Source organism: Chiloscyllium punctatum, chromosome 34 (genome assembly GCF_047496795.1).
Source record: "Chiloscyllium punctatum isolate Juve2018m chromosome 34, sChiPun1.3, whole genome shotgun sequence".
In the NCBI taxonomy this organism is placed as follows: Eukaryota; Metazoa; Chordata; class Chondrichthyes; order Orectolobiformes; family Hemiscylliidae; genus Chiloscyllium; species Chiloscyllium punctatum.
Genome location: NC_092772.1, coordinates 22787323 through 22859411, shown reverse-complemented (window position 1 = coordinate 22859411; position 72089 = coordinate 22787323). Strand labels below are relative to the sequence as shown.

At 44.7% G+C, this 72089-nt stretch overlaps 2 long non-coding RNA genes and 1 pseudogene across 4 annotated transcripts; 2 read left to right on the top strand and 1 right to left on the bottom strand.

Annotated features, from left to right (window-relative positions):
* Nucleotides 1-18766: 18766 nt before the first annotated feature.
* Nucleotides 18767-22357, bottom strand: LOC140458995 (uncharacterized). The gene is made up of 3 exons (XR_011953804.1): nucleotides 22232-22357; nucleotides 21509-21642; nucleotides 18767-18890 (listed from the first exon to the last, which is right to left on the bottom strand). It is a non-coding gene; the product is annotated as an uncharacterized lncRNA (long non-coding RNA).
* Nucleotides 22358-25517: 3160 nt separating this feature from the next.
* LOC140458701 (cyclic AMP-responsive element-binding protein 1 pseudogene) lies at nucleotides 25518-28675 on the top strand (annotated as a pseudogene).
* An 8762-nt stretch (nucleotides 28676-37437) lies between these two features.
* Nucleotides 37438-68155, top strand: LOC140458776 (uncharacterized). Of its 3 annotated transcripts, XR_011953689.1 has the most exons (6): nucleotides 37438-37507; nucleotides 38141-38247; nucleotides 42205-42287; nucleotides 44041-44140; nucleotides 64487-64616; nucleotides 65152-68155. It is a non-coding gene; the product is annotated as an uncharacterized lncRNA (long non-coding RNA). The 3 variants fall into 3 exon arrangements; XR_011953688.1 differs by lacking the exon at nucleotides 38141-38247 and having other exon boundaries at nucleotides 37445-37507; nucleotides 65152-68154; XR_011953690.1 differs by lacking the exons at nucleotides 37438-37507; nucleotides 38141-38247 and adding an exon at nucleotides 37785-37869 and having other exon boundaries at nucleotides 65152-68154.
* Nucleotides 68156-72089: the final 3934 nt, after the last annotated feature.

Genomic DNA, 72089 nt, shown 5'->3' with positions numbered 1-72089 from the left:
TAAGGCCAGAAAGAAATTTGTGGCTGGTACAGATGTTCAAGAGAGCAATATAAATAGACATGGCAAGCAAGAACATAGCAGACAATGAGGGAAAACTGGTGGATTAAACTGCATTTATTTCAATGCAAACGGCCGCACAGGTAAGGCAGATGAACCCAGAGCATGGATGGGAACATGGGACTGGGATGTTGTAGGTATTACAGAAACACAGCTGACGGAGCGACAGGACCAGCAGCTCAATATTCCAGGGGACAGATGCTACAGGTAGGATAGAACAGGAGGCAAAACAGGAGGAGAGCTGGTGGGTTTGATTGGGGGAAAAATCCCAGCAGTACCTAGAGGGAGTATTCATGCAGGATCGCCCAGTTAAGCGATGTTGGTGGAACTGAGAAATAGAAATTGCTCATCAGTTTGCTACGGTCGTACTACAGCAATAGGCAATGGGAGATGAACGAGCAAATGTGTCATGAAATCTCAGATACCTGTTAGAATAATAGGGTTGTAGGGGTAGGGGATCTTAACCATTCCAAACCTGGACTGGGATTGCTACTGAGTTAAGCATTTGGATGGAAGGAATTTGTTAAGTGTGTTCCAAAAACTCCCGTCATTATGTAAATGGAGAATGGGGCTAAACCTGACCTCCCCTTGGGAAACAAGGTCGGGAATGGGACTGAGGTGTTAGTGGGGGAGCTCTTTGGAAAGTCACTGCAATTGTATTAGTTTGAAAATAGCGATGGAAAAGGACAGGCCTGGTCCACAAGTTCAAGTTATACAATGGAGCAGGATAGTATTAGACAGGAACTTTTAAAGTAGATCTGGGGAGGATATTTGCAGGTAAAGGGAAGTCTGGCAAGTAGATATATCTTAAAACCGAGACAAAAGGAGCGTTCGGCGCCAGCGTGTTCCTGTTAGTGTGCAGCTCAATGCTGACTGAATTAGGAAACACTGGCTGAGTTTCGAGGCTGTGGTCAAGAAAAAAAGGGGTCACATGTCAGATATAACTGGCTGACTCAAGGGAATCCCTTCAGGAGCATCGGGGCTGTAGATATACACTTAGGGTGGAAATCAGGAATGTACAAAGGGGACACGAGATCGCTTTGGCAGAGAAAGTTAAGGAGAATCCAAAGAGACTCTACAAGTGTATTAAGAGTAAATGAAGAGCTCGGGACAAACCCGGTCTCCTTAATGATCAATGAAGGCAACGATGTGTGAAACCACAAGATCCAAAACAAATATTTCACTTTGGAACATACTGTGGATAAAGACTGGGGCGCTCAGGGAACTAAACAGTGTTTGGCCTGACCACTATTGGAATACTGTGTGCAATTCTGTTCTCAATGCCACAGGAAGGATGTCGTGAAACATGAAAGGATTCAGAAAAAATGAACAAGGATGTTGCCAGGGTTGGAGGGTTTGCGCTACAGGGAAATGCTGAATAAGCTGGGGCTGTTTTCACTTGAACATGGGAGGCTGAGAAGTTAACGGATAAAAGTGTTTAAAATCATGATGATCATCGATAGGGTCAATAGACAAGGTCTTTTCCCCAGGCTGGGGTTTCCCAACCGACACGACATATCTTTAACGTGCGAGACTTTAAAGGAACCTAAAGGAGAATTGATTCCTGCAGAGTGTTTGGAATAAGCTGCTAGAGGAAATCGTGGAAGGTGATCGAAATATATTTAAAAGGCATGTGGATGGATGTATGAATAGGAAGGGTTTAGAGGGAGATTGGCAAAATTCTGCAAATGTGACGAGATACGTCATGCAGGAGTTGGCCCGAAGGGCCTGTTTCTGTGCTGTACATCTCTATGACTCAACCTCTTGAAATGATTCCACATTAGAGAATAGGAGGTGTTGGAGGTTTTAAAACACAAAGGTAGATAAATCCCAAGGACCTGATCAAATGTATCTCAGGACACTGTGGGAAGCTGGTGAAGAAATTGTAGGCCCCCTAGCAGAGATATTTGTACCATAGAGAGCTGCATGCAATAGGCTGATAGACTGGAGGGTGGCATTGTGGACAGTGAAGAAGGTTTTCTGAGATTACAAAGGGATCCTGATGAAATATGTGAATGGCTGAAAAACTGTTGATGGAGTTCAATCCGAATAAATGTGAGGTAATGCATTTGGTACAACAAACACGGGCAGGGCTTATACAATTAATGATAGGACCTTCGGTAGTGTGTTGTAGAACTCAGGGTTCAGGTACATAATTCTTTGAAGTTGCAACACGAAGAGACAGGATGGTCGAAAAAAACTTGCTTGCCACACTTGCTTTCATTGCTCAATTCTTTGGATATAGGAGTTGGGAAGTTGCATTGAGATTATACAGGGCATTGGTGAGTCCACTTCTGGAATACTATGTCCAGTTCGGGTCACCCAGTTCTAGGAAGGATATTATTAAGCTGGAGAGGATTCAGATGAGATTTACTGGGATGTGGCTGGTTATGGAAGTTTTCAGTTATAAAGAAAGTCTGAATGTTGAAACCTGAATGTTGACAGATGACCTCAAAGAAGTTTATAAAATAATGAGTGGGATTGATAGAGTTAATGGGAGTTGTCTTTTCCCATGGACAGGGGAGTTTCAAGACAAGGCACTACATTTTTAAGTTTAGAGGAGAAACATTTTATTTAAAAGTACATGAGGACACATTGTCACAGAGAGGGTGGGATGCGTGTGGAATGAACTTCCCAAGGAAGGTTTGAATGTGGGGACAATTACAAAGTTTAAAGACATTAGGATTAGTACAGGAATAGGAAAGGTTTGAAGGGATATGATCCAGGAACAGGAAGGTAGGATGAGATCAGTTTTCGAGTATGGTTAGCATTAATTGAACAGTGCGATATAACTCTTTGACTCTGATTATAATGTTGTGTCATTAATTCAGAAAGGCTGCAAGAGAAAGCCAGGGAACTACAGACTGATGAGCCAGCCATCAGGGTGGGTCAGTTGTTGGAGGTCATTCTGAGAGGTAGGACTTACACGTGTTTGGAAAGATAAGGCCTGATTACCGACAGCCAGCATGGCTTTGTGCGTGGGAAAACATGTCCCACAACCTTGACTGGAGTTTGCTCAAGATGTGACCAAGAAGGTAGATCAAGGCAGAGCAACAGATGTTGTTTCTGGCTTCAGCAAACCCGTGGTCAGTGTGTAGTATGATACATTGTTTAGTAAGGGTAGATCACAAGGGATCAGGGAGAGCTAGCCAGCAATGGGATATACAATGGGATGACAGTGGGAGACAGAGGGTGGTGGGAGAGGGTTGTTGTCCAGACTGGAGGCCTCTGACCAGCAGTGTTCTGTAAGGATTGGTGCTGGGACCACTGTTGTGCACCATTTACATAAACAATTTGAGTGAAAAGATAGCAGTCCCTGTTAGTATGTTTATGGATACCAAGATTTGTGGAAGAGTGGGCAGGGAATATAGTTATCAAAGGGGATGGTAATCTACTGGGCTAGTGGGCCAAGGAATGAAAGATGGAGTTTAATTCAGGTGTTGGATTTAGATCAGACAAGCCAGGGAGGACTAACATGGGTAATGGTTGGGCCCTGGACAGTGTTGTCGAACAGAAAGAGACCAAGGGGGTGCAGTTACATTGTTTCTTGAAATGGAATCACAGGTGGATAGAGTGGTGGGGAAAGCAGCATGTGGCACACTTGTCTTCATTGGTCAGACCATTGAGTACATGAGTTAGAGATATTTGTAACATTGTCGTCTATATTTCCCCTGGGCAGAGAAGGCCACAGGGTGTCCTTATAAAGGTTTATGAAACCATATGGGGCCAAAGTAAGGTGAATAGCCAAAGGAAGGTGAGTCCATAGCAGGAGGCACAAACACGAGGTGACAGAGCAAGGATTTAAAGAGGGAGCTGAGGGGCAATATTTTCCACAGAGTATGTTGCATAGATGGAATGGACTGCCAGAGGAAATGGTGAAAACAAGTACAATTACAACATGGAAAAGACACTCGGGCAGGTACATGGAGAGGAGAAGATTTGAAGGGAGATGAGCCAAACACAGGCAAACCCGACTCATTCCATTTCAGAAACCTCGGCCGAAGAGTCATGCAGCACAGAAACAGACCCTATGTCTCCAGTTGTTGAAGGAGGAGACTATCGGGACAAGGCATGTTGCAGAGACTGAAGCAAGTTACAGCGATATGGATGGTCATCTGGGCTGGAGGTTTCAAATATGTGAAGTAATTGGTGAGGGGGAGGAGACGACTGAGATAGGAACTGTTATAGGAGTTAGAATGATTGAAGACACTGGTCCACAAGACATGCCATAGATACAGTGTTGGAGAGGGGAGAGGGAATAGGGAACAGAAAAATCCCAGGAAGCATTACCACCCTCTCGTGGGAGGCCTGCTTTTCCCTCTGTTATCCTGATGCTCACCAAGACAGCGCACGCTTGGATTGAAAACTGGGAACTCCCGGTGCTGTCTCAGTACAACAATACTTAAAATCAAGGTGGTGACGGAGCCTGGGGTGTGTCCGTATTGTGCTCGCCCTCCAGCACTATATTTATGTCATGTCTTGTTAGCTGATGTTTGGAGCCCTCCCATTGCTCTCTGCTCTGTGCACTGTGCACTGTTACCTGGCGTCAGGATTTATTGAAGGCTCCCGACCTCCCTGACCTTTGTCTCTCTGGCTGATCAACTATCTTCCCAACCAGCAGTTGGCAAGTCTATTGAGTCAGGATCTCCATGAGTACCTATAGAAGACACAGAAATAAGCAGAATGGGGAATTAGACTGATGCAGTGAGGGTTACACATGTAGAATGGCACTGAGCCCCACAGAGATCTAGAAAATTCCAGTTTCCATTCCTGGCCTGTGCTGCCTCATCTTTCTGGAGTGGAGAATTCCGTTGGCTGAGGATCTGGAGTAGCTGCAAGAGTGAGAGACGCTGACAGAGGCAGCGATTGGACCCACACAGTGAGGGATACCACATGGAGAGATACTGAGTGATATCACCAGAGTTCAGGATCAAACAATTGTGCAGGAAGAAAGAGTTTTGATTCACGTTGCACTGCGATATACAAACTGTAAGCAGGCAAAGTGATGGCCCTCGTGGCATTATTGTGAGACAATTTATCCAGAAACTCAGCAAGTGCTCTCTCGACACACGTTCAAAACCCACCATTGCGAATGATTGAATGTGAATTAAATGCTTCAAAAAAATGTAATTAAAAACCTATAAGTGAGTATTAAACAATTGCTGATGTTAAGAAACATCCATCGGGTGCATTCCTGTCTTTAGTGAAGTAATCTGAGATGGGACTGGGATATCACAGCTATTACAGAACAACAGGTGAGGGAGGGACAGGACAGGCAGCTCAATGTTCCAGGGGACAGATGCTGCAGGAAGGACAGAAGGGGAGCTGAGAGAGGAGGAGAGCTGCTGGTTCTGATGGGGTGAAACATCCCAGCAGGACTGAGAGAGGATATTCCTGCAGGATCGCCCAGTGAAGCTGTGTTCGTGGGATTAATCAATAACAATGGGTCTTCCCTTTCCTCTGATTGTTCTACAGACCCCGAGAGCCCCGCCCTCCTGCACCTTGACCTTCTCAAGATGGCGGGCCTCAGGCCCGCGCTCCCTCTTCCCTCAAACAAATGGCGGCCGTGACCCTGGGCCCCTTCCCTGATCAGAGACTGCCACCTCCTTACCCGGGCCTGGAGGGTCTTTTTCGAGTTTTTTTTTAAACCTGTAACCAGGACTTGTGAATTCTCTCCGCTCCTTTCTCCCAGCGAGGCTCCCTCACACCGGATCTGAGCGCTGCTCTCTGAAGCTGATCGCAGCCGAAGAAAGCAGATCCATGTGTCTCTCTGTCCTTAGCAATGCGACACTGCGCATGCGTCTGAGGTTATCAGTGAGTTGATAGTGAATATTCATATCTGCACGGAATCATGGGTGAAATATTAGACATTAACTGGACAGAAAAATTGTTAAAGTCATTGAGATATCTAGCATTCAAACAGATTGTTCGGTCCAACTCAACCATACCGGCCAGATATGTAAATTACCAATCGTTCTGAAAGTTTGAAATTAAGTTTCATACTCGAGTTGTGCAAATCGATTGGAAATATGTACGTGATCAGATTTCCATCTCAACTATTGATTTATGGGAAAGGTTTAATGCTCCACTATGTTAGTGAGAATGATCAATCCTGCAAAACAGTTTGCTTTCTGACCAATCTTGAAGCGTTCACTCCCGAGAATGCTTTGGCCCCGCTCCACGCTCATTCTGGTTGGAGAACCGGCCGCTGCTCGATCCTCCAGTTACGCCCCTTCTTCCCAATTACAGAGTTGATTCGGGCGTGACTCAGCAGGCTCAGGGAAGTAAATATTCTGGGAGTATGGTTCAAATCCTGCCATAGCAGATGGTGGATACCTAAGGGAAGTAAGAGTCGATGCGGTGAAAATATCCGGAATCTTGGACCAACAGCCTTAGGTTCAGTTCATAGCTTGTGCAGGTGTGTATAATAACAACTTTGAACAGGTTCATGAGGAAAAAACAAGGGAAAGGCAGGAACAGAGTTAAAAACAATATAAAATGCTTGCATGGTGGTGGGGCTCTCAATGCTCAGATGATTTTAGTCTTTACCAAGTGATTGTGGGTCCCAGTACAGACTGTTGCACTCCTCCTTGTGCACAGCCGGACACCACAATTGTGGGGCAAAGTGTTGTGGTGGGATATAGAGGTGCTTTTCTGGAAGGTGTTCAGTTTTGAAGGTGAAAATAGGTGAGAAGGAGTAGGGTTTTGTATGAAGCTACCTGTTCGCCTCCTGTTGCAGCATATTATTGCCCTGACTATACCTTGTCCATGTGTGGTAGAGATCAGTGACATTTCATAAGCCTACAATACAAGATCTATCACTCTGTTTAAGGCAGTAAAGGCACTGTAGTTATAGAAAAATACAGCACAGAACAGGTCCTTCAGTCCTTGATGTGCGCTGACCTGTGAACTATTCTCAGCTCGTCCCCCGATACTATCCCAAAATCACCCATGTGCTTATCTAAGGATTGTTTAAATCTCCTGAATGTGGCTGTGTTAACTACATTAGTAGGTAGTGCATTTCACACCCTAACCAATCTCTGAGTCAAGAACCTGCCTCTGACATCTGTATTAAAGCAATCATGCCTCAATTTGTTGTTATGCCCCCTCGTACACACTGATGTCACCATCCTAGGAAAAAGCCTTTCACTCTCTACCCTATCTAAGCCTCTGATCATCTTGTATGTCTCTATCAAATACCCTCTTAGCTGTCTTCTTGCCAATGAGAACAGGTTCAAGTCTCTCAATGCTTCCCCATAAGACCTTCACTCTAGGCCAGGAAACATCCTGGTAAATCTCCTCTGCATCTTTTCCAATGCTCCCACATCCTTCCTGAAATATGGGCACCAGAACTGCGCACAATATTCCAAGTATAACCGCATCAGTGTTTTGTATATTTGCAGCATGATATTGCAGCTCCCCAACTCAATCCCTCTATGAATGAAAACTAACACACCGTATGCCGCCTTAACAGCACCATCCACCTGGGTGGTACTTTCAGGCATTTATGTAAATAGACTCCAACATCCCTCTGCACATCTACACTACCAAGAATCTTTCCATTGGCTCAGTACTCTGCCTTCCTGTTTTTCTTCTCAAAGTGCTTCACCTCACATTTAGTTCCATTGAACTCCATTTGCCACCTCTCAGCCCAATTCTACAGTTTATCCAAGTCCCCCTGCAACCAGTTAACGTTCTTCCACACTGTCCACTACTCCACTGACTTTAGTGTCGTCTGCAAATTTACTATTCCATCCACCTATGCCTGCGTCTAAGTCATTTATAAAAATGACAAACAGCAGTGGTCCCCAGACAGATCCTTGTAGCACACCGCTAGTAACCAAACTCCACCAGGCTGAATATTTTCCATCAACCACCACTTGCTGCCTTCTTCCAGAAAGCTGGTTTCTAATCCAAACTGCTAAATCACCCTCAATTCCACATCTCTGCATTTTCTCCAACAGCCTACCATGTGGAATGTTATCAAAGGCTTTACTGAAGTCCATGTATACCACGTCAACTGCCCTACCCTCATCTACATGCTTGGTCACCTTCTCAAAAAACTCAATGAGGTTTGTCAGACACAATCTGCACTTGACAAAACCATATTAACTATCTGAAATCAAATTAGTGTTTGCTAGATGATTATAAATCTTATCTCTTATAATCCTTTCCAAAATCTTTCCTACATCAGAAGTAACGCTCACTGGTCTATTATTACTTGGGTCATCTCGACTGCCCTTCTTGAACAAGGGCACAACATTTGCAATCCCCAGACCTCTGGTGCCAAACCTGTAGACAACGATGAACCAAATATCAAAGACAAAGGCTCTGCACTCTCCTCCCTAGCTTCCCAGAGAATCCTCAGAAAAATCCCATCCAGCCCAGGGGATTTGTCTACTTTCACTCCTTCTAGAATTGATAACACCTGTTCATAACTAACCTCGATCCTTTCTAGTCTAATATCTCGTACCTCATTCTTCTCCTCTGCAATATACTTGTTTTCCCAAGTGAAAACCGATGAAAAATATTTGTTTACCAACTCTCCAATCTCCACAGGGTCCACACTCAACTTCTCACTTCTGTCTTTGATTGGCCCTATTCCTACCCTATCCTTTTATTCCTCACATACCTATAGAAAGCTTTAGGGTTCTCCTTTATTCTATTCGCTAAAGACTGCTTGTGTCCTCTCTTTGCTCTTGTTAACTCTCTCCTTAAATCCTTCCCAGCTGATCTGTAACTCTCCATTGCCTCATCTGTATCATTTTGCATCATCGACATATAAGCCTCCTACTCCTTCTTAACAAGAGATGCAATTTCCGTAGTAAACCACGGTTCCCTTACCTTATCACTTCTTCCATGCCTGACAGGGATATAGCTATCAAGGACATGCAATATCTGTTCCTTAAACCAGCTTCACATTTTAATAGTCTGCATCCCCTGCATTTTGCTACCCCCATTCTATGCATCGTAATTCTTGCCGACACTCTGGGGACACACACACACACACACACACTGGGACACTGATTCTCTCTCACACTCTGGGATTCCGTTACACACACTGGGAATCTCTCACACTCTTGGACCTCTCCCATTCACTCTGGGACACTCTGATTCTCTTACACACACTGGGATTCTCTCACACATTCTGGGACACTCTGGGATTCCCCCTCACACATTCTGGGATTCCGTGACATTCTCTGGGACACTCTCTCACACCCTCTGGGACTCTCAGAGAATCTCTCCTACATTCGGGGATTCCCTTACTCACCATGGGACTCTGGGACTCGCGCTCTCTCTCACTGTGGGATTCCATTACACAATCTGGGATTCTCTCTCACACTCTAGGAATCCCTAAAACACTCTGATTCCCTTACGCAATCTGGAAGACTAGGACCTTCGCCCCCACACTCTGGGATTCCCTCTCTCACACTCTGGCACAGCCCGGCACCCTCTGGGATTCCTTTACACAATACTGGGACATTCTGTGATTCTCTCTTACACTCAGGGATTCCTTTACACACCATGGGACTCTGGGATTCTCTCTCACACACCCTGGGAACTCTAGGATTCCCTTACATACTCTGGGACACTACGGGATTCTGTCACACACTCTGCGAATCTCCCTCACAACCTGGGACTCTCTCTCACACTCTGGGACCCTCTCCCACTCACTCTGGGACCCTCTCCCACTCACTCTGGGGCACTGTGATTCTCTTATACACACTGGGATTGTGTCTCGCACGCTGGGAATCTCTCTTACATTTGGGGATTCCCTTACACACTCTGGGATTCCCTCTCACACACAGGGACACTGTCGCAAACTCTCACACTCTGGGATTCTCTTACACACTCCGGGACACTCTGTGATTCCCTCTCTGACACACTGCAATTCCCTCTCTCACACACTGGGACACTCTGGGGTTCTCTCACACACCCTGGGATTCCCTCTCTCACACTCTAGGATTCTCCATCATACTCTATAGCACACTCTGGGATTTCCTCTGGCACAGCCTGGGATTCCCTCTGGCACACCGCGGGACACACTGGGATGCCCTTACACACTCTGGGACATACTGTGATTCTCTCTCTCACTTGGGGATTCCATTACACATCATGGGACTCTGGGATTCTCTCTCACACAGACTGGTGTTTTCTCACACTGACACTCAGATTCCCTTACATATGCTGGGATTCACACTCTCACACTCAGGTACTCTGGGATTCTCTCTCACACACTCTGGGATTCCTGTACACACTCTGGGACACTGATTCTCTCTCACACTCTGGGACTGTCTCACACAATCTGGGACACTGGGACCCTCTCCCACACACTCCGGGACACTATGATTCTCTTACACACAATGGGATTCTCTCGCACACTCTGGCATACTCGATGAATCTCTCTTACATTCGGGGATTCCCTTACACACCATGGGACTCTAGGACTCTCTCTCTCACTGTGGGATTCTCTGACACACTCTGGGAATCCCTCTCACACACTCTGGGACACTCGCAAATTCTGGGACACACACACACTCTAGGACATTTTGGTATTCCGTTACACACTCTAGGACACTGTTGCACACAAGCTGGCACAGCCTGGGACTCACTCTCACACGGTGGCACAGCCTGGGACTCACTCACACTCACATATGCTGGCACAGCCTGGGACTCACTCACACTGACACACGCTGGCACAGCCTGGGACTCACTCACACTCACACACGCTGGCACAGCCTGGGACTCACTCACACACACACACGCTGGCACAGCCTGGGACTCACTCACACTCACACACGCTGGCACAGCCTGGGACTCACTCACACTCACACACGCTGGCACAGCCTGGGACTCACTCACACTCACACACGCTGGCACAGCCTGTGACACACTCACACATGCTGGCACAGCCTGGGACTTTCTGTGAATCTCTCTTACACTCTGGTATTCCCTTACACACCATGGGACTCTGGGACTCTCTCACTCAATCTGGGACTCTCTCTCTCTCACTCGCTGTGGGATTCTGTTTCACAATCTGGGACTCCCTTACACAATCTGGGACACTGGGACCCTCGCCCACACACTCTGGGATTCCCTTATGCAATTTGGGACTCTGGGACTCTCTCTCTCTCTCTCTCTCTCTCTCTCTCACACACACACACACACACATACACATACACAAACACTCTAGCACACTGGGACCCTCGCCCAAACACTCTGGGATTCTCTCACACACTCTGGGACACTCTAATTCCCTTACACACTCTGGGACTCGCAAACACACTCTGGGACACACACACTCCGGGAATCCCTTACACACTCTGGGACACTGGGAGGCTCTCCCACACACTCCAGGTATCCAAACTGGGATTCCCTCACACACTCTGGGACACTCTCACACACTCTTGGACGCTCTGGGGTTGTCTCACAAATTCCGGGATTCCATTTCGCACCCTGGGACACGCCCTCGCACGCTGGGACACTTTGGGATGTGTCCTCGCCCGTTGGGACACCCTGGGACGCGCCCTCGCACTCGGGGATGTGCCCTTGCACGCTGGAACACCCTGGGATGGGCCCTCGCACCCTGGGTCACGTGGCAACGGGGTTGGACGGGATGGAGGAGGAACGGCGTTGCATGGGGTTGGGGGAAACGGCGTTGGGGGGGAACAGTGTTGCATGGGGTTGGGGTGGACGGTGTTGTGTGGTGGTTCGACGGGGTTTGGGGGTCGGTGTTGTACGGGTTTGGGGGGGTATGGCGTTGCAGTGAGTCTGTGGCGGGGAAACAGCATTGTACTGGGTCGGAGGGGGAAACGGCGTTGGATGGGGTTGGGGTGGGTGAGGGGACAGGAGCCCCCTGTAAATAAAGGTCCAGCCCCTCGGAGCCTCCTGTAAACACTGACACATTTCACCCACCCCACCCAACCCCTCCCTTGAAATGCCGTGTAAACACTGACATTTCCCCCACACCACCTCCCTCGGATCCCTCTGTAAACACTGACATATTCCTCTGGTGTATTAATCCGCTCCTATAAGTTTGTGTAATCATCCCCACAACCACGCTAAATCAGCTTCTCAAGCTCCCACTCACAATGAAAGCTGTAGCCCCCTTTTCAATTGGGTGAAATGAACAATCCAAATGATACCCTTCCATTCCCTACATCAGAGCAGTGACTACTCTTCAAGCTGACAATCTGGGCCTCCAATCAATCTCTCTGTTCTAGGAATTCACTGAGTAAATATTAAAGAAATATCCATTATGATCCTGACAGACCACTATGCAGGGATTTCCCCTGAGGGAAAATATGGGTATCTCCTGAATTGTCCCAATGGCTGGAAGTGTTTCTCCATTGACATCCTCTGATTCAGAGTGCAGAAACTGGGGTGTGTGGAAGGACAGGACTGTGTGAGCTACTGTACACCACATCTGACTGTGTCAGTCAGAAAAATAAATCTCTCGGTTTAGAGTCTTGTCATGGTCAGTGAGGATCAGTAATGGACGTTCGATTCCCTGTTTGGGAGAAAACCTTGCTATTTTGCAAGATCAACATTTTAAATTCAATATTCCCATGATTCAGAACTGCCTACAGAGTCAGCGATGAACAACGGACCCTAATTTACACCCAGACATCACTGAGACAAAGAAAGAGTCTTTGCTGTTTCAATAGCACAATCACAATGCCACAGTCAAGCAAATCAGGGGATTGTTTCTCCCCCCAAAAAAGTTAGTAACACAGACAGAAATATACCATTTAACACCAGGAGCCTGACTGCAGCTTAATAACATTCTTTGTTCTGATTAAAAGTTTGTGGGCGGCACGGTGGCTAGTCCTGGTGCCTCATAGCGCCAGAGACTCCCGTTCATTTCCCGCCTCAGGGGACTGACTGTGTGGAGTTTGCACCTTCTCCCTGTATCTGCGTGGGTTTCCTCCGGGTGCTCCGGTTTCCTCCCCCAGTCCAAAGATGTGCAGGTCAGGTGAATTGGCCATGCTAAATTGGCCGTAGTGTTAGATGTAGGAGAATGGGTCTGGGTGGGTTGCGCTTAGACGGGTTGGTGTGGACTTATTGGGTTGAAGGGCCTGTTTCCACACTGTAAATAATCTAATCTAAATAAATGCAAAACATTAACTCTGCTTCTCTCTCTCTACAGTTGCGGCCAGTCTGTTTCAAATTTCCAGCAGCCACAGTGTTTGTGTTCATTTTAGTAACTTCATTATTAACTTTTCAGAACTCACTCAGTTTCTGCAAGATCTTTTGATCCACTTAGCATTGCAACCATTGCAAATTATTGTCTGGAATGTAGTCAGTGGTTCCGTTCTTGAGGTGGAAATGATCACAGATTCCCAGGTGTTTGAGTGAAGTCATTCCTCCTTATCTCAGTCACTCAGTCTGCTCTCATTTTCTGAGACTGTGACCCATTGTTCTAGGTTCCTATCAGCAGAGACAGCTGCCAACATCAACCCTGCCAATCTCTTTGGTCATAATATCCAGTTCAATGAAAACACCTCTTATCACATGCAGTACAGGACCTCTGAATCTCACCCACTTAGTCAACAATCTCCAGAAACAGGAATAAGCCGGTGCCCCTCTGTTACAAACACTCTGATGGCAATGTGTGCTTCCTTCAGTGAGGAAAACAAATTTGCAACCATCTGTGTCCGTCTGTCTGCCTGAGGTTCCAATAAGTGCATTGATGGAAATCACATTGGAAAACCAAATCCCTTTCAGGTATTCAAATCACTTCGTGCAGAATTTACAGACAAAGGAAATCTGTGTTATCGGGAGCATAATCTTATTAGTGACAGTCTGTTGCACACAGCAACATGATCTTCTCACAAACACAAGCCATTGTTCTATGTTGAAATTGAAATGTGAAGCCAAAAAGGTCATGTAAACAATCCGCTGCTCGTCACTTTAATAAATGAACTTGCTGATCAGATAATACTCAAAGTGTTATAAAGTTGAAGGTGTGTACTGTATCTTTAAGAGGGAGAGAACACTCTTCTGAACTGAGAGCTTATAACTACCTGTGTGCCGTATATATGACTGGCCAGCAATCCCAGAGTGTACTGGGAAAGCAAACAAATGTAACATTTGGCTGTGAAATATAGACCTGAGTTGGTTGCTGTTTTGACAATAATTCAAATTTAATCTATCAGTTTAAATTATACCCCAAGATTCCAAAACCGAATCGAATTTGTATTTATTGTTTTGCCAGCATCAAGCCAATGAGATGATCTGTTGGGGGCATATAAAGTGCAGACATTTTAAAAATTGGTCAGAGAGTAACTGCTGTCTGGGAGAGTTAACATCTTGCTCACCAAGAAATTAGGAAAGTCTCTCAATCAAAGGGTACCTTTTCATATGAAACATACTCAGAATAAAAGAAGACAACGCCCCAGGGAGATCCTCAGACAGACGAAGAAAGACACAAAAGACAAGAGCCGCTATGTACTTTTGAAATTAAGTTGATGTAATTTTAATAAGTGTCTTATTGAAATAACATATTGTTATATAGCTGGAGGCTATAATAAACAGTGAAGAGAAAGAGGGAGCTTAGATTTATGATTAGTTGTTTAATATTCACTTTTCAAGTTAAAAATAATTTGATGCTATTTTCTTTAAATAGTGGAATTTGTGAGTTTTCTGTCACTCAGACTTTAACAGATTACGTGGTGAGGTGAACTTTTCTGGGTGTTTGGTTTAATTAACAGAGGGGTTCACTGTCATGTTGTAACAAAAGAAACACAATAAAGTACAGCACAGGAACGGGCCCTTCAGCACATAATGTTGTGCTGAATGTGACACCAAATTAAACTAATCCTTTCTGCCTATCTTTGTTCCACATCCTTGCATATCCACATGCTTACCCAAAAATCCCCTCTCATATCTGCCTCCTATACCATCCCTGGCAGCATGTTCCAGATTCCTACCACTCTCTGAGGAAAACATATTAGCCCTCACATCTCCTTTGAGCTCTCCCTCTTTCACCTTAAATGCATGTTCCATAGTAAAGATATTTCAGCTCTGGGTAGAACATTTTGACCGTTAACCCTGTGCATCTCATGACGCTGCGCTGACTGTCCCTAATTAGGCCATTCTTTCCCAAATGCGCATAAATCCTATCCATAAGAATTCTGTCTAAAGCTTCCCAACCACTGAGATGAGACTCACCAGGCTATAATTTCCTGGATTGTCCCTATTTCCCTTCTTGAAGAGAGGAACACCAGTCCTCTACGACCTTTCCAGTGGCTAGCGAGGACTCAAAAATCTTGGCCAGGGCCCCAAAAATCTCCTGTCTTGCCTCTCTCAATGACCTGGGGTAGCTACCATCTGGCCCTCGGGATTAATCCACTTTAATGCTCTTCAAGAAATCCAACGCTTTTTTCTCGACCTCAAAATTGCCCGAGCACATTAGCCTGCTCCACACAAATCTCAGTATCCTCGATATCCTTTTCCTGGGTGAATGCCGATGCAAAGTAATTATTTAGGATCTCGCCCACTTCCAGTGACTTCAAGCACAAGTTCCTTCCTTTAGACTTGACTGGCCTGACCTTCTTTCTAGTTCTGTGGAAGCTGTGGAAAGGGTTCAGAGGAGATTTACTGGGATATGGCCTGGTATGAAAGGAAGGTCTTACAAGGAAAGGCTGAGGGAATGGAGGCTATTTTAGTTGGAGAGAAGGTGGTCGAGAGGTGACTTAATTGAGATGTATAAGATAATCAGAGGGTTAGATCGGGTAGCTATTTTTTCCACGAATGGTGAAGGCTAACATGAGACGACATAGCTTTAAATTGAGGGGGGATAGATTAAGGACAGATATTAGGGGTACTGTCTTCACTCAGAGAGCAGTAGGCACGTGGAACGCCTGCCTGCAACAGTAGTAGAATTGCCGACGCAAAGGGCATTTAAATGGGCATTGGGCATACATATGGGTAATATTGGAAGGGTTTGGTTAGATAGGCATCAGATTATTTTCACAGGTCGGTGCAACATTGAGGGCCAAAAGGCCTGTACTGTACTGTAACGATCCATGTTCATATCCTCTTGTGGGTAATTATCTCCAGAACGATTTGGGATTCACTTTCACCCTACTTGCGAAGGGCATGCCCCCTCCTTGCTCTGCTAATTCACTGTTTGGGCTCCTTTGAGCTTTTGTTTTACACATTTCTCACGTGCCATGCCAATTCTAGCTTCCCAAAATTTGCATAGGCTTGTTTTTTATTCCCTTCTGACTAAATTCCCAGCCTCCCTCGTTATCCAAGGAGCCCTTACATTGCCAGCCTTGTTTCTCCTCCCTCCTGAAACATGCTGGTCATGAACTCCGATCAGAAAGCCTTTAACTAACTCCCACGTGCCCAATGTGGCATTGTCTGATGACAGCTGCTCCCAGTTAACACTGCCTCGCTCCTGTCTAATACTGACATCATTTTCAATCCCATAATTTAGAAACATCCCTCAGGGTCCTGTCCGTATCCTTATTCGTAGCTACCTTAAAAAAAACTTAAGTTGTGATCACTGTTTCCAAAATGGTCTCCCACTAAAAGGTCAGTCACCTGGCCAGGCTCATTCGGAAACAATGAAACCCTGAAGTGTTGAGCAGCCAGGTCTGTGCTTCTCCCAACCAAATTTCCGGAATGGCCACAATATCGGATCTGAGTTTATCTACCTTAGCTACGTTGCTCCTTGTGTTGAAATTAACACACTTCACCCCATTCGTACTATGGTGTTCATTTCTCTGTACTCCCTTTCTGATTGACTCGTTTACATCTTCCTTCCTTCCTTCCTCATCCCCAGCCCCCCAACGTGCTGCCCTGCTACTGTGGTTCTCATGCCCTTGCCATTCTAGGTTAAACCCTTCCCTTGTAGCAGGAGCGATCCTCCCTGTGAGGATATCAGTTCCCCTCTAGTTCAGGTCACCCATGCTTCAGAAGAGGTTCCAATGATCCAAGATCCTGAAACACCCACTGTACCAGCTCTTCAGCCATGCAGTCATCTCTGCTATCTTTCAATTCCTTATCTCACAAGCACATAGGACTGGTGGTAACGCAGTGATTACTACCCTCAAGGTCCTGCTTTTCAGTCGTTCCCTACTTCCTGTGCTTACTGCTCAGGATCTCATCCCTCTTTCTACCCATGTCGTTGGTAGCAATGTGCACCATGACCTCTGGTCTCCCATTCTCCCAATTCAGAATTTCATGCAAATGCTCAGAGATGTCCTTGACCCAGACACCAGGGATACAACACCCCATCCTGGAGTCTTGGACACAGCCACAGTAACACCTGTCTGTGCCCCCAACTAGCGGCTCTCCTCCTATTTTCGCTCCCTTGGATTTTGCCCGACCTTGTTCTACAGCAGAGTCAGTTATAGAGACATAGAGTCCTACAGCACAGAGAGAGGCCCTAGGAGCCAGACTGATCCCTGGCACCCATAATGTCCATCCGTGGCAACCCCATTTCCCTGCCCATGCCCCATATCCTTCTAATCCTTTCCTACCCATGTATTTGTCCAAATGCCTCTTAAATGTTGTTAATGTACCTGCCTCAGCCACTTCCACTGACAGCTCATTCCGTATGAGAATCAGTATCTGTGTAAAAAAGTTGCTGCTAACGTTCCCTTTTATTCTTTCCCCTCTAACCTTAAACTGATGCCCTCTAGTCCTCAATTCTTCAACCCTGGGAAAAAGACTGAATGTATTCACCCTATCCATGCCTCTCATGATCATTTACATTTCTATAAGATCTCCCTTATGTCTCCTATGCTCTGAAGAAAAATGTCCCAGCTTGTCCAACCTCTCCTGATAACTCAGGCCATTGAGTTGTGGTGTTATAGACCTGGCTACCGCTGTGCTACTCCCCTGAGAAGCTATCCCCAACAATACACCAGCTCTCCCTTCTTAAACATCCGCATCCAACCCCATCTTTATCCCCTGTATGATCCTCAGTGTGTCCTGCTGTTGCTCCAACCCGACCACGCGGACACCCACCTACCTGATGGAACCCGGATGTTTGGACTGGACAAGATCAGGGGTGTATTTAAACGCAATGAATGGAATTCTGAAATTACATTTGGAGTGAATGTAATGTAGAGCAGCGTGAAATGGAGGTGGATGACCAACGTGACTCGCTGTAAGGACACAGACAGGAGAATCTGAGGTGATCATGAGTATATGGAGGTAGAATGTGGGAGACAAGCTGGGACTGTATTGGAGTAGTCACTGTGAGAGGGAACAAATGCTGGATGGAGGGTTTCAGCAGCTGATGGATTGACGCTCAGGTGAGCCATCGGAAACTGAGCAAGTGACCACCATCTAATAGGACAGAGATACTGATCCATCAGCCTGAAACTGACTGACCACGTGGCTGTCAGTGACTCCAACACAAGTGAATGGAAACATTGCTCAGAGCCTGTTTCTGTAACATTCAACACAACCAGGAAATGGAAAGTGAATAATGAGCTGAAAACAAAGCCACTGCTCTGTTAGAGTCAAAATCATTCAATGTTCAGTCACTGAATATTCTAACCTGCAGAAAGGAATCTCCCAGAATCACAGCAGAAGGAGAAAACAAGCTTGGCAGAGACAGAATTAAGCCACCGCCTGCATCACAACAGCTCAGACCAAAGAGGCTGAATTCTCATCCAACTGACAAGCAATACAGATACTGTCAGAGTTACAGATCGAGTTCAGAATTATTCAGGAAACAGACTTACCAGATACACTGGTCGGTGGGGTGTGCCAAAAATCCATGAAATAGCTTTGTGATGTGCCATTTTTTCGTTGAGAAATGATTCTTTGTTTTCGCGAAGAAGAGCGGATGTGTAGTTCACTGATCACTAGATTTACAGACAAAGGAAACCTGATCAATGACTCACAGGTAAATTACACTGTTAGTGACAGTCCATCGCACACAACAACAGCCTGTTACACAGAGAACAAAACAGATTCTAGTTTAACAGAGACACTCTCACAATGAACATCTGTTGCTTTAATAAAAATGTTACCTGTTTGAAGAAAAGGAACATATCACCAATACAGCGAGACTTTTAAACTGCCCAATGTAACTACGGAGATTTTAACCAATTCAGTGATCACATTTTCTTTGTACTTTGAAGCTATTTTGAGCAGGGTATGTATCGTGGGTCGGTGTGGACTTGCTGGACCAAGGGCCTGTTTCCACACTGGAGGGATTCTATTCAATACAATTGTCAACCTGTCCCACAGCAGGATGGGTAAGGCCCAAGGGGACTCTGTACCGGACAGGGGTTGTGTCCTACAGCAGGATGGGTAAGGCCCGAAGGGACTCTGTACCGGACAGGGGTTGTGTCCCACAGCAGGATGGGTAAGGCCCAAGGGGACTCTGTACCGGACAGGGGTTGTGTCCCACAGCAGGATGGGCAAGGCCTTGGACAAGTCTGGAACCAGGATGGGTAATGTCCGAGGGAAATCTGTACCGGGGAGGCATTGTGTCCCACGTTAGAGTGGGTGAGGCCGGACGGGAATCTGTACAGGGGAGCGTGTCCCCCACAGCAGGATGGGTAAGGCCCGAGGGGAGTCTGTACTGGGGACGGGTTGTGTTCCACAGCAGGATGGGTAAGGCCCCAGGGGAGATTGCAACAGGGAGGGGTTGTGTCCCACAGCAGAATGGGTAAGACCTGAGGGGAGTCCAACCCGTAGAGGGGTTGTGTCTCACAGCAGGATGGGTAAGGCTTGAGGGGAGTCTGTACCGGGGAGCGGCTGTGTCCCGCAGCAGGATGGGTAAGACCCAAGGGAGGTCTGTACTGGGGAGGGGTTGTGTTCCATGGCAGGATGGGTAAGGCCCGAGGGGAGTCTGTACTGAGGAGGGGTTGTGTCCCTCAGCAGGATGGGTAAGGCCCGAGGGGAGTCTGTACCGGGGAGGGGTTGTGTCCCTCAGCAGGATGGGTAAGACCCGAGGGGGGTCTGTACTGGGGAGGGGTTGTGTTCCATGGCAGGATGGTTAAGGCCTGAGGGGAGTCTGTACCGGGGAGGGGTTGTGTTCCATGGCTGGATGGGTAAGGCCCGAGGTGAGTCTGTACCAGGGAGGGGTTGTGTCCCTCAGCAGGATGGGTAAGGCCCGAGGGAAGTCTGTATCGGGGAGGGGTTGTGTCCCACAGAAGGATGGGTAAGGGTCTGTGTCCCACAGCAGGATTGGTAAGGCCGGAGGTGAGTTGTACCGTGGAGGGGTTGTATCCCAAGCAGGATGGGTAAGGCCCGAGGGCAGATTGCACCAGGGAGGGGTTGTACCCCACAGCAGGATGGTTAAGGCCAGTCAAGAGTCTGTACCGGGGAGGGGTTGTGCCTCACAGCAGGATGGGTGAGGCCCGAGGGTACTCTGTACCGGGGAGGGTATGCGACCCAAAGCAGGACAGGTAAGGCTCAAGGGTAGACTGTACCGGGGAGGGGTTGTATCCCCCAGCCAGACGGTTAAGGCCCGAGAGGAGTCTGTACCTCAGAGGGGATGTGTCCCACAGCAGGATGGGCAAGGCCCGAAGGGAGTCTGTGCCGGGGAGGGGTTCGGTCCCACAGCAGGATGGGTAAGGCTCGAGGGGAATCTGTACTGAGGAGGGGTTGTGTCCCACAGCAGGGTGGGTAATGTCCGAGGGGAGTCTATGTGGGGAGGGGTTGTGTCCCACAGCAGAATGGGTAAGGCCTGAGGAGTGACTGAGAGCAAAGATTTACTTAGAGAGCTGAGGGGCAACATTTTCCACAGAGGACGGTTCATACACGGAATGGACTGCCAGTGGCGCATGGGAGAAACAAGAACAATTACAACATGGAAAAGACATTTGGGCAGGAACATGGAGGGGAGAAGGTTTGAAGGGCCATGGGCCAAACGCAGGGAAATGCAACTCATTCAGTTCAGGAAACCTGGTCAGCATTGATGACTTCGGCCAGAGAGTCATGCAGCACACAAACAGACCCTAAGTCTTGGGTTATTGGGGGAGTGGACTATCGTGACAAGGCATGTTGTCGAGCCTGAAGTAAGTTAGAGTGATATGTATGGTCGTCTGGACTGGAGCAGGTTTCAAATGTGTGAAGTGATTGGTGAGAGGGGAGGAAAGTACAGAGATAGGAACTGTTTTTGGCATTAGAATGATTGAAGACACTGATCCACAAGACAAGCCATAGATACAGTGTGGGAGAGGGAATACAGAATGGAACATTCCCAGAGAGCATTCCCACCCACTCGTGGAAGGCCTGCTTTCCCCTCTTTTGTACTGATGCTCACTAAGACAGCACAGGCTTTGATTGATAACTGTGACACTCCCGATGTTATCTTAGTACAAGAAAACTTGCAGTAAAGGCAGTGACTGAACCTGGGGTGTGCGTGTACTGTGCTCCCCCTCCAGCACTATAGCTATGTCATGTCCTGTTAGCTGATGCTTGGAGCCCTCTCATTGCTCTCTGCTCTGTGCACTGTGAGTGATCTTACCTCACTGCAGGATTTATTGAAGGCTCCAGATCTCCCTGCCCTGTGTCTCTCTGGCTGACAAATCATCTTCAATGAGGGATGGATGAGACACCCAGCAGCTGGGAAGTCTATTAGGTCAGGACCTTCCTGAGTACCTACAGACAGATTAGCACAATGGGAAATTAGACTGTTGCAGTGAGGGCTACTCATGTCAAATGGCACTGAGTCCCACAGAAATCTGGAACATCCCAGTCTCCATCGTCTATCTGGAGTGGAGAATTCTGTTTGCTCAGGATCTGGAGGAGCTACAAGAGCGAGGGACATTGACAGAGGCAGCAATTAGACCCACACAGTGAGGGATACCACATGGAGAGATACTAAGTGATATCACCAGAGTGCAAGATCAAACAATTGTGCAGGAAGAAAGGGTTTTGATTCATGTTGCACTGGGATGGGCAACCTGTGAGCAGGCAAAGTGATGGTCTAGTGGCATTAAGTGAGACAATTTATCCAGAAACTCAGCAAATGTTCACTGGACACAGGTACAAATCCCACCATTGCAAATGAGAAAATGAGAATTAAATGCTTCAAAAAAGATGTAATTAAAAACCTGTGCATATTAAACAATTGCTGATGTTAAGAAAAATCCACCGTGTGCATTCATGTCTTGAGTGAAGTGATCTAAGGTGGGTCTTTCCTCCGATTGTCCTGGACCCCGATAGCCCCGCCCTCCTGCACATTGACCTTCTCAAGATGGCGGCTCTGAGGCCCGCGCTCCCTCTTCCCTCAAATAAATGGCGGCCGTGACCCTGGGCCGCTTTCCCGACAGAGACCATCATCTCCTTATCCGGGTCTGCAGGGTCTTTTTCGGATTTTTTTCACCTATATCCACGTCTTTTGAATTCTCTCCGCTCCTTTCTCCCAGCAAGTCTCCCACACACCGCTCTCTGAAGCCGATCGTAGCCACACCCGGAGAAAGCTGCTCCATGACTCGCCGTGTCTTGGTTAATGTGACACTGCGCTTGGTCTTCATAGAAACCAAACTGCGCGTGCGTCGGAGGTTGTCAGTGAGTTTATAGAGAATATTCATATCTACACAGAATCACGGGGGAAATATCCGACATTAACAATTGCTCTGTCGAGTTACAGTCATTGAGATGGTTAATATGCAAATAGATTGTTTGGTCCAATTTAACCATACCAGCCAGGTATGTAAATTACCAATCGTTCTGGGAGTTTGAAAATAAGTTTGTTACTCAAGTTGTATAAATCGATTGGAAATATGTTCATTGTCAGATTTACATCTGAACTATTTCTTTAAAATCTCACATTGGTTTATGAGAGGTGTTTAATTCTCCGCTATGCCGTGACAATGATCAATCCTGCAAAGCAGTTTGCTTTCTGACCAATCCTGAAGCGTTCACTCCACAGAATGCATTGGCCCGCTCCTCACTCACTCTGGTTGGAGGACCGGCCGCTGCTCGGTCCTTCAGTTCCGCCCCTTCCTTCCAAAAGCAGAGGTGATTCAGGTGCGACTCAGCAGTTAAGCAACAGAAACATTAAGGGACAAGGGAAGTTGGAGTCGATGCCTTGTGATGCAGGGAAAATATCCCGAATCTTGGACCGAGAGACCGGCGTTCAATTCACAGGTAGTGCAGGTGTGTGTAAAAACAACTTTGAACAGGTTCATGAGGGAAAATAAGGGAAGTCAGGAACCGAGTAAAAACAATAGAAAACCCATACAATGTGGTGGTGCTCTCAATAGTCAGATGATTTTAGTCTTTACCAAGTGTTTCAGGGTCCCAATACAGTCTGCTCCACTCCTCCTTGTGCACATATACCACGATTGTGGGGTAAAGTGTTGTGGTGGGATATAAAGGTGCTTTTCTAGAACTCACTCGGTTTTGGAGTTAAAAATGGGTGAGAAAGAGTAGGGTTTTGGATGGAGTTACCTGTTCCCCTCCGGCTGCAGCATCTCATTATTGCGCTGACTCTACCTCGTACATGTTTGGTAGAGAACACTGTCATTTCATCAGCCCACAATACAAGATCCGTCACTCTGTTTAAGACAGCAGAAATCTCTTTTAGCACTATAGTCATGACATGCATGAACCTGTTGCAGTGCTACAAACTCCATGACAGACTCGGTCTGGAACCTCCTCTATCCTTAAGACTTTATGCACTGCTTGCACTTTTCCATTTCCCCTTTGCACGTTCCCTTTCCAACCCACCCCACCTGTATCATTCCACAGCTGGAGCTGTCAAGGACAGAAGTCTGCGGAATAGCCTCCCTAACCTTCTCTCTCTTCCTTTTAAGATGTATCTTAAAATCATTCTCTTTAATCAATGTTTTGATCATCCATGAAGCACCTTGGGAGATTTGCCGTTGTGAAAGTTCCATACAATGCAAGTAGTTGTTGTTATTGCCATACATTAGGTGAAACAGGAATGATGCAGTCAAAATTCTAACAAAAAAATCACTGATAGGCGCAATGTATAGGCCACCAAATAACTACATCACATTGGCATGGGCAATAAACAAATAAATAACTAATGCCTGTACAAATGGTACAGCTATTATCGTCAATGATTTTAATCTATATGTAGATTGGTCAAACCAGCTCAGTCAAGGTAGCCTTGAGGAGTTCACTAAGTGTATTCATGATAGTTTTTTGAACAGTATGAAATGGAACTGACAAGGGAGCAAGCTATCCAAGATCTGGCCCTGTGCAATGAGGCAAGAATAATTAATGACTTCAGAGTTAGGGATCCCCTGGAAAGAAGCGATCACCGTATGGTTGAATTAGAGAGTGTGAAGATAAAAACTAATAACTGGGTCCTGTTCTTGAACACTGGGAACTACAATAGAATGAGAGAGAATCTGGATAACGTAGACTGTAAACAAAAATTTTATGGTGGGAAGATGATCAGCAGTGGAAGATTTTCAAAGACATTTTACAAAGTGCTCAGCAAAGATATATTCCAGTGAAAAGGAAGGACTGTATGAAAAGGTATTCTCGGCAATGGGTATCTAAGGAAAGTGATCAAATTAGACCCTGAGAACATAAGACATAGGAGTGGAAGTAAGGCCATTTGGCCCATCGAGTCCACTCCGCCATTTAATCATGGCTGATGGGCATTTCAACTCCACTCACCCGCATTCTCCCCGTAGCCCTTAATTCCTTGTGACATCAAGAATATATCAATCTCTGCCATGAAGACATTTAGCGTCCCAGCCTCCACTGCACTCCATGGCAATGAATTCCACAGGCCCACAACTCTCTGGCTGAAGAAATGTCTCCGCATTACTGTTCTGAATTTACTCCCTCTAATTCTAAGGCTGTGCCCACCGGTCCTAATCTCCTCACCTAACGGAAACAATTTCCTAGCATCCACCCTTTCCAAAACATGTATTATCTTGTAAGTTTCTATTAGATCTCCCCTTAACCTTCTAAACTCCAATGAATACAATCCCAGGATCCTCAGCCTATCCTCGTATGTTAGACCTCCTATTCCAGGGATCATCCATGTGAATCTCCGCTGGACACGCTCCAGTGCCAGTATGTCCTTCCTGAGGTATGGGGACCAAAACTGGACACAGTACGCCAAATGGGGCCGAACCAGAGCTTTGTAAAATCTCAGTAGCGCATCGCTGCTTTTATATTCCAACCCTCTTGAGATAAATGACAACATTGCATTTGCTTTCTTAATCAAGGACTCAACCTGCATGTTTACCTTTAGAGAATCCTCGACTAGCACTCCCAGATCCCTTTGTACTTTGGCTTTATGAATTTTCTCACCATTTTCAAGGTAGTCCATGCTTGTATTCTTTTTTCCAAAGTGCAAGACCTCGCATTTGTTCACGTTGAATTTCATCAGCCATTTCCTGGACCACTCTCCCAAACTGTCTAGATCATTCTGCAGCCTCCCCACTTCCTCAGTACTACCTGCCTGTCCACCTAACTTCGTATCATTTGCAAACTTCGCTAGAATGCCCCCAGTCCCTTCATCTGGATAATTAATATATAACATGACCACGCAGGTAACCATGCTTGGGATCCAATCAACGACAAGTCCAGCAGTAACTTCAGTGCATTTGCCGAATGGGCAGACTGTTCAAGTGCAAGGAGTTATCCAAGCAGCTCAGTCCTCAGTCATACAGTCCCCTCCAGTTCAGACTGTCCAGATCTCTACTATATCTGAATGTGAGGACTCCAAGGAATCTGTGGATAGCATGACTGACTCTCAGAAATGTAGAGAAACCCTATCGAGACGGCCTTCATTCAGGAAAATCCTGAATGAACTTTCTTCTGATCCCCTGGTGTGCCAAGAAATTGATGAGGAAAAATCAGAAGAAGAGTCTGTCTCAACTGTTACTACAATGACGATGCAGACACCCATCTATCAGACTATCAGCAGACAATACATTGCTATCACACAGCGGGGGAGCAATTCAGCTGGCCAACAATGGTTCAGATGGAGTGCAAGGACTCCAGACACTAACAATGACCAACGCAGCTACAGCCAAGGTTTGAGCAGCCATTGTACAGTATGCACAGAGCCCTGATGGACAGCAAATCTTTGTTGAAAATGTGTTGCTGGAAAAGCGCAGCAGGTTAGGTAGCATCCAAGGAATAGGAGAATCGACGTTTCGGGCATAAGCCCTTCTGTGCCAGGCAGCCAAGTGCTTGTACGAGGTGCTGCTGAAGATGTCCAAACCTATAAGATCCGTACAACTCCTAACTCCACTGCTGGCCAGGGAATGGTTATGGCATCTTCACCAGTCCTGCAAAGCCAGTCCCAGAATGCTGAAGAAACCACTCATAAATGTGAAATCTGCCTCATGAAAAACAGGGAAGCAGCTCGAGAGTGCCGTCGCAAGAAGAAAGAGTGTGTGAGATGCTTGGAGAATTCGGTTGCTATTCTGGAAAATCAAATTGAAAGAGAAGGTGTACAAAGTGGCCAAAAACAGCGTGAAACTAGAACTGGGAAAACGTTAAAGGTCAACTGAAAGCCACGAAAGAGCTATAAAGAAAAGTAATATAGAATATGAGAAAAATAAACTAGCACAGACTATAAAGACAGAGAGCAAAAGTTTATATAAATATATATAATGAGAAAAGAATGGCTAAAGTAAATGTTGGTCCTTTGGAAAATGAGAAGCTTTTAGTTATGGGATATCACAGTGGAGGATACTAATATCTTTCCAGTAACTAGCAAAGAGACAAAGGTAGGTGAGGATTTGGAAACTATCATTATTACGGAACAGCTAGTTTTAGACTGTTTGGAGGTAATTGAGCTAATGATAGAAAAGTCTTCTGACCCTGATGGAATGCCTCCCAGGATACTAAAAGAGATACCAGGAAAAATAGCAAATGCACTGGCAGTAATTTTCTAAAATTCACTGGACTCTGTGGCAGTCCCAGCAGATTGGAAAACAGCAAAAGTGACACCACTGTTTTAAAAAGGAGGTGGACAAAAAGTGGGGAATTATATACCAGTTAGTTTATTCTCTGTAGTGGGAAAGATGCTTGGGTCTATTATCAAGGAAGAAATAACAGGGAATCTCGATAGAAATTGTCCATTGTACAGATGCAGTATGGGTTCATGAAGGGCAGGTCATGCTTGACCAATCTTTTGGAATTCTATGAAGACATTTCAAGCAAGGTGGACAACGGAGACCCAGTGGATGTAGTGTACCTGGATTTCCAAAAGACCATCAACAAGGTGCTGTGCAAGAGGCTGTTGCACAATATAAGGGTGCATGGCGTTAGCGGTAGAGTATTAGCATGGATAGAAGATTGGTAAACTAATAGGAAGCAAACTGTTGGGGACAAATGAGTATTATTCTTGCTGACAATCATTGACACGTCGTGTGCCTCAGGGATCAGTGTTGGGACTGCAATTATTTTCAACTGATACAGATGATTTGGAGTTGGAACTATATGTAGGGTGTCAAAGTTTGCATGTGATACTAAGATGATAAGCAGGACAAAGTGAGCGGAGGACTGTGAAACTTTGCAGAGCAACATAGATACATTGAGTGAGTGGGTAATGGTCTGTCAAATTAAATAGAATGTTTGTAAGTATAAAGTTTATACTCTTTGGTTGTAGTAACATTTAAAAATAAAATCACTTGAATGTTAAAAAGTTGCATCATTTGCTCTGCAGAGTGACCTGAGCATCCTTCTGCATGAAGGTTGGTCACCAGGTACAACAATCAGTTCAGAAAGCAAATGGAATTTTGTCCTTCGTTGCTGAAAGGAATGTGTTTAAAGGCAGAGGTTATGTTCCAGCTGTATTTGAGTGCTGGTGAGGCCACCCCTGGAGTACTGCATGTAGTTTTTGTCTTCTTACTTGAGAAAGGATGTACTGGCACGAGAGGGGGTGCAGAGGAGGTTAACTAGGTTGATCCCGGAGTTGAGGGGTTTGGCTTAAGATAGACTGAGTAGATTGGGATTATATTGATTGGAATTCAGAAGAATGGAAAGATATAAAAGATATAAAATAATGAATGGAATGGATAAAATAGAAATAGAGAGATGTTTCCACTGGCAGGTGAAGCACGGACAAGACAGCATCACCGCAAGATTAGAGGCAGCAAATTTAAGACTGAATTGAGCAGGAACTTCTTGACCTCGATGGAATTCATTGCCCAGGGAAGTAGTTGATGCTAGTTCAGTAAATGTTTTTAAAGCTAGGTTAGATTTATTAAAACTTAATTAATTAATGGACACGGTGAGAACGTGGGTAAATGGTTCTGTGTCCACGAAATGATCAGCCGTGATCTTATTGAATGGCAGAGCAGGCTCGAAGGGCAGGATGGCCTTCTACTGTTCCTAGTTCTTCTGTTATACATCCCTCCCTCATTCCCTCATTCGTGACTTGAAGGTGTTGGTGTTGGATTGGGATGGACAAAAGTAAAATTCACAGAACACCAGATTATTGGTCAACACGGTTATGTGGAAGCACTAGCTTTTCTGCTTCTTCATCAGGTGGTTTTGAGATGCTGTTGTGTCATTTTTAACTCTTGTAACTCATGAACAGCAACAAAAGCCACGACGCAATCCGTGTGCTCCAGCCAACAATGGGTCCCGGGTGATTGATGTCAGAGGCGGACCAATGGAAAGGCAGGGACGGCGCTGGAGGACCTGGCGAGGCAGTTGGTCCTCCGATCAATCAGGATGAATGAGGGGCGGGAGTAGACTATACCACGTGATCATCCTCGCGGTCGGTTCGGGATGTGTGGACAGAGAGCTGTTGGTAAAGATAGAAATAAACAGCAGGAAGCGGGAGGGAAATGGTGTTGGTATGGGTTGAGAGGGTTTATAGTCATTTGGTGCAACATCGGAAACTACAAATTTGAAACTTAGAGTCCCGTTTTTGTAGTACACGGGAAAATGCCTCATCTGGCGATTGACTAGAGTAAGCAACACCATCTTTATTCGGGGCAACAATTCACTGGGCACGTGCAGCCGCCAACTTTGTAGGGGGCAAAGTTCTGCGGGACGCATGTGCAGCCTTCTCTGGTATACAGTCATAGGGCAGGATTTACACAGAGCATATTCACACCCAGAGAAATGGATTTTTTTTTTCTCGATTTGTTTTGTCATTCATTTAAATGATTTGGATGTGAATAGAGGCGGTACAGTTAGTAAGTTTGCAGGTGAAACCAAAATTATTGGTATTGTGGACAGTGATAAAGGTTGTCTCAGGGTACAATGGGATATTGATCGGATGGATCAATGGGCTGGGGAGTGGCAGATAGGGTTTAATTTAGATAAATGTGAGGTGCTGCATTTTAGAAAAGCAAATCAGAGCAGGACTCACACACTAAATTGTAAGATCTTGGAGAATCTTGCTGAACAAAGAGACCTTGGAATGCAGGTTCATAGTTCCTTGAAAGCGTCGCAGGTAGATAGGACAGTGAAGAAGGCATTTGGTATGTTTCCCTTTATTGGTCAGAGCATTGAGTAGAGGAGATGGACAGGACATTGGTTAGGTCACTTTTGGAATATTTTGTGCAGTTCTGGTCTCCCTCCTTTCAGAAGGAGGCACCGAAACTTGAAAGGTTTGAGAATTGATTTTCAAGGATGTTACCAGGGTTGGAGGATTTGAGCTGCAAGGAGAGGCATAATAGACTGGGGTCATTTTCCCTGGAGTGTCATAGGCTGAGGTGTGATGTTATAGAGGTTTATAAAGTCGTGAGGGACATGGATAGCATAAATAGACAAGGGTTGGTGGAGCCCAGAACTAGAGGATATAGGTTTAGGGTGAGGTGAGGGGGGAATTCAAAAGGAGCCTGAAGGACAACTAAAATTGTCACATTTCAAAGGCATTTGAATAGGAAGGTTTCGCAGGGATGTTGGCCAAGTGCTGGCAAATGAGAATAGATTAGGTTAGAATATCTGGTTGGCATGGATAGGTTGGACCGAAGAGTCTGTTTCTGTGCTAGACACCTCTGACTGTGGGATCATAAAAGTGAACATTGCTCTGATTCATCTCTGGGCTCCTTGATGTCCATTTGTTTGTTATCTAGCTTCCTCAGTCTCTCGTGTGTATTTTTGTTCTGTGTAGTATTTTACTATTACGTTCACAGACCTCTTTGTAAATGAATTGTCCCCTGCTGCCTGGCTCCTGACCATATGCTCCATTATCAGGTTATTTTTTTCCACAATATCTTTGACAGTCAAGAATTCTTATTTCCAATAAATGAGTGGATTTTCCTTCCATTTCTGACAGTCAAATTCTGCACCATTTTCATTCCCTGTAAATCATATTTCACTCCCTGAAACATCATGTGTATTTCTCCTTCCACAGATACCAGTGATCAAGGCCAAAGCTCTGTTTCCTGTTGAGAAGGTGATGTTTGACTTCCTTGTACTGCTGCAGTTGGGATGGTGAAGGTGCGCCCACAACGTGGTTGGGTAGGAGACATTACAGTTTATTCACTCAGAGATAGTGCAGAGTTAAAGATATCTGTACAAATCAACACGTTTTAATTTCACAAAAATATTGAATTTTTGACATAAGGCCACAGATGGAGAATATTATGTCCGGTGACCAAAACTTTTGCGAAATAAACATTTTTTCAGGAACGACTTAAAGGAAGAAAGCAGATCTTAGAGGGTTAGGGTGGGAATTCGAGACCATGTTGCCTTGGAATCTATAGAAACAGTCACACAGCTGAACTCAAAAATAAACACGTCATTGGGAGTCTGAACTAAAATGAGTTATTGAGATATGAAAGGGTGTGTGGTGCAGGAAGATAGGAATGATTACAGCCAGGAATTAAACCAAGGGTGTGAAAGTAGATTGTTGTTGCTTATAAATGGGAGCATTTTGATGGATCAGCAAGTTCTGGTACAAGTGAGCACTTGGGCGGTAGTGTTTTCAATATTCTGGAGATTATAGGGAGGGTGATTGTGGGATGCTGGCCAGGAGTGGGTTTAGGTAATGAAATCTAGAGTTAACAAAATGAATGAATCAGTGTTTCAGTAAATGAGCTGAGACTGTGGTGAGGTCAGGTGATATCACTGAAGTCGAAACAGTGGTCTTGGAGTGGGACTGGGTTATCACCCTCGCCTCACCTCTGGAATTCAGCTGTTTGTCAGTTTGTGAAACAAGTCTGTGACAAGACCAGGATCTGAGTGGCCCTGGCAGAACCCAAACTGGGTGTCACAGAAGGTTATTGCTGAGCAGCTGCGTGACAGCACTGTTGATGACACCTTCCATCACTTCACTGCTAAGCGAGTGTCGACTGATGGAGGGAAATTGGCTGGGTTGGCTCTGTCCTGCGTTTTTGTGTTGAACATCCCTGGGAAATGTTCCACAATGTCAGTAGGTGCCAGTGCTGGACGTGTCTTGGTGGGCAGCAATTTCTGGAGCACAGCCATCAGTATTATTGCCACAATGCTGGCAGGGCCTTTATACTGCTTCTCCATTTCTTGATCTGATTTGAAATAAGTTTTCAACCAAGTTGATTCACGTCTGTGATGTCAGCGACCAATGAAGGCTCATCCACTTGGCATTGCTGGCTGAAGATTGCTGCAAATGCAGTTGTCTTGTCTGTTGCATGGATGTGTGAGACTCCTCCATCAGTAAGGGTGGGGATATTTGTGATGCTTCCTGCAGGGAGTTGTTTAATTGTCCATCACCATTCCTGACTAGGTGTGGCAGAACTGCAGAGCTCAGATCTGAACAATTGGTTGTTGGATCACATAGTTCTATTTGGTATTGCTTGCACTGTTTGGCATGCAGGTTGGGTAGCTTCACCAGGTTTGCACCACATTTTTAGGTATGCCTGGTATTGCTCCTGGCATGCCCTGTGGAACTCTCCATTGAACTAGGGTTGATCCCCTGACTTCATGTTAATGGTTGAATGGGGATATACTAGGCCATGAGATTTCAGATTGGGCTGGAGTACAGTTCTGTTGCTGTTGTTGGCCCACAGTGAGGCCGAAGTTGCAGGGTTAAGAGGCTGATTGTGTTGTTGTATTTTCCAGTGCATTGGTAGATGTAATGTGGTCCATTCAGTTTCATTCCTTTGTTAGACTGTGCAGTGATTAATACAGTGAGTGGTTTGGTGGGCCACTGTCAGGAATGCAACTTTTAAAAAACGGTTTTGTGATTTACACATGAAAGAAGTGAAACGATCATGGTATTCGAACAGATGAAAGACTCAACAGACAATCAAGGTATTTTTCAATGGAGAATTTCAGTTACATCACACTATAAATTTTTGCTATAAATTCTGTGCCTTAGAATTGTGCTCTCCACAATCACCTGATGAAGGAGCGGTGCTCCGAAAGCTAGTGTGCTTCCAATTAAACCTGTTGGACTATAACCTGGTGTTGTGTGATTATTAACTGAGAATATGACAGTACTACTAACAGGACTGCATGTAAACAGGCTCAGTCCAGTTAATCAATACATTCAGAAGGATTTCCTCCAAGTTTGATGACGCAATATTAGTCAAAACCGTCAACTTCAACCTGCAATGATGCTCGTAATACAAACTTCAGGCTGACACAAAGCTCCACACCCCACTGCAATGTGGTAACTAGGCCCGGCGCAGGAACTGGAACTGTGACTCAAAACTGTGATCTCAAAGGAAGTGAGCAAACATAATTCTGACAGAGTAGCAAGTTTGAGACAAGGCAGGTGGTATGCCTTCTTGCATTTAGCTTAACTGCATTCCTTATTTACAGTCGTGTTTTGCAAAGTATAAAGAACTGTTTTTTTCCATAGTTGGGGAGTTTTATTCTCATTGATCACAATTGCTGCCTCCCACTCCCCAAGTCAAATCATAGGATCTATAACAAAACAATACACTGCAGATGCTGGAGATCTGAACCCCAGAAACCAAGTGCTGGAGAAACGCAGCAGTTCTGAGGGCATCGGTGAAGAGAAAAACATGTTACATTTCAAGTTCACTGACTCTTTGTCTGAACGGACAAAAGGTCATGAGACTTTGAACTTACAATGTTTTTTTTCCCCTCAGAGCTGCTGCTGGACCTGCAGTTCTCCAACATTGTGCTTTCTATAGTGAACTTTATTTACAAAACAGATCGGAAAATACTAATCTGCAAAAGTGAAAGGTTCATTGTAAACATGAGGGTAGTGTCCACACTTGCGTTACACAAGCACGCCTCAGTTTAAAAAACAAGATTTAACTCTGTGACATTCCACCTAAAAATTAGCCAAGTTACACCAGTAATAAAGCTCCTCCACCCAATGAGGCACTTCAGTACAACATCCTGCAGTATTGCACACAGCCACCTTTACCAAAGAATGATCACATGTCACAAAATTGAAGGCAGAGAACATGTCTCTTTAAAGGAGCTGAAGTCAAACTCTCAGTTTTTGGAAGACCTTTTATTAAAACTGAACATTTAAATCTCAGAGCATAATCTTTGCTTTTTAAAATAAAGTGTGTGGGAAACATCCCACATCTTGTTAAAGGTTCTGTTCAGTCTGATACATAGAGCCAAAGGTCAAGCAAACATCACACTTTCCATTCACTTCTACAAAGGGCTGACATCACATTTCTTCAGGATTTAAAGTATTTTGTAAATTGTTTGTAAAATCATTTGTCACGTTAAAGAACTGGACAATAAATGTCATTGTATACAATAAGAGTGAAGCCTGTGACAGCATATTTAGCTTTGGAGGGCAGTGTATGTGCTTTCTAAATTCTGGGAGCACTTTGGGAGACTGCTCCCAGATGGTGATAGTGAGCATATCTCGAATGCACTGTTTAGATTTGGGAATCCATGGGAATCAATCTGTGGTTTCACTAATACTTGGCTTGCGTTGTTGGCGTACAGTAAGCAATCCATAAAGTTACTTATGTATTGTTGTTGACTACCTGAATGGTATTCAAATCTGCCAGGTTGCCTTCAACAGTGTGAATGCATCTATTGTAAATATTTGGAATATTCCAGAACTGCTCAGTGCTTGGCAAATTCAGGAGGGACAAAAAATAACATTTGAGTAATTTGAAATTAAGAATCTAAGAGGATGTAACCACTGAAGTATTCAATTCAAATAGTTAAATGGAGTGCTCACATTTAAAATACCTCTTCTCCATAGGAATGGATGGACTGACAGAATTGGGACCAAATTCCTAGCTGGGACGTGTGAAATGTGTTTTGATAAAGTCACCTGCATTTACCAACAATAAATTGGAAAGCTCGGAAATTTAAAAAAAACTATACGAGCTTCATTGTTGTTTCAGTCTGGTCCCAAGCTCTGTGAAAAAATAACAATGTTCAGGTTTATTGCTCACACTCTGAAACACATGTTTCTTCTACAGATCCTGCAAGTTTCCCCAATGAGCACAGTCCATCCAAATGATGTTGCTAACTTTGGCCAACTCGTTTCTTTCCTAGCCTCTATAGCCTGAAGAGCGACCAGAAGCAATTACTCCACATATGTGAGAACAGTACCAACGAGGATTCTTTCCTTCAGAATTGACTTCCATATATTCAGTGCCCAGAACAGATAAAAAGCTTGTTACCTTTTATAGAGCAATGATTCAGTGGGAGTAAAACCTGTTCTTGCTTAACAATCATGCTGTCTAAATTTTAAACATGAACACTTCTTAATAGTTCACTAGATCCTAATGAAATATTTGGTGCGAAACAAATCACATGATACATAGTTATTCAGATAACAAAACAAGTTTGTTCATTGAAGAACCCAGAGGAAAAGGTCATGAAACAATGTGATATACCTCAATCATCATTTCAAGTGCATTCTCTGCATAAATTCTCCTTTTCTTCCTCGAAGTATTCAACTTCTTGAATAATTGAGAGAATGAAGTCGCAGTTGTACAACACGAAATCAAACCCTTCAGTCCAACCTGCCCATGCTGACCAGATATCCAAAATTAATCTAGTCCCATTTGCCAGCATTTGTTCCATATCCATCTTAAACCCTTTCTATTGATTATCAGTTTGTTTTACTTTATCAGCACTTGAAATACTGACATTTTCTTTTCTCCCAACATTGGTTAAAGAAATTATAAGTTCGTTCATCCAAGTTAATTTTGTAATCTTTCACAAAGAAACAAGTGAGGACAACATACAGCTGAGTGCAAAACAAAATACTGCAGCTGCGCGATATCTGGGAACACTCTAAAGGTGAGGCACTGATACTGCACAAGTTTGTCAGCATGGTTTCAATTACTGACAATTTTTAGTAATGTCTTAGCCTTCACAGAGTTAAGGTAAATGTGAGATATCTGAATTTCATGAATTCGTTCCTATCGCACTTTGATCAACAAAAATTATTCTTGGTTTAATCTACTCAAAGGAGAAAGTGACGAACAAAGAAGCTGGACATCAGAGTCAAAAAGTGTCATGCTAGAAAAGCACAGCAAGTCAAGCAGCATCCGAGAAGCAGGAGCATAAGCCCTTCATCAGGCATCACAGGCTTCAGAAAAATAACTGGCATAGACTTATGCCAATACATATGTAGACGGGTCAGACCATGTTCCTATCAGATTAGAGACTAATTTCAGATTTGGTACCATTCAGTGCAACATTTCAACATGATATTTACATATGTACCTAAAAGAGAAGTTGTCGAAAATTACAAGCTCTAGAATGATTTTACGATTAAACTTGGAAATAAAGCTGGTGAACAAGAATGGCAAAGTGAAGTCCCATCAGTATCGCCTTGGGCAGTGTCAAGTAAGAATTTGACAACAGAGTTGCCACTTTAGTGTAACCTGCAGTCTGGCCAAATTGCAGCAAAAATGTGTTCAATTTTATCTGCAAACTATTGAATGCAAAATCCTCCTTGTACAGTAATGAGGCAGAATTTTGGGATGTCATTTTTAAAATATATTATTTTCAAAGTTACTCACAATTAAGAGTGATCATTTGGTGCTGTCTGCATAACACAATATGAAGAGGAATTAACAAAAAAAAACATTATAACCCAAATTCAGAGTCACTAATTCATTGATATTGCATGGGTCCAGCATTTATAAGTAATCAATTTTTAAAAATAAATACAGATACATTTACTAACTATATTGGAGTACAGTCAAGTTTCTTACTGAACTGTGACAGGATTGGACAGAGTCCACATGGATTTAAGAGAGGGGAATCATGCTTAGCAAATCTACTGAAAGAATCTACAGAGTTGAATATTAAATTAAGAAATTGCAGGACAATTAGAAAAGCTTATCAATAAACATGGTAGACTGGGTTTTGTGAAAGAGAAACTATATTTGACAAACTTATGACAATTCATTGAGGAGATAACAAGCAGGGCTGATAAAGGGCAATCCAATGATGTTCTGTATTTGGATTTTTAAAATGCAAATGATAAGGTGTTACATAAAAGTTAATTGCACAATTTCGCAGCTCATGGTATCAGGGTAATGTATTAGAATGGAATGAGGATTGGTTAACCACACTGGTTGTTGCTGAGTCCTCACTTGCAGTGCTGTATACAATGTTAGCTCCCATATTTAATAAAGGATAAACCAACATCGGAGACTATTCAAAAAAGATTCACTTAGCTACTTCGACGACGAAAGGGTTGACCTGCCAAGAATAAATAAGCAGGTGTGATCTTATGGAAACAAGATTCTGAAGAGTTTGACAGGGTGGATGTTGACTAGATCTTCTAGCACCAGTAAAGTCTCAAACCAGGGGACTTTACAGAAGGGATCATTGATTTTAGAAAAAGTAAGTGTTTTTTTCACTCATTGAATGGCTAGAATTTTCTCGCCCGAACTTTTGTGAAAGGTAAATGCGGGAGGGGAATGGTTGGCTTACTCTTCGGAGGGTTGTTCTGGCTTGTTGAGCTGAAGGGCCTGTTTCCACACAGTAGGGAATCTATGATTCTATCTCAAATTATTTTAAAAGAGGGCAGATAGATTTTTGAAATATTGAGAAGTTGAGGGCTATGCGGATCAAGCATAAAAGAGGTGTTGATGCCTGGGTTGGCCTAGCCATGATCTGATAGAATGGGGCAACAAGCTGAAAGAGGTAAATTGCCTACGCCTGCTCCGATTCCTTGAGGCTCCGTTTCATGTTTTTCTTGTCTCCACAGAAGTGTGCGATACAATGTGCTAAAGATCTCAGATGTTGTGAAAATGGGGTGTTTATGTACTGATTCAGATGGTATTGACTCATCAATCACAGCTATACAGTCATGAGTAGGAAGGCAATTCCCTCCATGAATAAAGGAAATCTACTGCAGCGCTCACACAAAGGGAATTCTTACCCTCAGTAAACCCCCCTATCACTTTACCCAACACATCAGCAAAAGTAGGACACACTGCGCATGCTCTATCCAACAAAGGGCCCTCGGGGATTGATATCTACACTGGACCAATGAAAGGACGGCGGGCGGGACTGGAGGACCAAGGGGCGGTTGGTCCTCCAACCAATCAAAGGGAATGAAGGGCGGAGCTAAACTAAACCATGTGATCACCCTCGCGCGCGGAGCAGATTCGCCATAATGAATGCTCGGGAAGTTATGGAGAGAAAGGTTACGGTAAGGAAAGAAATAAACAGGGAAACGGGAGAAAAACTGTGTTGCTAATAGCGGAGACGTTATGCAAATTGTGCACGTCGGAAAACACAAACTTGAACGCCCCAGTACCGTGTTTGCAGTAAATAGAGAGTTGCCTCAGCGGCTGCAGGCCTGAGTGTGCGCCGCCATCTTTATTCGGGACAAAGATTCACTGGACACGTGCGGAGCCGCCATCTTTGTAGGGGGCAAGGTGCAGTCAGGCGCATGTGCAGCCTTTCTCGAGTATAGCGTCATTGGGATCATAGCAGCCAATACTGCTCTGATTCACCTCTGGGCTCCCTCATGACCACTTTGTCAATATATAGCTTCCTCAGTCTCGAACCGTAGGTGTATTTTCGGTCTGTTTACTACTGTATTATTACTTTTACAGACCCTTTGTTAATGAGTTTTTCACTGCGGCACAGCCCCTGACCATGTACTGCTCTCTTATCAGATTACTTTTTTCTTGAATATTTTTGACAGTCAAGAATTCTTTTTTTCCAATAAGCGAGTGTATTTTCTTTCCATTTCTGACGATCAAATTCTGCACCATTTTCATTCCCTGTATTCTATTTTGTACTCCCTGAAACATCAACTGTGTTTCTCCTTCCACAGAAACCAGTGATTAATGCTAAAGCCCTGTTGTCTGTGGAGAGGGTGATGTTTGACTTTCTTGTACAGCTGCAGTTTGTGTGGTGAAGGTGCTCCCACAATGTGGTTGGGTAAGAGACATTACAGAGTGTTCATTACAGCAACATTGATTATTTGAAGATAATGTCCAAATCAAGAACGGTTTGTAGTTTTATTATCATGCTTATAAATTCACAAAAATACTATTGAGAGTTTTAGATATAAGTCCAGAGATGGAGATATTAGGTCAGGTGATCAAAAGCATTGCCAAAAAGCAGGTTTTGTGGGATGTCTTCAAGGTGGAAAGCAGACCTGTGAGGTTTTGTCTGCAAATTCCAGACCATGTTGCTTTAGCAACTGTAGAATCAGCCACACAGTTGAAGTAATGAATTAACAAATCGTTGGGAGTCTCAAAGAAAATGGGTTGTTGAGGTCTCAAACGATGTGTGGTGCAGGGAGCTAGGGATGATCACAGCCAGGAATCAAATCAAGAATGAGAATTTTAAATTGTTGTCGCTTATGAATATGAGCCTTTTGATGGATGAACATGTTTGGGGAGAAGTGAGCACGTGGGCGATAGAGCTTTTATTTTTTTCTTGAGATGACAGGGAGGTTGAATTTGGGAGGCTGGCTCGGAGTATGTTTGGATAATTAAGTCTGGAGATAACACACGATGTATGAGAGTTTCAGTATATGAGCTGAGATGAGGGTAGAATCAGCTAGAATTAGTGATCTTGGAGTGGGACTGGGCTGTCACCCTCACTTCACCCCTGGGATTCAGCTGGTTGTCAGGTTGTGAATCAGGGCGGTAACACAATCAGGAGCTGAGTGGCCCTGGTGGAGCCTAAAATGAGTGTCGCTCAGCTGCCTGTTGCTGAGCAGCTGCTGCTTGATAGCCCTGTTGATGACATCTTCCATCACGTTACTGCTGATCGAGTGTGGACTGACAGAGGGAAATTTCCTGGGTTGGATTGCTCTGTGTTTTTGTGTTGAAGATCCCTGGGCAATGTTCCACATTGTCGGTCGATGCCAGTGCTAGAGCGGTACGTGGCTTGGTGGGTGGTTAGTTCTGGAGCACAAGCTATCAGTATTATTGCCAGAATGTTAGCAGGGCCCATAGCCTTTACACTACTTAACCATTTCTGGGTATTATTCGAACTAAATTGAACTGGCTTAAAGTTCACACCTGTGACGTTAGGAACCACTGGAGAAGGCTGAAATGGATCATCTCACTTTGCATCTGGCTGAAAATTTCTGCAAATGCTGTCATCTTATCTTTTGCATGGATGTGTGAGACCCCTCCATTAGTAAGGATGGGGATATCTGTAGTGCTTCCTGCAACGAGTTGTTTAATTGTCCATGACCATTCACAACTGGATGTGGCAGAACTGCAGAGCTCTGATCTGATCCATTGATTGTTGGGATTACTTAGCTCTGTTGCTTGCTGCTGATGCTGTTTGATATGCATTTACTAAGGGGAGGTCATGCCTGACAAACCTGTTGGTATTCTTTGAAGAGGTGACAAGCAGGTTAGACCAGGGAAACCCAGTCGATGTGATGTATCTAGACTTCCAAATGGCCTTTGATAAGGTGCCACATGGGAGGCTGCTGAGCAAGGTGAGGGCCCATGGTGTTCGAGGTGGGCTACTGGGATGGATTGAGGATTGGCTGTCTGACAGAAGGCAGAGAGTTGGGATAAAAGGTTCTTTTTCAGAATGGCAGCTGGTGACAAGCGGTGTCCCGCAGGGTTCAGTGTTGGGGCCACAGCTGTTCACATTATATATTAATAATCTGGATGAAGGGACTGGGGGCATTCTAGCGCAGTTTGCCGATGATACGAAGATAGGTGGACAGGCAGGTAGTACTGAGGAAGTGGGGAGGCTGCAGAAGGATCTAGACAGTTTGGGAGAGTGGTCCAGGAAATGGCTGATGGAATTCAACGTGAACAAATGCGAGGTCTTGCACTTTGGCAAAAAGAATAAAAGCACAGACTACTTTCTAAACGGTGAGAAAATCAGAAAGCCAAAGTGCAAAGGGATCTGGGAGTGCTAGTCGAGGATTCTCTAAAGGTAAACATGCAGGTTGAGTCTGTGATTAAGAAAACGAATGCAATGTTGTCACTTATCTCAAGAGGGTTGGAATATAAAAACACCATTGTGCTACTCAGACTTTATAAAGATCTGGTTAGGCCCCATTTGGAGTACTGTGTCCAGTTTTGGTCCCCACACCTCAGGAAGGACATACTGGCACTGGAACGTGTCCAGCGGAGATTCACAAGGATGAACCCTGGAATGGTAGGTCTAACATATGAGGAATGGCTGAGGATCTTGGGATTGTATTCATTGGAGTTTAGAAGATTAAGGGGAGACTTAATAGAGACGTACAAGATAATACATGGCTTGAAAAGGGTGGATGCTAGGAAATTGTTTCCGTTAGGTGAGGAGACTAGGACCCGTGGACACAGCCTTAGAATTAGAGGGGGTAAATTCAGAACAGAAATGCGGAGACATTTCTTCAGCCAGAGAGTGGTGGGCCTGTAGAATTCATTGCCACGGAGTGCAGTGGAGGCCAGGACGCTAAATGTCTTCAAGGCAGAGATTGATAGATTCTTGTTGTCTCGGGGAATTAAGGGCTACGGGGAGAATGCAGGTTAGTGGAGTTGAAGTGCCCAGCAGCCATGAATGAATGGCGGAGTGGACTCGATGGGCCGAATGGCCTTACTTCCACTCCTATGTCTATTGGTTTTATGATATGCAGGTAGTCCTGCTTGGTAGCTTCACCAGTTTGGCACTTCATTTTTAGGTATGCCTGGTGCTGCTCATGGCATGCCGTCCTTTCCTGTCCATTGTGATGGGTGAGTGCGGGATGTACAAACCCATGAGATTACAGATTGTGCTGGAGTACAGTTCTGCTGCTGTAATGTTATCCCACAGTACCTCAGAGAGATCCAGTTTGAGTTCCTACATCTGTCCCATTTAGCACAGTGATAGTACCACTCAGCACAATGGAGGTTTTTCTCAACTTTCAGGTGAGGCTTTGTCTCCAACAAGACTGTGGGATGGTCGTTCTTACCGATACTGTCATGGACAGATGCATTTGCAGCTGGCAGATTCTTAATGATAAGATCTAGTATGTTTTTCCCTCTTGCTGGTTCCGTTACCACCTGCTGCAAATCCAGTTGAGCAGCTATGTCCTTGAGGACCCGACCAGCTCAGTCAGTCATCCTGCTGCTGAGCTACTCTTGGTAGAAGACATTGAAATCCTGTACTCAGAGTAGGCTTGTCACCATTTTATTGCCTCAGTGCTTCCTCCAAGTGTTGTTCAACATGGCGGAGCACTGATTCATCAGCCGTGGGAGCACGGTACGTGGTACTCAGCAGGAGCCATGAGACTTCCTGGTGTCCAAAGTCAATGCTGAGTACTCCCAAGGCAAATGGTTCCTGTGTGTACACCACTGTGCCATCACCTCTGCCTGGTCTGTCCTGTTGGTGGGACAGGACATATCCAGAGATTTCAGGAGAAAGTGAAGACTGCAGATGCTGGAGATCAGAGTCAAGAGTGTGGTGCTGGAAAAGCACAGCAGGTCAGGCTGATGAAGGGCTTAGGCTCGAAACGTCGATTTTCCTTCTCCTCAGATGCTGCCTGACTTGTTGTGCTTTTCCATCATCACACTCTTGATATCTAAGGATGGTTATTGTGGTGTCTGGCCATTATCTGTAAGGGGTTACTCTGTGAGTATGACTATGCCAGGCTGTTCCTTGACTAGTCTGTGAGACAACTTGCCAAGTTTTGGCACAAAAAAAAACAGATGTTAGTGAGCAGGATGTTGCAGAGTCGAGAGGGCTGATTCTGTGGTTGTATTTCCTAATGCCTTGTTAAATGCCAAGTGGTCCATCCAGTTTCATTCCTTTGTTGAGACTTTGCAGTGATTAATACAGTGAGTAGCTTGTTGGGCGACTGTCAGGTTGGCAGGAATTTTTTCGCCATTGACAATAGTTCCATGGAGATCAGGAGATTCCTAATTCCAGTTATTTTTTTCTTGAATTCAGATTCCACCATCTGCCGAGCTGGGATTCGAACAAGGACTTCATTTGTACATTTTAATATTCTGGATAAAAGTTAAATACATTAGGTTTGTTCACTCATTTTAAATATCACTAACCCTGGTTTTGTTTCTTTGTAAAACTGTCCATCATCCTGTGTCCATCACCCTGTCTCCTTCATCCTTCCGTCCAACAAGAAGAGCAAGGAGCACATTGAGTTTCTCTGTCACTAAGACTGAGACAATCCGATAGTTGCTTCTGCTGCTTCCCTCCCTCCCACTAGCCCACCGAGACAAACTGCCTCACGTGGTGTTCCTGATTTTTGTCCCAAACTTACATCTTTCTCCAGTCTCTTCTCAAGCCTTATCAGAGCTCATCTTGATCTTTTACTCGTCTCGCTAAATGACAGACATTCCAACTCTGTTTCCTCCTCATCACTCCCCCTCCCCAATTCACAGGTATTGTTCCTTGTTATGTCTGTCTGTCTTTTCTGGTTATGTCCTTCTCATCCATTCTGCAAAAAAACTAACATTTGATCTCGCCGTCGTTTGTAAATCCTGCTCCATCTCCTCTCTCCCTTTCCCTTCTGAATTCCTTGTATTTGGTGTCCCTCAAGGATCTATCCTTGATCCCTCCTGTTTATCACCTACGCACTACCAGGAGGTGACATCGTCCAAAAGCACAGTGTGAGATTTCACATGTACACTGACGATGTCCTGTTCTCCCTCCCCACCATCCCTCTCCTTTGCTCCACTGTTACTCAGTTACCAAACTGCTTATCACATTCTCACTACTCGATTAGCTGCAATTTCCTCCAATGAAACAATGTTATGTTAAACCCATTATTTTCAGTTGCTATTACAAATTCCTTTCCCTTACTGCTCAGCCACTCCCTCTCACTGGGTGCAGTCTGAGGCAGAACTGCACTCTTCACAACATTGCTCTCATATCTGTCACCCCAAGGTGACCTTCTGATCAGACATCTACGCAATCACAAACACCAAGAATTCCAATCTCTAAAATATTGGTTGTCTCCACCTCACCCCACCTCCATTGCGACTGAAACCCCATACCCGTGTCAGTGTTACCTTAAACTTGATGAATCTGAAATGAACCCTTGATTTCATGACTGACACAGAATCTGCTAGCTTTCAATGTTTTCTGCACAATTACCCCCCCCCCCCGATCCCTTGTGGTGCAGTTTTCTACAGTTTTCACCATGTAAATAGCACTCTGTTCTCCTATTCTCCCCTCCAAAATGACCGAAATCACTTTTTCCCAAATTATACTTCATCTGACAACTTGTTGCCCCCTTCTCCTGTGCATCTCTCCCTCTTCACAATCCTCTTAGAACTTTACAGTTATGCCGTTTCCAGGAGCCGCCCCCCCCCCTCCCCCATTCTTCTAAACATTTACTGGGAGCACTGGGCAGTGTGAAGCATGCAGAGTTGCTCTGTTCTTTGAGATACTCTATGGGAGGAGTTTGCTGCCCATTGGTCAGCATGGAGGCAACTTGCCCATCGAGCTGCATGAGACTTTCACCCCCCATGTCTTATTGATGAACCACAGCAGCAACACGGAAGGGTAAAAATGAAGCAAATCCTGCTCTACACATCTCACTGACTCTTGTAATATTCAGTCCCATGTGTCAAAGATCTGCCCTGTTCAATCACATGAAATTCCAAGGTGGAAACTCCTAGAAACCCACATAGATTTCCACCTGAACTGACTGCTGACCTCCACAAGGGGTAATGTGTCCAGTCATCCTGGGCCAGGAGGAAGGGATGGTGTGAGTTTCTAACCTGAACTGACAGTGATGGATTTTATAAACTTGTATTACAGGATACTACAGGTGGACATTCAGATGGTAATCTCAGTGATTGTAACACCTAACTCTGATTGAATTAGTCAATTCATCAGGACCTGGATATTTACATTGTGTGTGAGTATTGTATTCCATCTGAATCCCATTTGATGCATAAAAGTTCTCCTTTGAATCTTCCCAAACCTTTAATGTGTGTCCTGTAATCCTTGTATAATGAGCTGATGGGTATAAGGTTTATTATTACAACATGTAACTTTTCTAAACCACTCTTTCACAGCTCCTCTTAATTGCCTTTGCTACAAGGAGAACAATCTCAGTTTCCCCAAACCCCTGATTCCCCAATGTCTCTTTGTTGTCGAAAAGGCACACATCAGGATTGTGTTTGAACATTCTCCACTTGCCTGCATCAGTGCAGCACCCAACACTATTAACGAAAGTGAACATCCTCAAGGACAAAGCATTGTGCCTGAGTAGTGTCCCATCCACCACCTTCGGCATTCCCTCTTCCCATCCCAGAGACACAGTGGCATCACTGTGTAAAAGGTAAAGGCAGCATTGTCCTGCCAGACCATCGGGCTGCTCTCTCATTTGGGAGGAAACTGGAGGACCTGGAAGAAACCCATGCAGACACTGGGAGAATGTGCAAGGCCCACAGAGACAGTTGACCAAAGCTGGAATCGAACCTGGGGCCCTGGCAGCAGTGTTAATCACTGAGCCACTGTGTCACCCTAAAATTGTAATTTGATTCACAACTACCACTTCCTCTGATAGTTCATTCCTCACACAAACCATTATGTGAAGAAAAATTTAAAAAAAATTCCGAACGCCTTTTTAAAGCTGTTCTGCTGTCACCTTAAAATGTATGTACCCAGTCTTGAATCGTGTCCCTTCCTGGTAAGGACGCCTGTTCACATTACTGATACCAACCCTCCACGATTTGAGAAACGTCTAATAAGGTCACTGCTAAGCCTCCTGCGCGCCAGTGAAAGAAGTCGCAGCCACCCCGCCTCTGCTTATCATTCAAACTATCCATTCCCATCAACATCCTGGTAAATATCTTCTGAATCCGATTCAACTACGTAATGTCCTCCCGATATCAGCACGACCAGAACTGGACACAGAATTCCAGAAAAGGCTTACCCAACATCCAAAATAACGTCCCAACTCTTGTACTTAAAGGTCTGAGCAATGAAGGCAAGTGTGCTAAGCACCTTCTTAACCACCCTGTCTGCATGTGACACAGACTTGAAAGACCCGAACCCCTCGGCCTCTTTGTTCCATATCACTACTCGAGGCCCTGTTTTTAATTAGTGTTTGTTTTATCAATATGTAATATTTTGCATTTATTTCAATCCAAAAATCCAAAAAAAAACCCTGAGCATTAAAGACAGTAGGAGTATACTTCAGAGGGAAATCAGGAGGGCAAAAAGGGGACATGAGATAGCTTTGGCAAATAGGGTTATGAATAATCCCAAGGGTGTTTATAAATACATTAAGAACAAAAGGGTAACTCGAGAGAGAATAGGGCTCCTCAAAGATCAGTAAGGTAGCCTACGCATGGAGCCGCAGGAAATGGGAGCGATACTAACTGAATGTTTTGCATCAGTGTTTACTGTGGAGTAGGACATGGGCAATATAGAAAGTGGGGAAATAGATGTCGACATCTTACAGAGGAGGACGTGCTGGGTGTCTTGTAACCCATAAACTTGGTTAATCCCCAGCACCTGATCAGGTGATCCTGAGAACTCTGGGAAGCTGGAAATGTGATTGCTGGGCCTCTTGCTGAGAGATTTGTATCCTCGATTATCACAGGTGAGATGCTGAAAGACTAGAGGTTGGTTAACGTGGTGCCGCTATTTAAGAAAGGTGGTAAGGACAACCCAGGGGACGATCCACCGGTGAGCCTGACATTGATGCTGGGCAAGTTGTTGGAGGGAATCCTGAGGAACAAGATGCGCATGTATTCTGAAAAGCAAGGACTGATTAGTGATAGTCAGCATGACTGTGCGTGGGAATCATGTCTCTCAAAATTGATTGAGTTATTTGAAGATGTATCAAAGAGGATTGATGAGGGCAGAGAGGTGGACATGATCAATGCAATTCAGTAAGGCGCTCGACAAGGTTCCCCATGGAAGATTGGTTAGCAAGGTTAGATCTCATGGAATACAGGGAGAACTAGCCGTTTGGATACAGTATTGGCTCAAATGTAGAAGTCAGGGTGGTGGTAGAGGGATGTTTTTCAGATTGGAGGCATGTGACCAGTAGAGTGCCGCAAGAATCGGTTCTGGGTCCACTACTTTTCGTCGTTTACATATATATGATTTAGATATGAACATAGGAGGTATAGTTAGTAAGTTTGCAGATGATACCAAAATTGGAGGTATAGTTGACGGTGAAGAGGGTTACCTCAGATTACAACAGGATGTTGTTCAGATGGGTGAGAAGTGGCAGATGGAGTTTAATTCAGATAAATGTGACGTGCTGCATTTTGGAAAAACAAATCTTAACAGGACTGATACACTTCGTGGCAAATTCCTAGATAGTATTGATGAACAAAGATATCTTGCAGTGCAGGTTCATTTTTCATTGAAAGTAGAGTTGCAGGTCGATCGGATATTGAAGAAAGTGTTTGGAATACATTCGTTTATTGATCAGAGCATTGAGTACAGAAGTTGGAAGGTCATGTATAGCACATTGGTTAGGCCTCTTTTAGAGTATTGTGTGCAATTCTGTTCTCCGCCATTCGGAAGGATGTTGTGAAACTTGAAAGGGTTCAAAAAAGATTTAGAAGGATATTGCCAGGGTTGGAGGGCTTGAGCTGCAGGAAGAGAGCAAAAAGGCTGGGGCTTACTTTCCCTGGAGCATCAGAGACTGAGGGATGACCTCCATAGAGGTTTATAAAATCATTAGTAGCATGGATAGGGTAAACAGACAAGGTCTTTTCCCTGAGTAGGAGAGTCCAGAAATAGAGAGCATAGGTTGAGGGTGAGAGGGGAAAGATATAAAAGGGAACTAAGGAGCAACTTTTTCATGCAGAGAGTGGTGCGTGTATGGAATAAGTTGCCAGAAGAAGTGGTGGAGGCTGACAGTTATAGCATTTTAAAGGCATTTGGATACTTGACATGAATAGGAAAGATTTAGAGGCATATGGCCCAGGTGCTGGCAAGAGGGATAAGATTAGGTTCAGATATCTGGTCGGCATGGACAGATTTGACCAAAGGTTCTGTTTAGTGCTGTTCATCTGTGACTCACAGCTCGGTAGGTTTCAGTCTCTTCAAAGATAAATCTTCGTCTGTTTTATTTTAGTAGAGCTACAACATTCAGTAGGGCGACGGTTTATTTCTTTAAATACACATCTTATACTTTGATTAAGTTTTTAAATACAAAATATTGGTCCTAATTTATTCTCGAGTCGTGTGTTGTAAAGCTGTAAGACTGTGTGCCTTTTTCTGAGTCTGTGGACTGTTCAGGTGCGGAGATGGCCATTTGTACAGTGATGTGCTCTTCCAGTTGGACATAGGAGATTAAGGAAAGTTTCAATGATCCTGATTGTCTGCAGGAAGTGAGGATGCAAATCCTGTAGGATTTCATGGATCAGATGGAGCGATGGTTAAAGGTAATGAAGAATTTACAGGAGCCGGGGGGTGTGATAGGTGGCAGTATCAGAAAGGTAGGAAAACTGCCGATCCAGTCAGGTAGATGGGTTTCCTCTCGGAAAGGGAGGAGTTGAGGGCAAGTAGTGCAGGAGTGTCCTGTGGTTATTTCCATCTCAAACAAGTGTACTATTTTGGGAAGCGTCAGGGGTCACAGACTCTCAGGGGAATATCGCACTGACAGCCAAGTTACGAGTGTAATGTGAGGTATATCAGGTTCCACGCGATCGATGGTGATAGGGGGCTCTCTAGTCTACAGCACAGACTGCAGTTTCTGTAGCTAACAGTGAGACATCAGAATGGGGTGGTGCCTCCTTACTGTCTGAGTGAAGGATGGCTCCGAGGGTGCAGAATATTCTGAAAGGGGAGAATGATCAGTGGGAGGTCGCTGTACACTGGTACCAATGACATAAGTGGGAATAGCAGGGTAGAGCAGATGAATGCGTGGCCAAGGATCTGATACAGGGGAGAAGGATTCACGTTTTTGGATCATTGGAATCTCTGCTGGGGTAGAATTGACGTGCATAAAAAAGATGGATTAGACCTGAATTGGAAGGTGTCTAATATCCAAGCAGGGAGATTTGCTAGTGCTACTCGGGAGACATTAAACCAGTGAGGGCATGTGGGTAAGCCTAAAGAGATAGTGAGAAAGGAGGTAAGTCTGAGGCGGGTACAGTTGAGAAGTTAGACAGGCAAGGGCAAGGTACAGAATGAGGTAGGACTGACAAGGTACAATAGATAATAGGTGCAGGAATAGGCCATTCTGCCCTTTTGAGTCAGCACCACCATTCATTATGATCATGGCTGATTATCCACAATTAGTATCCTGTTCCTGTCTTATCTCCGTAACACTTGATTCCATTACCTTTTAACAGCTCTATCCATCTCTTTCTTGAAAGTATCCAGAGACTTGGCCTCCACTGCCTTCTGGGGCAGAGCATTCCATAAACCCACTACTCTCTGGGTGAAGACATTTCTCCTCAACTCTGTTCTAAATGGCCTCTCCCTTATTGTTAAAGTGTGTCCTCTGGTTCTGGACTCACCCATCCGTTGAAACATGCTTCCTGCCTCCAGAATGTCCAACCCTTTAATAATCTTGGGGGTCTCAATCAGATCCCCTCTCAGACTTCTAAACTCGAGTGTATACAAGCTCAGTCACTCCAATCTTTCAACGTATGATCATACCGCCATTCCGGGAATTGACCTTGTGACCCTACCCAACACTCCCTCAATAGCCACAATGCTCTTCCTCAAATGTGGAGACCAAAACTGTACGCAATACTCCAGGTGCGGTCTTAACAGGGCCCTGTACAGCTGCAGAAGTACCTCTTTGCTCCTATACTCAATTCCTCTTGATATGAGGGCCAGCATGCAGTGAGCTTTCTTCACTACCTGCTGTACCTACATGCTTGCTTTCATTGACTGATGTACAAGAATACATATATCTCGGTGTACTTCTTCTTTACCAAACATGACTCCTTTTAGATAGTAATCTGCCTTCCTGTTCTTGCTTCCAAAGTGGATAACCACACATTTATCCACATTAAACTGCATCTGCTATGCATCCGTCCACTCGCCTAGCCTGTCCAAGTTAACCTGTATTCTCATAACATCCTCCTCACACTTCACCCTGCCACCCAGCTTTGTGTCATCAGCAAATTTGCTAATATTACTTTTAATATGTTCATCTATATTATTAATGTATATTGTAAACAGCTGCGGTCCCAGCACCGAACCTTGTCATACCCCACTAGTCACTGCCTGCCATTCCAAAAGGAAACGTTTATCACTACTCTTTGCTTCCTGTCAGCCAGCCGATTTTCAATCACAGTCAATATATTCCCCTTTGTAAATCCATGCTGACTCTGACGAATCCTATTACTGCTATCCAAAGGAGCCATACTTTCATATCTTATAATTGACTCCAGCATCTTTCTCACCACTGACATCAAGCTAACCGGTCTATAATTCCTTGTTTTCTCTATCCCACCTTTCTTGAAAAGTGGGACAACATTAGCCACCCTGCAATCTGACTCTACGTCTCCTGATTCTGTGTCTCCCCCTTCGCAAGGGACTGAATGTCATCCCTCACCAACAGGGCCATTCCACACCCTCTGCCCATCAGTCTGTCCTTTTGATAGCACTGCACTGCAGTTATTTCAATGCAAGAGGTTTGACAGGGAAAGCAGATGAGCTTAAGATAAGGTTTTGAACAAGGGACTGGGATATAGTAGGTACTACAGAAACGTGGCTTAGTTTGGACAGGACAGGTAGCTTAATGTTCCAGGGAAGAGATGTAAGAGAGTAGTTGGATTGGTGTTTTTGATTAGGGATAACATTGTTGTGCTTATGGAAGATATTCATGGGAGTTCGCCCGTTGAAATTACTTGGGTGGAACTGGGAAATAAGGACAGGATGATCACCTTATTGAGGTTGTCTGTGTGGGTTTCACCCGGGTGCTCTGGTTTCCTCCCAAGGTTCAAAGATGTGCAGATTGGGTGGATAATCCAGGCTGAATTGCCGATATTGTTCAGGTATGTGCAGGTTGGGTGGATTGGCCATGTGAAATTGCCCATAGTTTTCAGGGATGTGCAGGCTAGGTGGATTGGCCATGAGAAATGCAGCGTTACAGGGGTAAGATAAAAGGCTCTGAGGGTCAGTGTGGATGTGATGGGCCGAATGCCCTGTTTCCACACTTGGGATTCTCTGACGATAATTCAACTAGTTTTAAAATAGTTGCAGAAAATAATAGACCAGATCTAAAAGTTGGTGTTCAAAATTGGACAATGATGAATTACGACGGTACAAGGCGAGAACTTTCAATTTTTTTTGCAACCCCCAGGTGAAGGGACGGCTGGAAAGTGGGAACATAAGAACAGAAGGAATAGGAGCAGGAGTAGGCCATCTGGCCCCTCGAGCCTGCACTACCATTCAATAAGATCAGGGCTGATCTTTTCATGGCCTCCGCTCCACATTCCTGCTCTCTCACCATAACCCTTAATTCCTTTGCTGTTTGCAAATCTACATTTTGCCTTAAAGACATTCAAGTTGATAATGTCAACTGCTACACTCAACAGGGAATTCCACAGATTCATAACCCTTTCACTGAAGAGGTTCCTCCTCAACTCTGTCCTAAATCAGATAACCTCTTATTTTGACGTCATGCTGTCTAGGTTGACCCGCCCCCTAATGGAAATAACCTCCCTGCTTCTATCTTATCTATTCCCTTCTTCATTTTATTTTTTCCAATACAGCCTCCCATTCTTCTAAATTCCAACAAGTATAGTCCCAGTGTATTCAGTCTCTCCACATAGAACAACCCTCTCAACTCCCGACTCAAACTAGTGACCCTCCTCTGCACCCCTTTCAGTGTCAGTACATTATTGCTGAAGTAAGGAGACCAAACCTGTACACAGTACTCCAGGTGTGGCCTCACCAGCATCCTGTACAGCTGCAGCATAACCATCCCTCTAGCAAGGAAGGACAATAGACTCTTCACCATCTCTTTTAGTCCCCTGGGATGCATTCCATTACGACCAGGAGACCCATGTACCTTTGGGCTGTTATCTTTCCCAACACTACCTCTTTACTGAGAATGACAGTTTCCATGTCCTCATTTGCCATTGACTCCATAGGCCTGTGAAAATGAGACAACAAGAGTACATAGACAGTCTGTTCCTGTTACGGCCAAGTCTGGTAGATGTAGAGAATGCTGTGTGTCTAGAGAAATTGACGGTCTGGTCAAAAGGATGATGGAGGGAGATGGCACGGACAGACAGCTGAGTTTGAGTGAATCCCTCTGACTATAGGGGCAGTAGGAGTACACTTGAAAGAAAACGGGAGGGCAAAAAGGATACATGAGATAGCTTTGGGGGGAAAGAGGTTTAAGGACAATCCAAAGAGATTCTACAAAACACTTAAGGACGAAAGAGTAACCAGGCAGAGAGTACGGACCCTCAAAGATCAACAAGGCTGTCTCTGGAACCACAGAAGGTGAGAGAGCTACTATCTGAGGATTTCATGTCAGCTTTTACTGAAAGAGAATATGGAAGCTAGAGACTTTGGAGAAATAAATAGTAATAACTTGACAACTATCCATATTAGAGGAGGTTGTACTGGATGTCTTATACATAAAGCTGAGTAAATCTGTGGGAACTGATCAGGTGTATCCCAAATCTTTGTGGGAAGTTACGGAAGTGATTGCCGTGCCCCTCGCTTAGATATTTCTATCACCGACAGCCACAGGTGAGGTGCTGCAAGACAGGCGCCATTATTTGAGAAAGGTGATGAGGAAAGGCCAGGGAACAATACACTGGTGAGCCTAAAGTTAGTGGCAGACAAGGTGTTGGAAGGAATTCTGAAGGACAGGTTTATATGTAATTGGAAAGGCATGAAGTGATTAGGGATAGTCAGCATGGCTTTGTCCATAAATCACTAACTTGGACTTCAGAAAGACTTTCAAAAAGGTTCCACATAACAGCCTGGTTAGCAAGTTAGACACCATGGGATACAGAGAGAACCAGCTATTTGGATACAAATTGGCTGGAAGGTTGGAGACGGAGGATAGTGCTTTTCGGACTGGAGGCCTGTGATGAGCAATATGGTGTAAGGATCAGTGCTGGGTCCACTACTTTTCATCATTTATATCGATGATTTCTATGTCAATATATGAGGTATAGATCGTCGGTTTACAGTGGACTTCAAAATTGGAGGCGCACTGGACAGCGAAGGTGACCTCAGAGTACAATGGGAGTTCAATCAAATGGGCTGAGGTGTGTCAGATCGTTTTTATTTCAGATAAATGTGAGGTGCTCCATTTTGGAAAAGCAAATTAGGGCAGGAATTATATACTTAATGGGAAGCTCCTGGGGAGTGATGCTGAACAAAGAGACCTTGGAGTTCAGGTTCATAGTTCCTTGAAAGCGGAAGCATAGACAGGGTAGTGAAGGTGTTTGGTGTACTTGCCTTTACTGGTCAGAGCATTGAGTAGTGGAGTTGGGACGTCATTTTGCGGCTGCACAGCACATTGATTCAGCCACTTCTGGAATTCTGCTTTCAGTCCTGGTCTCTCTGCTATCAGAATGATATTGTGAAACATGAAAGGGCTCGGAAAAGATCCACAAAGATGTTGTCAGGGTTGAGGGTTTGAGCTATATAGGTAGAGGGTGAATAGGCTGGGGCTGTTTTCCCTTGAGCATCAGATACAATTGTGAGGGGCATGGATAGGGTGAAATCCCAGGGTCTTATTCCCAGGATATGTGAGTCCAATGCTTGGGGGCACAAGCTTCAGGTGTGAGGGAAAAGATTTAAAAGGGATCTAAGGGGCAATGTTTTCAGCTGAACATCGTATGTGTATGTAATGAGCTGCTAAAAGAAGTGTGGATGCTGGTACAATTACCAAATTATGCTTTTGAGATGTTGTACGTGATTAGCAAAGGTTTAGATGAATATAGGCCAAGAGCTGGCATATGGGATGAGATTAATTTAGGATATCTGGTTGGCATGGACAAGTTGGATCGAAGGTTCTGTTTCTCTGCTGTACATCTTTATGGCACTACTAAAATTAGGATGGGTATCTCTTTTATGGAGAGTTAGCAGAAGGTCAGATAATTCTCCTTGGAGTTGAGAAGGCTAGGCAGTGATTTTGACCAGGAGCAGACTTGAATCCAGTATATTTAATTTACAGAGAGACAGAGGGAGAAATTATTAACGTCACAATTTTTAGTAACTACCTTCAGGTAACTGGCAAATAATGCAGGTTAAAAATGCGAAGATTATTTTACTCACTACGTTCTGAGCATCTGGAACAGTTTGACCGACAGCTGGATGCAGATTCAGTAGTTATTGTCAAAATAAATTTGGGATTTAACTTTTTTAATGAAGGATTTGGAGGGCTACAGGCAAATGGGAGGTGAGATGGGATAGACTGGCACCATCTCCAGAGGGAGAGAGTACAGCCCCAATGGGCTGAATAGCCCCAAACCCCTGTGCTTTGTGTTACTGCACCATTCACTGTGAATGATGAAGCTCATCCCAGGGCAGAGTCATAGACACCTACAGCATGGAATTAGACTCTTTGGTCAAACTGGTCCATGCCGACCAGATATCCCAACCTAATCTAGTCCCATTTGCCAACACTTGGCACATATCCCTCTACAAACTTCCTATTCACATACCCATCCAGATGCCAAGTGGTGTAATTGTACCAGCCTCCACCACTTCCCTGAACGGAAGATTCCATACACGCACCAATCTCAGTGTGAAAAAAGTTGCATCTAGGGTCCCTTTTAAATCTTTCCCCTCTCACCTTAAATCTACACCTTCTCCTTCTAGACTTCCCCACCCCAGGGAAAAGTCCTTGTCTATTTTTCCCATCTATACTCCTCATGATTTTATAAAGCTCTCTCCCCTCAGCATCCGATGCTCTTGAGAGGAGCCTGTCACAATGGGTTTCGGGTGATTGACAGCAGCTTCAGACCAATAGGAGAATTGGCGTGATCCTCCAGCCAATGGGAGTGAATTGGGGTGTGTCCAGCAGGCCAACACGTGGCCATGATCTGTGCAGGCGCAGTGTCACGGTGAGGGGGACCTAGTGAGTGTGAAGGGAGTGGGAGAGTCTGCAAAGTCTGGGGAAGAAAAGGAGCGATTGTGGACTAGGAGGGTTTATAAATGCACGGTTTTAGGCTGCTAGACCTGAATTAGAAATTCCTGGTAAATTAGAACCAAAAGAACTGCGGATGCTGTCAATCTCACACAACAACCAAAAGGGACTGGTAAAGCTCAGCAGGTCTGGCAGCATCTGTGAAGAGAAATCAGAGTTAAAACTTTGGTCAGCTGACCCTTCCTCAGAACAGATGTTACTGAAAAGAAATGTCGGTTTATATGGAGAAGGTAGGGGTTAAGGAGTAAATGATAGGTGGTGATAGAGTCCAAAGAGATGGGAGCAATTGGACAAAGGAGTGGATAATGATCTGGCTGGGGGAGGGTGAATAGCTGTTTATGGGGACTGTTAGTGACTAACCATAGTTAATGTGTAATGGTAGGCTGTAATAACAAGGCCTGGCATGTGGGTTAAGAGGCTAGGGCACTAGGACATTGGAGAGTTCAGGACCTAAAATTATTGAATTTGATACTGGGGCTCGAGCGGTGCAGGGTCCCCAAGTAGAAGATGAGGTGTTGTCTTCCAGCTTGCGTTAACGTGTGGCGCTGGAAAAGCACAGCAGATCAGGCAGCATCTCAGGAGCAAGAGAATCAACGTTTTGGGCATATTCCTTTCATCAGGAATGCCGGGATTAGAGGGGGAGGGGGAGTAGTAAGAGGGCTGAGAGATAAATAAGAGAGATGTGTGGGGTTGGTGAGAAGGGAGCTAGGAGGGCAATAGGTAGATGTAGGTGGATGGTAATGGAGAGAGGGTGGAGTGGATAATTGGAAAGGAAGATATGGGACAGCTCAAGAGGGTGGTGTCGAGTTGGAGGGTTGGACCTGCGATAAGGCAGGGGAAGGGAGATGAGGAAACCTTGATTCTGTGGTTAAAAGGTCCCAATGTGGAAGATGAGGTTTTCTTCCTCCAGACGTCGGGTGGCTGGGATTTGGTGGTGGATGTGGCCCAGGACTTGCATGTCCTTGGCGGAGTGGGTGGGGAAGTTGAAGTGGTCGGCCACAGGATGGTGGGGTTGGTTGGTGCATGTGTCCCAGAAATGTTCCCTGAAACATTCCGCAAGTTGGTGTCCTGACTCCCCAGTGGACAAGAGGCCACATCGAAAGCAAAGGCCATAATAGGTGGGGTGTTTGGATGTGCAGGAAAATCTCTGCTGGATGTGGAAGGGTCCTTTGGAGGTGAGGGGGGAGGTGTGGGCACAGGTTTTACACTTCTTACATTGACAAATGAAGGTGCTGGGAGTGGAGGGTGGGTTAGTGGGGAGCATGGATCTGACTAGGAATTCACAGGGAATGGTCTCTGTGGAATGCTGAAACGAATGGAGAGGGAAATATATTTGGTGGGATCTGATTGTAGGTGGTGGAAATGGTGGAGGATGATGTGTTGTATCTGGGTGGAAGGTGAGGACTGGGAGGTCTATCCTTGTTGCAGTTGGAGAGGTGTGGTTCAATGGCAGAGGTGTGGGAAGTGGTGGAGATACACTGGAGAGTATTGTTGACCACATGGAAGGGGAAATTGCAGTCCTTGAAATATGGGGTGTTCTAGAGTGTTCTGCCAGCTTGCATCAAGCTTCACTGGAACACTGCAGTAAGTATGAAACAGAGATGTTGGACAGGGAACAGACTCGTGTGTTAAAGTGATAGGCAACTGGAAGTTCAGGGTCTGTTTTGCAGCAGAATGTAGATCATCAGCTGCCATTTCCAGCACCTCCACTGAGATGCCGCCAGACGCAGGTTCCTGTCCCCTCCATTAACAGCTATGCACCCTCCCAGCCAGATTGTTATCCACTCCTTTGTCTTTCCAAATGTTCCTGTCTCTCTTTGGGCTCTGTCCCCACCTATTATTTACTCTTTAATCCCTATCTCCTGCAGTCCAAAGATATGCAGGTTAGGTGAATTGGCCCAGCTAAATTTCTCGTAGTGTTCAGGGATGTATAGGTTAGGTGCATTAGTCAGGGGAAATGTCGAAGAATAGGGTCAGGGAATGGGTTTGGTTGAGAAACTCTTCAGAGAGTGGGTGTGGACTTGTTGGGCCAAAAGGTCTGTTACCACACATAGGGATTCTATTTTTCCCAACTTCCGTCGGTTCTGAGGGAGGGTCATTATACCTAGAATGAGCCTTGGTATGTGCAGGAGGAGGAAACGGGAAATGGGAGTTGGATCCAGTTTAGATTGGGAGGGTTTAATTTCACTCTGTACAGGTAGTTAGGCCTGAATTAGAAACTCTTGGTCCCATGTTTACAGCAAATGGGAAAACGGCTGTGGGCCTCAGTCAGTGATAGGCCCTGGGTTATGGTCGCCATCTTTACTTGGGGCAAGGTACAGCGAGGCACATGGACATGTCCTCTTCCTGGGTGGGGAAGGGGTGATTTGAAGAGGAACATTTACACATCAAACACATACCAAGAGAAGTGTTTGCTTTCACTATTCATCTTGCATTGACTGTGAGCTTTGTTTTCTGAATTCATTTTACAGGATATTAATTGAGAATAATTGAGACAGGGATCTCAAAAGCAATTTTCTATAATCAGCAGGGTCATCAGAATCTGAATACCATTGACATTTAACTGTGGAAAGGGGAAAGGTTTGTCTGTTCTGTCTGTGGGAAAGTATCTTTTATTTTCGAGCAAAAATCAGAAAGATATTCAAATTTGTGGTTGGATCACCCTTTGGGTTTGTGCTCTATTCTGGGCCCTGCAGCTGTGGAAGGTGATATTGCCCTGAGAGGGAGCACAGATTTATCCAAATTACACCTTGTCTCTTTTTCAGAGATGTCAGATTTTGTCCCAGTCACCCACTTCATGATGTTAGCCTGTAAACTCCTTATTTTCAATTCCCTGCAAACTTCTCATTAAAATTCCTTGTGGACTCAAATTCCAGCACCATTTCAGGTGAAATGTCCCAGGTTCTGACAACTGTCTGTTCATTCAGAAACTGCTGAAGTCCATGTTGACTCTGGGATTACAAAGGGCTGAATTGAAAGATGAGGTGCTGTCCCTGAGCTCCCATTGAGATACATTGGAACAGTACAGGAGGCTGAGGGCAGTGGAGGTGTGAGAAGACCATGAAAATGACAGGGCTGCACTGTGAGGGCTGCTTGGCTCAATGAGTGCGTTTTGGAGTTGGGTGTAAACAGAGGGAGGGGAGACAGGGAGAAGGTGAAGTTCAGCTTCAGTTTTAGTTCAGGCTGTTCAGAAATTCACATGTTCCCAATGGGAACTGCCAAGTTGTAAGTGATACCTGCTAAGTTTACTTTAAAATAGATTCTAAAAGTGTAAAATGTCAGCTTAAGTAAAGATCGGGGCTTTTGATTATAAAGGACATGTTTGAAGTGAAGGAAGGTTGCTAGATCATTTATATTCTCTTAATGGGAGTAACAAGCTGAAACTAGAGAGACGTTGTGACAGGATACCTCAGACCCGTGGTGTGCTCCTCTTGCACAATATGGGAAATAAGGGACGCTTCCAGTGTCTGTGACGGCTATATGTGCAGGAAGAGTGCCCATCTGCAATTACTGGGAAACTGTTTTTCAGACCTGGAGCTGTGAGTGGACTCACTGTTGAGAATCTGCGATACTGAGAATGTTATGGACAGCACGTTTAGTGAGTTAGTAACACTGCAGGTGAGGGTTACACAGGCAGATAGGGAATGAGTGATCATCAGATCAAGTAAAAGGCTCAGGAAGGAAGTGCAGGACAACCCAGTGATCATTCCCCTTCTCAAACAGATATTGTGCAGCGGTTGGGGTTCTATACGAGTGGGGTGGACTCTCTGGGGAAATCAGCAACAGCCAGGTTCATGACACCACAGATAGCTCCGCTGCACAGAACTGGAGGAAGGAGAATGGCAGACCCATAGTGACAGGCGATTCAGTAGTCAGGGCCAGAGACAGGCGCATCTGTGGCCACAGACATAAATCCACGACAGTGGAATTGAACCCAGGTCTATTTATTGATAAGTGCACAGACCAATAAAGGTCAGCGTCCCAAATGCAGCCTTCAGCACTTGGTCACCCTGAAACTCTACTTTCCAGGGACTGTGCACTTGTTCTGAGCCCTACAGAGGGATTGAAGGGGATGGGGAGAAAACAGGAACAGGGTTGTGTTGTAGATCTACAAAATAACGGTCACCCTCCGCTCTCGGTCTTCCCCCTCTATCTCCCACTTCCCATTGTGTCTCCTCCCAACCGCAGGGAAAAGACCTATCCATGCCCCTACTGATTTTATAAACCTCTTTTCAGTCACCCATCAGCCTCTGACGCTCCAGGGAAAACAGTGTATTCAGTGTCTACCTGTAGCTCAAATTCTCCAACCCTGGCAACATGCTTGTAATACTATTCTGGCCACTTTCAACTTTCACAATATTGTTTTGATAGGAAGAAGACCAGAATTGCACACAATATTCCAAGAGTGGCCTAACAAATGTCCTGTACAGCTGCAATATGTCCTCCCAACTCCTATACTCAGTACTCTGACCAATAAGTGAAAGCATACTAAACACCTTCTTCACTATCCTATCTATCTGCGATTCTGCTTTCAAGGAGCTATGAACCTGCACTCCAAGGTCTCTTTGTTCAGCAGCACTCCCGAGGACCTTACCATTAAGTGTATACATCCTGCTAATATTTGCTTTTCCAAAATGCAGCACCTCACATTTATCTAAATTAACCTCCACCTGCCAGTCCTCAGCACATTCAACCATCTGATCAAGATCCCGTTATACGCTGAGGTAATCCTCTTCACTGTCCACTACTCCTCCAATTTTGGTGTCATCTTACTAACATTACTTCCTATATTCACATCCAAATCATTGATATAAATTATGAAAATTAGTGGATCCAGCGCCGATCCTTTGTGACACCCCACTGGTCTCCAATCTGAAAAGCAACCTTCCACCACCACCCTCTATCTTCTACCTTTGAACAAGTTTGTATCCAAATGGCTAGTTCTCCCTGTATTCCATGAGATCAACCTTGCTAACCAGTCTCCCATGGAGAACCTTGTTGAACCCCTTATTGAAGTCCATGTAGATCATTTCCACTGCTTTGCCCTCATGAATCCTCTTTGTTACTTCAAAAAAAATGACTCAAGGACATGAGACGTGATTTCTCATACACAAAGCCATGATTAATATCCAGGACTTAACTTTGTACATTGGGATCTGTGTCGTTATGCGTGTTAATATTCTGGATAAAGTTCATGTACATCAGGTTTGTGTTAGTGACTGTGTGTTGAGTCTTGTTAATATCACCCACACAGGTAAGTTCCATTTGAAAGGCAGTCCCGATATCCCTAACCCCGCTCCCATCTGCTCTGTCTCCATCCCCACCATAGACAGTAAGTGGGAGGAGCTCATGGAGTTTCCATGTGAGAGAGATTGAGAAAATCTTCCCTTCTATCCACTAGCCCACCACGAAATTGTGTCCTTACCTCTGAACCAGGACAATCGACCTCAGAGTTGAGTAACAGCATCTTTGAAAAGGCTGATTGGAAAACGTGCCCAAGCCACCAGGCCATAATGTCTCCCAGCTGTCCCTGCCTGAGCCTCAACAGAACCTTCCTGTAGTTTCTCCCATTGCTCTCCTGTCAGACTCTCCCATTGCTCACTTTGTCCAGGATCCCCTCCTGCTGCTGCACTGCTCCTGTCCCTCACTGACCTGTCCATCCCCCAGTGTTCTCCACATTCATTCATTGTTTACAATATCCAGCCCTGCCCCCTCCACCCTATTGGACAGCTGCTGCTGTCAATCACCCAGCTTCGTGTGTGATCTGGAGCATGTGCGGCAGGAGGGGAGAACAGTGCACTGGCGCAGTGCTGGCCAATTGTTGGTGTATGTGCAGGGCGGGCCAGTGCCAGGAGGGAGGCTGTGCGTGTGTGGGATTAATCTGTCATTGGCAGTTTCCTCCCTCTGGGAACAGGACCCAGGGAAATGGCCCCTGCCCTGATATCTGACAAGTGGTCGGCTATCAGTGGGGGGAGCATTTTGCAGAAAGTTATCAGAACTCGGGTGAAGATTCAGGAATATTATGGAAAGGAACACAGAAGGGCCTGTAATTAAAGTTCTAATTTAGTTCATCTTAGTTCAATCAGATATGATTTGGCCAGTATGTACAGGATGGCTTTCATCAGAGGGTCTGTGTGGGGGAAATAAATAAAATGTTCCAGATTGGGGGAAAAAAAATCAGTTTGGTTCTGACCAGGAAGGAAACCTGGGAGGTGGGGATAGGATTCACCAACATCCAGGAGGCTCCGAGTCAGATTCATTGATTTGATTAGATTAGATTCCTACAGTGTGGAAACAGGCCCTTCGGCCCAACCAATCCACACCAACCCTCGGAAGAGTAACCCACCCAGACCCATTTCCCTCTGACTAATGCACAAAACACTATGGGCAATTTAGCATGGCTAATTCACCTGACCTACGCATCTTTGGACTTTGGGAGGAAACCTTTTTTTGGTTCTTAGTCTGCAGGCAGGAGCTAGGTAGCTGATTTCAAAGAGAAGAGAGAGTGTGTGAGAACTGGTTGTGGAGGAAAAAGGGTGAGGAGATTGGTTTGGATTTCAGTTCACAGAAGAGAGCAATTGTGAGACTGAGATTTAAAGCTTTGGGGGAACAAAGAAACTACAGTTTAATACTATATAATTGTCTTATGAATTTCCATCCTGTGTTAATGGCGGTGACTTGTTTTCTCTGTTGTGTGTACTGAAATGGCGGATTTGTGGATGAGAAATTCAAATTGAACTCCATGTTCAGTTTTGATAGTTACTTGATCCGTGCCGATCTGAATATCATTGGACTTTTCACGTGGAAGGAAAGGTGTGTATTCTGTCCGTGGGCGAATATTTCAAATGTCAGTGTGACTGGAAAAGTACTGAGACACAGCCAAGTCCATGTTAGAGTGGTGACTGTGGAGAGAGAGTTCATTTGTTGTTAAAAGTCTGAAAAAAAAATCATGGCATATTTCCCAGGAACAATTAAGCTGCAGATTTGTTTTGTATGAGGACAATTTTTTAATTAACCATACAACCAGACAGACACAAGGATGCCTGCACCATGGAAAAAATTATGAAAACGGGATTGTAGTAAAGGAATTAATTCTCGATCATGGTCTGTAATCCATTGACATTGTCACGTCGGTTCCAGTGCCATGGGGAGACACTGGAAACGTGATGAGTGCAGTGTAGGTTTCAGTTATTAAACTGGAAAAAGTGCAGAAGAAATTTACAAGAATTTTTGCCAGGGCTCGGGTCTGAGTTATAGGGAGAAGTTGGACACGCGAGGAATTTTTTTTGTTTAGAGCAGAGGAAACAGAGAGGGGAATCTTTTCTGGATGTGTATAAGAACATGAGATGCTGAGGTAAGGTGAATGCACTCAGTCTCTTTCCCAGGGAATCAAGGAGTGGAGGGCATCAGTTTAAGGTCAGAGGAGAAATTATGAAAGGGTACCTGAGGGACAACAGTTCTACACAGAGGGTGGTGTGTATATTTGGAATGAGGTGCCAGTGGAAGTGGCTGAGGTGGGTGCATTAACAACATGTAAAAGACATTTGGACAAATACATGGATAGGAAAGGGTCAGAAGCAGACGGGCCAAGTGCAGGGAAATGGGGTTAGCATGGATGGACATTCTGGTTAGCATATGGGCCAGTTTGGGCCAAAGGGCCTGTCTCTGCTGTAGGATTCTGACTCCAAGTATATTTACTATTTCTCCCACTATCTCTGGTAGCACCCTGGGATGTATTCCATCAGGGCAAAGAGACTTGTCTACCTTGCGCTCCATTAGCTTGCCTAGCTTTAACACTTTCGTGATAATTATTGTTCCTTGCTCCTCACCTTCCTCAGTTTCCTTATCAATTACTGGCATGTTCTTCGTATCCTCCACTGTGAAGACTGACTGCTGTGTACTCATATTCCTGAACTCTGCTGGATAGGAATAACTGGGCACAGAACTCTGAGAGGTCTTCTTTGAGTCTTTATTGATGAGACATGGCAGTTACCTGGATAGTGTACATGCAAAACGCCTTCAGGCAGCATCAGGTAACTCCCTGCCTTTCCGATGTATGGCTCCCAAAATATACCTTTGTGGTTTGTGGTTTTCAATGGACGCTGTCTCTCAGTATTATTTCCATGGCAACGGCAGTTTAAAAAGTCGAGTTCAGCTCAACACTTTGTGGTTAAACCACATACCCCTTCCTCACGCCCCTGTGGCTCAGTCAGATATCTGACCGGCACTTCAGTTTCAGTGGGGCTGTCTGTCAGGATTCTGATGTGGAAGATCAGGTATTGGAGTGGGGTGGGCAAAGTTAAAAACCACACATCACCAGGTTATAGTCCAATAGGTTTATTTGGAAGTACAAGCTTTTGGGGTGTGCTATGATTTTGAACTTGATCAGGATTATCTCTATGGTAACAGTTAAGTGCTTCAACAATTACAGAGGCCATATGTTCCCTACACAATAGGTTCCCCTCTAGCAATATAAACAGCTATTCTGGCCCTGGGGATAGCTACTCATCACTTTTCTCCCCCAATCCCATCTAGCTTTCTGTTGATCTTTAAAGTTTTTCTCATCTCCTCGATTCTCCTTGGTCTTTGCCAATTTGAATGCTTTCTATTTCAGTTTGATAAACTCCCTTATTTCTTTAGTCACCTAGGGCAGATTACTCCTTTTCCTACAGTCCTTCCTTTTCACTGATATATACTTTTGCTGAGCAGTTTGAAAAATTCTTTGATATTCCTCCACTGTCTCTCAACTGTCCCACCCTAAAGTCTTTGCTTTCAGTCTACATTAGCCAACTCCTGCCTCATCCTATTGTTTTAGCACAGGAGCGTGGGATTGGATTTAATCTTCCCGCTTTCCAACTGTATTCGAAATTCAACCAGACTTATCACAAGTCTTTTATCAGATTACGAGGTGAGATGATGTTTCCTGGGTGTTTTGGTTTTCATCGCCAGAGACCTTGGCTTTGTAATTAAGTACAGGATAGATATTCACAACAGAGTATTCTGGACGGTGTGAATGTACTACACAGTTTAAAACCATAAATTACCGTCTCCCCTCAGTTTACATGATTTGGAGATGCCGGTGTTGAACTGGGGTGTACAAAGTTAAAAATCACACAACACCAGGTTATAGTCCTTCAGGTTTAATTGGAAGCACACTAGATTTCGGAGCATTGCTCCTTCATCATGATCAAATTAAACCTGTCGGACGATAACTTGTGTGATTATTTAACTCACCTTAGTTTAAAATTGCAAAATCATTATCTCCTACACGCTTCCTCACTATCTAAGTTTGGAACGCTAATCCACCTGACTATCCTGCTTTTTCCGAAAATCTCCTTTGGTGAAGGTGGTGAGTTTTGGATTCAACTTACCAGTTATTACTGTAAGAAGATAAGCCCTGGGCACAGGGGAGGCAACGCAGCCCTTCGAACCAGCTCCACCATTTAATACGGTGATGATTGAGCTCACCTCGGTCTCAGCTGGATTTTCCCACCTGCTCTCTCTCTCTCACCCTTCAACTCATTGCAAATTCAACATCTGTATCTCTTCAGTAAATTTGCTCATTGTCCTGGCATCCACTGCATTTTGAATAGGAAATTTCACAGATTCACAGCACATTGATATAGGTACATTCTTCTTCATGAGAATAGAATAGAAACAGGGTAATCGTCCATAGAGTCCACACCAACCCTATAATCCATCCCATTCAGTCTCACCCATTCCCTGTATTTCCCATAGTTAATGGCTTAACCTGCACAGGCATGGACACTGTGGGAATTTAGCATCGCCAACCTACTTAACCTGCACATCTTTGGACTGTGGGATGAAACTGCAGCACCCAGAGGAAACTTGCACAGACACAGGGAGAACGTGTAAACTCCACACAGTCACCTAAGGCTGGGATCAAATCCAGGTCCCTGACGATGTGAGTCAGCAATGCTAACCATTGAGCCACCTCTGCATAAAATCTGCTCCTCCTATTAACCACCCCACTCCACAGTTGGCTAAATCTATATTCCTTACATCAGAAATCAGGTTGTGGAAGCAGATGTCTCAGTAAAACCCAGTGGCGGTCCATATGTTCTGTGTGTCTGAATGTGGATCCGATACACAACACCCTCCAGTCCACACTTTTCATTCACTTTCCAGAGACGGGGCTCCAGTGGCTTCATGGGGACTACAACTTCCACAATCCCTGAAGCAGGGCCCACACGTGTGTGGGGAAACCTGGCACTGTACATGTACAGAAAGTGGGCCGATTTTGCAGCATGTGCTTTGGGTAAGTATACTTTGCAGAAAGTATTTCACACTGTGATTGGCTGGAGGAGGAATGCATCTGCTCATAGTATTGATCTGTTGAGGGGTCAGTGTCACCACATCCATATAGGACCATCCTCCATCCCCAACTCATTGCAATGATGGGAATCAACTAATGAGGAACGAAGAAGGATCTGACCCATTCTCCCAGCCTGAAGGTTCCTCTTCTGTCCAGGATCTGCCACCTCCCTTTCTGTTTCCGTCTGTTTCATTCTGCTGTTACATTATTGACTTGCAGCAACTGAAGGGAAAGGAAGTGAACCCAGAAAGGGTGCAGAGTCTAACCAGGGACGGGAAGTGGTGGCATGGATCTGTTTATCAGTTACTCCATGAGAATGAGGAGGGTGTACATTAGGGGGTAGCAGAGTCAGAACGGTGGGAGAGAGTAAGTGGTCTGGAGGGTTACAGCTTCGGGGGAAGAAAGGGGAAAAAGATATTCCAGAGAAATTAGAATAGTCAGCTCTGAATTTCTAATCTGTACATATTCCTTTATTCAGGGTGCTAGATGGTGAAGATTTGCAGACTGAAATCTCAAAATCATGTGCAGATTGTGATTAGATTAAACAACATTTGAAGAACCAAAGATGGAGAATCACTCGGCCAAAATCCTGCAACACTCTCTCTCCCAGCGTTGTCGGTCTCTCTGTGCCAAATGGACTGTGAATGGTACAAGACAGCAGTTCACTACCATCTTCTCAATGGTAACGAGAGATGGGGAATAAATGCTGGCTGAGCCAGTGATGCCCATATCCTGGAAACGGTTTCTATCTCTAGTTGCTGAAACCCATTGATGTTCCTGCAGGATGAAGAGGGACGCTGAGTGTATCGTCCAGGAGGCAGCACCATCACATTACCACTTCCTACACCCACACAGTAACACCGCAACATCACTGGAACAAAAGACAGTGAAACCAAAGGAGGACTTAGATATAGTCTTTGAGATAACGTCATGAAAGGGGATTGGAACAGAGCAGGAACAGGAGACTGAGCTGGATGGTCAGCTGTTTCCCATTGAATGGTGGAGCAGGATTGAAAGGCTGAATGGTCTCCTCCTGCTGCTATCTCCCAGGTATGTATATAGCCATGGAGCCCGGGTAGGAAGAAGTGGGCAGGGAATCTCCAGAAGATTGCACTTCCACAACAGTTTTCAGTGATGGATGGTTTGATGGATTTTATTTAACATTTATCTTTAAAACAAGGTTTGTAAATTTTGGTTTTAAAATGTCGTAAAAGCTTTTTGCACAGCAAATAAAATTAAAGAAAATAAATTAAACTGTCTGAATATAACAGTTTTAAAGTTTTCAACCTTTGTAAAACAAAATCCTGTCTGTTCCCAGACACCATCACTTTCCAGTTCCTCAAACTCCAGGGAAATATTCCCTCCTTATCTGAACCTTTGGTTTGATTTAACTGCTTTTCAGTTCTCGTTCTGTGAGCTGTGAAGCGTTCTTTTTCCCTATTTCTCCGACCCAGAAATGTGATCACAGCGACCTTCCCACCATCAAAATCATCATTATGCCATTTTGCTTTTGGTTAACATATAATCACCAGCAGTGCAAAAGTGAGGACTGCAGATGCTGGAAACCAGAGCCTAGATTAGGGTTGTGCTGGAAAAGGCCTCTCGCCAAAACGTTGATTTTCCAGCTCCTTGGATCCTGCCTGATCTGCTGTGCTTTTCCAGCACCACTCTAATCTAGACATATAATTAACAGCAGTAAACCATTGGTGTAACCAAATAAATATTTCCAAACAAAGCCCATTACAGGCCAAGCAAACCATTACAAGTGACAGAGTGAGAAGGGATTAAATCAGAGTTGTGAGGAGGGGGCAGTGGTGGAGATAAAGCACTGTATCCCCTGCGGTGCCCACCTCCATCTAAAGGCATCCAGAGCACTGATGCACACCACATGCTTCTTCTCCAAGGACACCCTGCTGTGTAGCCTTTATCCTCAATCATAGAATAAAATCCCTACAGTGTGGAAGGAGAGCATTGGCCCATCAAACCCCACCGACCATCCGAAGAACATCATGCCCAGAGCACTGTAACACTGCAGTTCCCATGGCTGATCCACCTAGACTGCACAATCCTGGATCCTGTGGTCATTTTAGCACAACTGATCCACCTGACCTGCACATCTTTGGACTGTGGGAAGAAACCAGAGCACCTGGAGGGGACCCACACTATCATGGGGAGAATGTGGGAACTCCACACAGGCCGTTGACCAAGGCTGGACTCCAACCTTGTACCTGATGCTGTGAAGCAGCCGTGCTACAGTCACAATTTAAATCAAAGCAGATGATACCTGTTTATTGTCACATTGCTGTTTGTGGAGACTTACTGCCTAGAGAGACATCCTGAGGTTCAGAAAGTGGCAATGTAAGTTCAGTCACCTCCAGCCCAGTAAATGTGGTTATCAACAACATCAATACTCCAGCAGTGTCATCATGTACAAGGTCCACTCCTGACTCTGATGGACAGTAACATCAGAATCAGAGTCCTGCAGTCCACATGGAGCAGGGGGATGACCACTTCCCTGTGAGCACTCACTGGGCTCTCAGTCGGGTTGAAGACGCAGCAAATCCCTTGTAACACATAGGGGTGAACAGCTCCTACCCAGTGTGAACACGCTGGGGTCTCAGGGGGTGGGATGAATCACTGAATCCCTTCTCCCACACTGACCATCTGAATGTCCTCTCCCCTGTATGGCCTCACTGGGGTCTCAGTGGGGCAGGATGAATCACTGAATCCTCTCTCACACACTGACCATCTGAATGGCCTCTCCCCCTGTGTGGGCTCACTGGGGACTCCGCAGGTCCTGTATTTGAGTGAATCTCCCCCCACACTGGGAACAAGTGAATGATCTTTCCCAAGAGTGAGCTCGCTGGTGTTTAAGCAGGTCAGAGGACTGATGAATGCTTTCCCACACACTGAGCAGGTGAATGGCCTCTCCACGGTGGGAATGCAGCAATGTCTCCGCAGGTGAGAGATTTGAATGAATCCTTTCTCACAGATGGAGCAGGTGAAGGGTCTGAACCAACTGTGCCATCTCTGGTGCCTCAGCAGGTTGTAAGATCGAGTAAATCCCTTCCCATACGTCGGGCAGGTGAATGGCCTCTCCGCAGTGTGACTGTGTCAGTGAGTGTCCCACTGGGAGGGTTAAGTGAATTCCTTATTCTGATTGAGCCCGTACTCCTGTTTCTCTCAGTTATTATTGACAATCTCACACCAGAACCTGTTCCAGAGTGTGTTCCAGAAGATGCAGAATGGTCAGCTGCAGCTGGTCACCTGACCGGTCACTGGTCCTGAAAGGTTCACTCTCCACAGATGCTGCCAGATCTGCTGAATTTTTCCAGCGATTTGTGGGTTTTTTTCTGATTTCCCAGCATTTGCAGATGTTTAGTTTTCCAATACTCCTCTTGTCTGTTGCAGAGGAGTTTATTGATGAAATTAGAGGGTTTTGAAAATTGTACGTTAGGTCACACATCAGCTATGATCATCATGAATGGCAGAGCAGAGTTGAGGGGCTGAATGGCCTCCTCCTGTTCCAATGAAAGTTAACCATTGTCAGCTTGTGGCAACATTTCCCCTCACTGCTCAATTCACCTCCATGTCTAACACATTGTTACTGACTGAACAAACCTCCTGTGTTTGAAATTAACTTGCTAATGTTCAGTGGCTCCCTTTCCTGCCACCCGGATTTAACTCTCATCATGGAATGCTGTCTTGTATTACTGCAGGAATGCTTACAAGGACTAATCCTGGAGTCTGGATCCCCTGGGATCCACAAACCCCGTTTATTTCCTTCTTCCTATTTCATTCGGGCTATTGAACTCTCGGTTTCAATCCAATCTCCTGTCATGCTCTTCAACATGTCCATGTGGGTGGACTAGAGGCAGCTGGGATTTAATGAAGGGAAGTGGGGATGAGGCGGAAGCATGAAGAAAGGTGACAGCAAATAAAGCTCTCATTGTAACCGCAGAGTTTCTCCATGACCCAGTGAGTGGTGAGGCACCTGAGTTTGTGGGCGGAGACAGTTTCAATCAGCGATTTGGTAAGACACTCAGACATTGACCTGTCCATCTGATTGTTAACTCAGACAGATAGAAAGAAAGATGCACATTTAGACAGCACCTTTGATGATCTGGGGCAATGAAACATGCTTCCACCCAATAATTTCAACCTCAAATCTCTGAAAACACAGACACAAAGCTTTCTACTTGTAACAGGTTGTCTCTCAGTGTCCTCTTTTCTTGTGAAAAGCGTTTTGAGCTGTTCAGCCATTCCTGGTGATTATAACCGTTAATGTTCCTGTAAGATTTGTGACTGAACCTTTATTTTCCGCTTCCTTGTGAGTGATGAAAGTAGCAGAAACAGTTCCCGACCTGTGAGGGGTTTCGTTTGGAGTATTTATATTTACAAATCCATTCCCACCCTCACATACAGTGTGAAATTGATGTAAAACTGAAGGAAATGAGTGAGTGAGCACCCACAGAATCATAAAGGAAGCATATGTATCTGAGTTGAATGAACCTGGCATGAGGAAAACATGACAACAATCACAATTAGTTAGAATCACAGAATCCCGTGGGTGCAGAAAGACTCTATTCGGCCCATCGAGTCTGCAATGACCTGCTCACCCACGCTACCGCAATAACCACACATTAACCATGGCTAGCCCAACCCACCTAAATTGCACACTGCAACCATGTTAGCATGTCCAATCCAGTAACGTTACACATCTGTGGGAGGGTCACAAATTACATCCAAATGCTAGGAATTGTGGATGAAGGCTCACAAATACTTGACTCTGACAGAAATGCTCTGCTTTTCAAAATAAAATCTGGGGGACACCGCAACCGGAAAAAAATCTGATTATCTCAGGAGGAAGAGAATTCAAAACTCGCGCCATTCACCCAGGGGATGCAGTGAAAGTTACAGAGGTCTGGGAACCATCAGAAATGTAACAGGTTGTGAGCAAGGTGGGGGTGAGACAAGGATATAAAGACAGTCTGTCACATGGGGGAAGGCAGGAGAGATTAAATAGCAGAAATGGTCGTCCCTCAAGGCCACGGGGAATGGAGTTAGACCTGGGAAAGAAACAAGGAAACAAGGTGTCCAGCTGCCAAAGTAACATGTTAAAAACAGATTATAAAAGCATAGAGGGCAGAGTTCAGTCTGAAATCGTTGCTCTCAATGGTGAGTACAAAAATCTGTAAAGCCTGGGGAGTTCTATTACAGCCAACACATACCCAGGATTGGCCAAGTGTGCTGTAAATATCTGATATTTCTTTTTCTGACATTTGTAGTTCAAGTCTGATGGCGCTAGTAACTTTTCAATTTGTACTGGAGTTTAATATTCTGGAGAAATGTCAAATAAATCACACTGATCATATTCTGCAGATCTTAGTCCATTACCCTGCATGTTCCTGCATTTCAGTTACATCCATGTCCTGCCGGTGGGACAGGACAGACAGGGATGGTGACGATAGTGTCTAGGGCATTGTAAGCTATGATTCTGTGCGTATGACTGTGTCAGCTTGTTGCTTGACTAGACTGCGTTCCAAATCACCCAATAAGATGTTAGCAGGGTGAGACACTACAGTTGGAGCTCCTCTGCTCGCCAGTTCCTTTCCTTTCTGCTTTTTCAGAATTTCTTACTCTCTCAATCTCCCCTCTGCAGACTCTGACACAAGTGTCTCAACCTTGAATCATGACAATTTAAAAACAAATGTATCTACAAGAAAACCAATGGAGGAAAATATACTATTCTTGCATCAACTGCATTTTTAAACAAAAACAATCCTGCTCAATAGACACTGTCTCATTTTTTCCTTCAATTCAATCAATCAATATTTTGTCCCTCAGTTTACCGATCTTCATAAATATCCAATCAATTTCAGAGGAACGTGCTGATAAAGTATTGAACCAATTTATCTGTTTAGGTTTTAGCATTAGTTATCAAGTCATTACCATTACAATAATTGCATAATAATTGGCCTGGGTAACAAGTGTACGGAGGTTCACAATTTAATTTATTGACTTTTTGAAAAATGGTGCAATATATCCTTTTTTCAGGATTCTAACAGTAACTGTTAATGCATTTGCATGACAATAATTATAGTATGCTTTAGTTTAGTCTTGCTAACAACTACAGTGAAGTTTATATTTGAATTTAATCCAATCTTCCCTAGTACCTGTACAGTAATATAAAAATCCACTTTATTTCCAATCATCACACCTACAAAAGAATCCATTATTTCTGATGCAATGCGCACAGTCAAAAATATGACTTTTGCTCATTTGAATGATCTGTGTAATTCCAGCTTTATAAATTTAGAAAATCCTAATTACTTTTCCCTGCAATAATTCCGTTCATTTCTGCAGATAGCACAGTCAAATAACAAGATGAAATTTATCATTATTCTTAAGTATGCTAATAGAGTTTTGAAAATCTATATGTTGTTAATATAAAATAATTGTTAATTTCAATCCATAGAATATAGAACAGTACAGCACAGTACAGGCCCTTTGGCCACGATGTTGTTCCGACATTTTATCCAACTCTAAGATCAAACTAACCAACATGCCCTTCATTTGCTATCATCCATGTGCCTATCCAAGAGTCGTTTAGATGTCCCTGATGGATCTGAATCTACTACCACCACTGGCAGTGCATTCCACATACTCACCACTATCTATAAAGAAAATATCTCTGACATCTCCGTACAACTTCTCCCATTCATCTTAAAATTACGCCACTTTGTAGGGAAAAGTCTTTCATTATCCACTCTATCTATGTCTCTCATCAACTTACCCAAAGCTATCAAGTAAACTATTATCCTCTTTCATTGCAATGACCAAAGCCCCAGCTCTGTCAACCTTTAGTCATAAGACATGCCTTCCAGTCCAGACAACATTTTGATAAATCTCATCTGCACTTTTTCTAAAGCTTCCACATCCTATGTCTTATGAGGTGATCAGAACAGAACACAATATTCCAAGTGTAGTCTCATCAGGGATCCATAGAGCTGCAGCATAACCTCGTGGCTCTTAAACTCAACCTCCCCATTCATGAAAGCCAACACGCTATGCACTGTCTTAATAGCCCTATCACCTTAGATGTCAGCTATGAGGGATGTATGGACATGCACCCCACGATCCCTCTGTTCCTTCTCATTGTCAAGAATCCTGTATTTAATCTGAAAAATATGAATTCAAATTTGAAATTCCAAAATGAATAATTTCACATTTTCCGAGGTTGAACTCCACCTGCCACTTCTCAGCCCAGCTCTGCATCCTGTCAATGTCCTCTTGCAACCTACAAAAGCCCTCCACACTATCCACAACTCCACCAACCCTCGTGTCATTGGCAAACTTCCTAATCCACCCTTCCACTTCCTCATCCAAGTCATTTGTAAAAATCACAAAGAGCAG